Below are 72,089 nucleotides of genomic sequence, written 5' to 3'. Positions count from 1 at the left end.
TATTCTTTAGCATGGCAAACTTTAGAAAGCAGGTATTCCAACGATTATTTGCTGAAGAAGCGTCACTTGCAGGCACTGTTGGACATTCCGAGGATGAAGAAGGAGTCTGCTGCTGCGCTTCACGGGTTGGTGGACGAATTTGAACGTCACACCAAGATTCTTCGACAACTGGGAGAACCAACCGACGCCTGGAGTACCATTTTGGAGCATCTGCTATGCACGCGTCTACACGATGACTCTTTGAAGGCATGGGAAGACCATGCATCTACCGTCGACAATCCGGATTACACTTGTCTCATAGATTTTTTGCAACGAAGAACTCGAGTACTGGAATCGATCTCAGTCAACCATCAAACTGCTGATTCGCATTCCGCTTCTGGTCCACCAGCTCATTCGTCGAAGAGAACATTCCATTCACAGCTTCGTCTCTCTTCTTGTGCCTCCACAGCGAGTTCACCAGTAACACATGTTGGTGAGAAATGTGTCCTCTGTAACCAGTCCCATTTACTGATGAGATGTCAGCGTTTTAACCGACTTTCGCCAAGTGAACGTCAGCAGTTTGTGAAATCAAAACGTCTGTGTCACAACTGTATGAAAGGTGATCACATTGCCCGCAATTGTCCATCCAATTTCAACTGCCGTAAGTGCAGCCGTCGTCATCACACTCTTCTCCACTCTGAACAGCCCGACGGTTCCAGTCGATTCAACAATGAGGGTACATATACCGCTCCAGCTACAACCGCTTCGACTTCTTCGCAGCCCAGTGGGTCTTCTGCAGCACAACCGTCTACGCAATCAACAGTTGCTGCTACTGAGAGCATCCCGCAAACTGAAGTCAGTGCCACTGTCCAGCAGTACCGTGAGAACGTGTTCCTTCTCACCGTGATCGTTAAGGTGATCGATGCGTACGGTGAAGAGCATCTAGCGCGCGCGCTTCTCGACAGCGCATCGCAACCGAACCTCATCACAGATCGTATGGCTCATATTCTACGCCTTCGAAGGCAGAATGTGAACGTCACAGTACAAGGGGCCGGCAAACTTTCAAAGCCAGTACGTGAATCCGTTTTCGCTCATGTTTTTTCTAGAAAGGGTGATTTTTCGTGCAGCGTCGACTTTCTTGTGATGGACAAAGTAACGGCGAACCTTCCATCGCAAACCATATCAACAAAAGAATGGCACATTCCGAAGGACTTATTTCTTGCAGATCCGTCTTTCAACGAGAGTCAGCCAATCGACATGGTGCTAGGTGCCAAACATTTCTACTCGTTCTTCCCGAGTGCTGCACGCCTGCAGCTGGGCCGAAACCTTCCTCTATTGGTGGACAGTGTCTTCGGTTGGATTGTTGCTGGGTCGACAAACCAAAATTCCCCTATACAAGTGACGTCACCCACCTCTATGGTTGTTTCGATGATTTCTTTGGAGGACAGTCTAGAGCGTTTCTGGAAAACTGAAGAGCTGACTACCAAGGACAACTACTCTGTTGAAGAAAGGCACTGTGAATCGTTGTATCAATCAACCGTATCCCGTGATCCTACAGGACGATACATCGTTCGGTATCCCCGTAAACCAGACTTTAACGTTATGCTAGGAGAGTCGAAGAGCACTGCACAACGCCGTTTCGGACTACTTGAAAGGCGTTTGGAACGAGACCCAAACCTAAAAGATGAATACCATTTGTTTATGCGAGAGTACCTCTCCCTCGGCCATATGCGGCTGGTCGAAGCGGACGACGAACACCACTCTCAAGCCTACTATCTGCCCCACCACCCCGTAATTAAGGAAGCAAGTACGACGACCAAGGTTCGGGTCGTATTTGACGGCTCGGCCAAAACTTCTACCGGCTTCTCTCTAAATGAAGCTCTTTGCGTGGGTCCTGTGGTACAAGACGATCTTTTGACCATCATCTTGCGGTTTCGTACCTTTCCGATCGCCCTGGTCGGTGACATAGCCAAAATGTACCGACAGGTACTTGTTCACCCCAACGATTCTCCTTTGCAGCGCATCCTTTGGCGATTTTCAGACCAATCTCCAGTCCAGACATACGAACTGCTCACTGTTACGTATGGTCTCGGTCCATCTTCTTACCTGGCAACACGAACTCTCCAGCAACTGGCAGAAGATGAAGGTCGAACATTCACTGCAGCTGGCCCAGCACTTAGAAAGGGTTTCTACGTGGACGATTTTATTGGTGGAGCTCAAACCGTGGAAGAAGCAATCCGTCTTCGCATAGAGCTCGCTGAACTATTGGAAAAAGGAGGATTCGCACTACGTAAATGGACCTCTAACCGGCTCGAAGTTCTGCAAGGTCTCACCGATGATCAGATTGGCATGCAATCCGCTTTGCACTTTTGTCCAAATGAAACCATTAAGGCATTGGGAATTGGTTGGGAGCCCGAAGCTGATTTCCTTCGTTTCGACTCACAGATTCGACACAGCGATGAACACCCGACAAAGCGAACGATTCTCTCCGACATAGCACGACTATTCGACCCTCTTGGATTAATCGCCCCTGTCGTCGTCCGAGCGAAAATTCTGATGCAGGAATTATGGCTTCTATCCTGCGGCTGGGATGATCCTGTACCAGAACCCATCAAGTCCAAGTGGGAAATCTACCATCGAGAACTGGCAAAGATTTTGGAGCACCGTGTAGACAGGTATGCCTTCTTACCCGGCTCATCTATTCAACTGCACACCTTTGCAGATGCTTCCCAATCCGCATACGGTGCATGCACGTACGCTCGCTGTGAAGATGGACGAGGAAGAGTGAGGATCCAGCTTTTGGCTTCAAAGTCACGCGTCGCCCCACTGAAGCGAATCAGCATCGCTCGATTGGAACTGTGTGCTGCCGTGCTAGCTGCTCATCTGCACACCCACATCAAAAAGGCCATCGACGTCAACATAATAGCATCCTATTTCTGGTCTGACTCAGCTGTCACTCTACAGTGGCTACGATCTCCACCAAACGTATGGCCCACGTTCGTTGCCAACAGAGTGTCAGAAATCCAGCAGTACACACACGGATGCCAATGGAAACACGTTCCTGGAGGAGAAAATCCAGCTGACCTGGTTTCGCGCGGTATGTCTGTCGAAGATTTCCTCAAAAGCTATTTGTGGACTAACGGTCCTAGTTGGTTAACACGTTCCCTGCAAAATTGGCCCAATTCGATACCTGCAGGTGTCCCACAAGAAGTACTGGAAATAAAAACAACCGTCGTTGTCGCTCAAGTAACACCGACAGTGCACCCTTGGTTTCTACGATGGTCATCATACAATCGCCTTCTTCGCATCATTGCATACTGTATGAAATTCGTCACCAATACCCGAGCAAAAGTGCGCACGCAGCCCCCACCGACTCCCATCGACCGATCACTTACCGTCGAAGAACTATCAAATTCAAAAACGCTTCTTATTCGTTTGGCTCAACACGACGATTTTGCTGCAGAAATAAAACAATTGGAGGAAGGCAATTCAGTTTCGAAGCGTTCCCCCCTTCACTTGATGAGCCCATTTATAGACCCAGAGAGAGTGTTGAGAGTGGGAGGTCGTTTGAATCTGTCGCAATTACCCTACCAAGAAAAGCACCCCGCTTTAATTCCTACCAATCATCCGCTAACTCGCCTCATCGTCGAACATTTTCACCGGAAACTATTCCGCGGCGGCGGGCGTCTACTGCTGACAGCGATTCGAGAGGAATTCTGGCCCCCGAGAGGCCGCAAGCTAATACGCAGCGTCGTCAGAAATTGTTTTCGTTGCACACGCCTCAACCCGGTACCTGCCCAGCAGCAAATTGGTCAATTGCCAGCCCCAAGAGTAATACCCAGTCGTCCATTCAGTGTCACAGGTGTGGATTATGCGGGTCCATTGTACCTTCGACCAATTCACAAACGTGCCGCACCTGCTAAAGCCTACCTGTGTCTCTTCGTGTGCTTCGCGACCAAAGCAGTCCACCTAGAATTGGTTAGCGATTTGTCCACCCAAGGCTTCTTATGTTCGTTGCGAAGATTTATTGCCCGGCGTGGCCGGCCCGCGCACATTCATTCAGATAACGGGAAGAATTTTGAAGGGGCTAAGAATGAACTATCTGCACTGTTTACCATGCTTCAAAATCGTTCCCAGCAGGAAGAAATATCTTCTGCCTGTACCGCAGAAGGAATTACCTGGCACTTGATACCCCCTAAAGCCCCCCACTTTGGCGGTTTGTGGGAGGCGGCCGTAAAGGTAGCGAAAAAACACTTGTTCCGACAGCTGGGTTCAAGTCGACTTTCGTTCGAGGAAATGTGCACGATTCTTACCCAAATCGAAGCAATTATGAACTCGCGACCGTTGCTTCCAATGACAGAAGACCCTAATGATTTAGCCGCTTTGACACCTGCCCACTTCCTCATCGGATCATCGATGCATGCCCTGCCCGACCCAGACCTACGGAACATACCTGCGAACCGACTCGACCACTACCAAAAGCTGCAGATGCATGTGCAGCAATTTTGGATCCATTGGCGAAAAGAGTACCTGCAGGAGCTACAAAAGGACACGAGACGATGGATACGGAACGACGAAATTATCCCTGGCAAACTAGTCATCATCGTTGACGATCTGCAACCACCAATTCGTTGGCCACTCGCTCGCATCGAATCAGTCCTGCCAGGAAAAGATCAACTTACGCGAGTTGTATCACTTCGCACTGACCGCGGTATCATCACTCGACCGATTACAAAAATCTGTCTGTTACCGTGCACAACGACAGCCCCAGAAGCAGAAGGATGTTTAACGATGGCCAACAACTTACAACCGGCCCAACGGAGTCCGGATACACCTCTAGAATAGCTGAAATTAGAAAAAAATGTGTTAGTTTATAAGAAGTGAAATTTATTGCCTAGCTCTAAGTCACAATGTTTATTGTTTACGTTTTTTTTTTGTTGAACATAATAGTTCAAGGCGGCGAGTATGTTGTTTCGTACAGAATTATTGGCAACCGTAATGAGCAACATTGCCTTTTGCATGTTATTGGTGCTAACGGGCGTAAAATTATGCCAATTTCTCTAGCCCTTCTGGCAACCCAGTTTATGATGATAGCCTTCGTGCCTCGATCTGTCGGGATCGTCAGTTCAGTCCAGATCGTACCTGCATGCGTACAGGAATAAATAATTTATCTCCCCAAAAGTGACTGTGATCAATAAAATAATTACTTAAGTCAAAGAGATTGTGCTAAATAAATTTCTGTCCAAAGTAGATATTTGTGCAACTTAATTGTGATTTAAAAGGTGTGTATTCCACTGATCGGAAACCAAGTACCTTGCCCGCTGTACTGCGCTTTGCTTGCTGGTTTTACTGCGATCGCCTTTGTGCCGCTTTCTTCTACCGTCGACCCGATGGTGTGCCGGGTGAGTGCAGTTGGACTGATGCAACTAGGGTGACGATCCCAATAGCTGCCATCATCACGCCGGAACGATTCTGGTGAGGATTGAAAGTAACACAACGTAGGGTCCCGGTAAGCGCCATCACCTACCTTGACTACCCAAACCCGTTCCCTGAGTTGTTGGTTTTGAACATTTTTTTCCTGCTCAGAATGTTTTTGAACATTTTTTATATATATACAAAAAAAATTCATATCCCCCCCCCGAAAAATTTTCTTACTACGCCACTGGGTGGTATTTTCATGAAATGAACCCTGAAGCCCATGAGCATGGGGGTATTAAGGGCTTGTCGTGTACTCAGGATAGCCGTCTAAAAGAAAGATGTTGGCATTATTCTACAACTCTCTACTATTGATCAGTTCATTTTAGGTTTTCACCATAAAATTGTTTACGTCTTCACCACGAAATATGGCTAGATCCGGCTAGAACACGACATAGTTGTTTTCTTAATGAAGGCTGCAACTTCCGGTAAGCACTTTGTGTTGTACACCTCCCCGTCGATCGCAAGTTGCTCATAGAAGAAGATTGGTTTTGAAATACTTTTCGCACTGATTATCAGCCACAGAAAGATGTTCTTTGGGAACTTCGTGTGGAATACTTTACGTTGCTGCTCGCATCTTTGCTAGAAGATGTAAAACAGCCGGTCCATTGTCAGCCAGCCTTCGAGCGTCATGTATGTCTCGTCTTCCATGTTGCGCTTCGAAGGGAAGACATCTTTGATGAGTACTTTTATCCGCTACTTTTGGTGGGCTCGACTTCCGCTTCCTCATGACGATGTCCATGTTAGCCAAATTCTCTTTAATCGTCGACCTCCTGGCCCAAGGCGCAAATGAATTTAACCACTTTGCTTTCCGTTTTTCGCTTCAGCGCTTGCTGTTCCTTCCAGTTTAACAAAACCGCAGAACGGCCGGAGCCCGACTTGCACACGATGTTCTCACCTATCTTCAGGAGCACCAAAATTTTGCATATGGGCGCTCGGCGGTATAGCCTATTTTTATTTTTTTACGATTTACTGCTGGGCCGTTGCCCAGGATTGAGAGATAATGATTATCATAGGAAATGCTCACGTACCCACGTTGACATCTACATCAGAAATACCCCAGGGAAGCTACTTGGGACCGTTTATGTTTCTGCTTTACTTCAATAACGTGTATTTAGCCTTCGTTCCTTCGCAGACGATCTCAAAACATTTCGTCACATCCATCTAATTAAGGATTGTAGACTTCTCCAGCAATAGCTTGAAACTTTCGTTGGTTGTGGTGCAGTGAGAACCGCGTGTGTGTAAATCCGAAGTAGTGTGCGGTGATCGACTTCTCAAGAAAGACATTCTCGCAGAGGTCTGCCTGCCAAACTCCTAAAATTTTAATTGACAGCCGCAAACCTAGGGAGAATTTCTTTAGGCACGTACCAGCGAGAGGAAACCGGGAGGGTGGGGTACTGGAATTTTACTCGTCTGACATGGTTGAGCCAATAGCTGCAGTGCTCCGTTGAAGCCCAAGACCGAATCTTTTCCTCTATCCAACTTGTTAAAATAGGCTATGGAAGCTCAAGATCTACAACGTCAATCTCTGCGCCTGCTCTGTTCAACTTTCATTACCAGTAATACTGGAATGACAGGGCACCCAAACGAGGTTGATAGCTGGGACGGGACGTGCAAAGTGAAAAAAAACTACATGTCATCGCGAACCGTACCTTTCTTGGCGATTTTCATTTTCTTGAAATGAGTAGTGTCCGGGTAGTTTTGTTATATCTCGGCTATAACGGCTAGGTGTTTTACAAACATACATTTTACATGCGTTTAAAATGAGTTTATGTACACAGAAACAAATGGTCTTAATAAACGTCAGATTGTGGTAAGTTTTGGTGTGCGATACCAATCTCACCATTGATTCTTCCTATAGTTTGGTGGTGATTACCTAGTATACTGGTAAGTATATGTGAGTAGATAATGAATCCGAAAATAAATATTATTTTTAATTTTCATATTAGGCAATTAAGGGCGATTAAATGGCGCGTTCGGTGGGCGATTAAAGGGCGGGTAGGGCGACAAAAAAATGACAACGTCAAATCGCCCAAATGTTGCATTTGAAATAGCTCCCTAATTGCCAGCAATTTGCTGGCAAATTGAAGAGCAATTACCGCATCCGAGTTGGCATATAGCCCCCCGTTAGCCAGCAACTTGACTGGGCACGTAGACAATTTAGGGGAGGGCAGGGGTCACGAGAAAGTCCACCCTTATCCAAGAGGAGGAGGTGGCGAGACCGGAAATATCCACGTGGACTTTTCATTATATTTTTGTCTTTTAGGAGAAAATTAAATAAATTTGTATCGTCATTGCCGTGAGCGCTTACCTTCAAATTTTTTGAAGATTTTGAAATAGTTAAAGTGCTTATAACAGCATGGTGTGTGATGGTAGCTATCATCAAAAAAAAAATCAAAGGACATCGTGCGAAACAAAATCTGAGAAAAAATTCTGTCTGCCTCATTTGATTCAATTTTCTGTGACTTGGCCAAATACTACTACTCAGTTAAAAAGGGCAAGTTGCTGGGGGCTTTTAGCCAAATCGGATACGCTAATTGCCCTTCAATTTGCCAGCAAATTGCTGGCAATTAGGCGGCTATTTCAAATGCAACATTGTCTTTTGTGTACTAAACTATATTGTTAGTTTTAAGATAACCGTAAAATATTTCGTAAAATACTATTACTCCCCATCTTGTATATCAAAGTGAATCCCTTGTTTTAAATTTTTTCATAAAAAAAATCTTTTGGCCCTCTCTTGTATATTGAATCTTATTTCTAGTCTTAAGATAGCTGTAAACTTTCTTTTCCTTTGTAAAAAAAAATATTTCAACATTGTAACCTCCTAGTTTTAAGATATCCAAAATGTAAAAACAAAAGCATTTGGCACCGCCAAGCTAACGCATTTGTGCCTATCAAATAAACGAAATGAATAAAAAAAATGCAACATTGTCGCACTTAAATCGTCCCCAGATCGCCCACGGAACGTGTCTATTAATCGCCCTTAACCCATTCATGCCCATGTTGTTTGTGGACAACAACGTTTTTAAACAGCTATAACTTCTGATTGAGGCAAGATTTGCTCACAAAAACAAGTAAGGCTCATTAATGTGATTATTGCCTTTCATTTGAGTATTAACATTTACAAAGATCAGCTCTAGAACTGAAGTTATTGCAATTAGTCTGATTGGATTTCGATGGAGCAGTGCTGCCAGAGACAGTTTACGTTGACGACCGAAAATGATTTTTTCATATATCTCTGTTATGGTGCAATATTATTGAAAACTGATAAAACTTATCAATTAAGACTGCCGCTGGCTACGTTTTCCACGTAATTGGACTATTGTAGGAGAATTGTATTGAGCATCAGAAGGTAAAAATTGACCAACTTCTAGCACTGCCATAGAAACACCTATCTTTATGAAAATAGGCTTTTCGTGTTTCTTGACCCAACCGTTTTCAAGGAAAAATAGTTTTGAAACCCTACATGCACCAGAAAAAAGTTGGGCATGAAAGGGTTAATTGACTAATATGAAAATTACAAATAATACTTATTTTCGGATTAATTATCTACTCACATAAACTTATCAGTATACTAGGTAATCACCACAAAACTATAAGAAGAATCAATGGTGAAATTGACATTGCACACCAAAACTTACCATAATCTGACGTTCATTAAGACTTTAAGTTAGAGATCTTGTTTTACTATACTTACACACGATTCCATAAATTCCCACATTCTTTGGCTAAATGAAGTGCACTGGACAAACAAAATACAAGAGAGAACACGCCAATTGTTTTAAAAAAATAATTTTAACCTTAAGCCAAACATGAACCGCCATGTTAGAAAAACGCGAAAAACAACCAAGCCAATTTCAGCCGCCAGAAAATTTGTCTAAGTATTGAAATTGCCTTTAAATCGCATTCGCAAATTGCATTTGTTCCTAGGGGCAATTAGCACAGGCGAGTTGAGTCAAATGTCAAACTGTTTAAATCGCCTGACCATGTTCATCCGCATTTTTTTGAACGGATAATTTTGGATCTGATGCATCTTTAAAACGTAAATAAAAAAGATCATTTCAGTGGCGTAGTAGCGGGGGTTTTGGAGACAACCCCCCTCCACCAGAAATATTTTGAAGAAATTTGAAAAAATAGAACATTTCCAACAAAAATATGCCTGATATTTTAAATGGAATTCTCAGTTTCATTTGCAAAAGTTATCTTGTGAGAATGTTTCCTTGTAGTGAAAATTGGCGTTGTGGAGAATAGGCCTACCATCGAGGACTACAACGAGTAGATCGCAACGAAGCTGGGAGGTAAGTGGCTCCTGGTATCGTGACAAAACTGTGAGCTTATTGGTTCACGAAACGGACATCGATACCGAGAGAAATTCCGCCACATTATGTAGTGCTTGACTTACGGCGAACATGGACTGGAAAGTGTGCGAGAAGTATCCCCATAGCTCCCACCAGACAATTCGCAACCTCATCGGCCAATGGAACCCTGCTGCAGTACGGAGAAGGACGACCGGCAAGCTAATGTACAAGACGAGTCTTTAACAAAAATCTCTTTGTTGAGTCACTTCGGTGCCGCTGTTCACCAATCAAGTAAGTTGATGCGGCTGATGTAACAAGAACGTGCTGTTACAATACCAAAAAAAGTGGAGCCATGCAATAGACGGCGTGTAGCTTACTGGTTAAAGGAGTAGCTTAGTACGCTACACGCTGCTTGTCATAGAGCCAGAAGGCGGGCTCAGAGAGCAAAATCGGAGAGTGGGAGAGCTAGAGACACTTTAAAAAGCTTAGCAAACCAGTTTGCCATAAGTAACTGTGCTGAGAAGTAGACGCTAATCCTTGGGGAACGCGTATTGAGTCATCAGAACGAGGTGAGGGCCTGTCGACATCAGCTGAAATATTCCTGGGTAAGCTAAAGATAATCGTTGAGGGTCTCTTCCGGAAGCACGATCCAACTACTTGGTCACCGACACCGTACTGCGAAGAAGAAGGAATAAACACAGCCGAGTGGCAAGCGACTAATGATGAGCTCAAAGAAGCGTCCATGCGATTAAAAACAAAGAAAGCCACCGATCCGGGTGGAATATCAAACGTGGCGCTGAAAGCTGCAATTCTGGCATATCCGGAAATGTTTAGGATGCTACTGCAGAAGTATTTAGATTATGGCAATTTCCCCGAAATGTGAAAGGTACAGAACCTGATGTTACTGCCAAAGTCACGGAAGTCACTGGACCATCCGGCCTCGTACAGGCCAATGCCGCGGCGCTGCACAGAAGAATGAGCCAGATCCTGAATAGCTACTTCCACAGTAGAGTCCTGCTGTACGAGACGTACGAAGGGCAGAAGTCAATGCGAGTCGAAGCGGGCGTTCCTCAGGGCTCCATTCTCGGTCCAACTCTTTGGAATGGAATGTACGATGGGTTCATAACCGGGTCGGCTGCCCGGAAACGCAAAAAACGTGAGGAAGAAGATGATGATGAAATCAATGAAACGCAAGAAACGTGAAGAAGATAATGAGAATCGTCTCGATGGTGACGTGGCAACAGGAATGGGACAATACGGAGAAATTAAAGGTGACCTACCAGCTCATCTCAAACCTGTCGACGTCGGTCAATAGAAAGCACAGAGAGATGACCTTCCACCTGAAACAGCTTCATCGGTTCGGGTACGCAACGTCACCATTGTGCCCGGAGTGTGAGAACGTCGAGAAGACACTGAGCATGGGTCATTGATACGCCAGCAAAACGGACACCACGCTCCATCCGGAATCGCCAAACTGACTTCGGCACCTAGCCGATTGGATCCGTTTCGGGAGAACTTTTCTTGCCGGAGAACTCTTCGTCGGAGTCCATCAAGCCTTCCGAGAAGTTCGCGAAGAAGTCGGGTAACTGAATGGCTCATCAAGGAAGTAGTGCTAAATGGCTCAAGAAGGAAACTAAAGGGCTTAAAGAAGCTGCGGTGCTAAATGGCATCGGACACGGAGTCAAAGGGCTCAAGAAGTTTTGTTACTGAAACCAAAGAAGAGTCGGTATAGGGAGAACTTCATTCGCCGGGGAACTCTCCGTCAGCGCACAGTCAGATTCACCGCCGGAAGCTAGACTGAGTAGACCGCGACGAGACTCCACCAGTCACGCCGGGGCTCCAGCAAACTGGACGCCCTACTCCACCGGAATCGCCGAGTTGACCTTGTCATCTGGCTGGTTGGCTCGCTTTCGAACTCGCCGTGGAGCTCTTCGTCGGAGTTGGCTATATCCATTGTCGGGGACTAGATCGAGTAGTTCGCGAACAAGTCGGAAGCTCAACGAGGAAGTGGTACCAAATGGCATAAGGAAACCGGAGGGCTTAGTAAATTAGACAGTCTGAAGTTGCCGCTCAGATTGTCCTCGTAGCGACCCACAGCTAGCTTTCCTGATACCATACAGAAATTACCACGCTGTGTGTCAAGGATGGATGCTGTAACCCTACTGAAAGAACTAGCTACTAAGTAATTGAATATGATATTTCTTACTACGCCACTGTAAAGTTCGAACGATTTTTATTAAGTCCTTCTCCGCCATTGTAGTAACACATAAGAAAAATTTTCTAAAAACCCAGTTTTTATGAAACTAACCGAAAAAAAATTGGAAAGTCCACTATCTTGTGACAACAAAAAACAAGACAACAATCCTAGCATCAAGTGCACATTGAGGCCAAAAAGCCAAAAGATGCCTCTGATGGTATACATAATTCTAACATTAATAAATTTCAAGATATTCAATCTCAAACTATAAAAATAGTTTTTCAATGCTAACTTCTTCTATTTGAGTTCGACACGCAACCACTAGCTTAGACCGTGATTTACTCCCAAGTAGGTACTACAGTGCCACGCCGGTGCACAGATTGACCCATAAGTCCGCTATTTTTTTATATTATTTTATGAAAAAAATATTTCCACTTGAATTTGAAACAATCTAAACTGCCCAATTCATGCAACAGAACATCATATCCCATTGGAGTTTTTTTTTTCACACGAATTAGAAAAACGATTTCTTCTTTAATTTTATTCGCGACTTAAATATTATTAATTATTATTTATTACATGTTACAATTTATCTAGTCATTCAGCCCTCGACATGGAGCTTCACCGTGGCTGAGATACTACAAGAGCATTTGTCCAAAGAAAAATAAATTGTCACCCCAACATAATTTTCACTTCACACATTTGGCTACACGGATACGAAAAACTACCAAAAGCTGAGCTCTTTTGACTCAATCTCGGGGTATCGTGGGATAAGGTAAAATTAGGTAAACCGTGTTGAAGGTAGTTTCTCTTTAACCACGGCAAAAACCACAACTCATTGACAGGTTTTTTATACTCAATCTTGAATTATATATGCCTAAATTTAAGTTGAATCTACCTAATTTTGTGTATACCTCAAACAACTCAAAAGTAACTTATTCCATGGAAGGCCTCGACTGAGTCGAATCTCTCGTTAAAATTTAAGTTAAAAGAACTTATTCAGCGGGTTGTTTTATTTTTCCGTGTAGGTATGCGCCACTTTCGCCAATACCAACTTATTATAGTGTCTTGGCCTAGGAGGCCGAACACGTGAATTTATTGAATTCAGGATTGAAAACAGAAGGAAGAAAAACAACCTGCGTACGGATATCGCACCAATACTGTCTCATTTGAAGAAGGAGTGATGAATCTATTCAAAAGCTTCAAGCCCTTACCGCTCGGTAAAAACCTTCAGAAGTTTTAGTCGTAAGCCTGAATTCTTTCTACCTGTATGACTGAACAAATGCAACAAACGATTCCGACTTAATCGGTCTCGGGATCAATTAAGCTGGAATCCAGTCAAAATTCATTCAGAATCCCAGTTACTTTGACTGAACATATCATCTTTCATAAACGTAAACGCAAAACTCGTGCCAGGATACATCACTGGGTCACTCGTAAACACGGGCTTTTCCAGGAAAATTCATTCAACCTAGCAACGATGTGTTTGTTGTAGCGATTTGTGTTACCTTGACATCACCACCATCAAAGGTTCGGCAGAGTGTCATTCGTAGGGGTGTAGCACAATGACAACAGTATCCTGTCGTGCCTGCCCATCACATGACGAACGGAATGATGGTCGACCGGCGCTGACGTGAATAACCACCGTCTCCATATTGCGCCCGCAGGGTAGGGTTTTCACTCGCTACAGTCGTAGCTTACGGCGGGTCGTTTGTATATGTGTGAGCACGATGTGATCGGGGGAGAATCAACGTGAAAAATTTTCCTTTTCACCCAGACTGTCTGCATATCCGAAGGACACAGGACTCACTTTTATCCTGGAGTTTACATTTTGGCTTGGCATTTTGCATCGAATTGACATCATTTTGGAATAAGTTTTGTTCGGTGTAAATAGTTGAAAATTGGATAGCAATTGTGATAACAGTTCGCAAAGCAAAGGCAATAGAGGGTTGGAAGCTACACCCTCCGTCGGATAAGGGGAACAATCGTCATAGTCTTCCATTGTGTAATGTAAAGCATAGTTTTACGCTTCGCCTCCAATCTTTTTACTAGTGCAAGCAATTGATTGTTCAGTCGATATTGGCTGTGAATGTTTTTTCGCATCGATTGTTTAGTTTTATGTGTTTCACGTCTGCTGAGCATTTGAATCGTTGATTGGTGAAGAAGTTTTCAAACTTGAGACAGTGTATATTCTCGCTAGTGAAACCAAGATGGCAATATCCAGGCAACGAAGCATTAGTGGTATAGCAGTGCAATTATCATACCCATCGGACTGCAGCCTGTTACTCATCCTTCTCTTCAGTATGGTCGTCGAACGTAAGTGATATGGAATTTGGGATACTCCAAATATAAACATATCAGCGATTTGTTAGTCATTTTATTATTTCGTGAGATACTAAGCCTAAGAGTAAGCATGAAACGAAAAATACTTCGTAGAGCACCAGCAGATCATGAAAAACAACTGTGTAAGAAATTGGACTGTTAGTTTACGATAAGTTCTATAAAATTGCAGCAAGCAAAACTATCGTGGGAACCACAACTGAATATATTTAGGGCCCTATTCTCCCAGTCACGTCACCTAGTGACTAGAAGAAAAAAAAATTAGTCGCAAAGTGATGTGACTGCTGAATAGATATAATATACTGAACTAATACATATTTATTGAGAATTTAGTTCAGCTAATGGCGTTTTCGTTTTTTCTTGGTGCTACACCGGTGTAGTGCAAAGAAAGAGATAGACTGATTACACCCAAGTTTGAATGAGTGTAGCACCGACTACACCGGTGTAGTGCACTGTCAAAAACGAATATGCCATAAGCTAATTAAGTCTTGTGTAACTTGATCTGTTAATTATGACTGCTTGATTTGATAAATGTAACTGCTTCTTATTTTTTTTAAACTGCTGGGCAGACCATCCACAATGGAAAATAACAGGATAATTTCTTTATAAATACTCACATGATTCGAATGGGGTGAACATCTCTATGTATCTTCCAAACCCAATAATTTATTGCTCGCACATCTTCTTTTCCATGAAGTCGAATGTTGCTCCCAATTTGAAAACGACAATGGGAGCAGACTCAATGTATATCTATAGAGGTTACAATCACTTCACTAGCATCAAAATCGGTCCGTTCGAATATGCTTTTCTAAACCATCAAGAACGACAAAGAAACCATGCTTAGGATTGGATGCCGGGTGGGTAGATAAAAGTTTGATCAATCAATGCACGGAAAGATGATTATTTGAAATTCCATCCAAGAAAATTAGAATGTTTTCATTTTCACTATTGAAGTTTGGGTTGACTTTTTATTCATCATCTCTACACAACATCATTTGTACAATTCAAACAGAGAACGACTGTGAACTAGTAATGAGTGTTGAAAACTATTAGGTTCTTTACCGGCACAGTCAACCTCACGTAGGACTACGTCTTTGTTTTCGATATAGGGGTGCACGTTGCAAATTCTACAAAAATGGTATGTAACGAAAAGTGGTCCAATTTAAACGCTTATAATTTAGCCATCTCACGATAATTTTTTTGCGCATATCGCCCCGAAATACTTCTAAGAATAGATTCCAATAGATAAACCCAAAGATTTTTGATATCATGGCATTAAAAATTTAAGTAATGAACAACCTAGTCAAATCATCGCGCATTTACACACAGAAGATAGCGCTTCCCAAGTCCAGCACGACAGATTTGTGTACCTAGCGCGCTACGCTTCTATGAATGACGTCATCATCGACTATTTAAACGGACGGATTTCGCCGGACCAGCTCAGTTGCCTGTTGAACTGCAGGCAAAGCAGATCACTGCGTTGTGTGTTTTCACAGCCAGTGTAGCTGAGTTAGAAGTCCGTTACACTGCCTGGTGAGGTACAGTGCCCAGTGAATGCGACTGAGCTTGTCCGTTCAAACACTATGCTATCTTTTGTGTTGTGCTCGTTTCCAGCACACTTTTATGTATAATTATTCGTACACAAAATAGTTTGTACATGCGAGCTTCATTTGCAAACACGGTTAACATAGTGTCGTGGTATTAGTTGTTTCTTTCGCTCTACCCATCATCATCAGCGTTGATTCATTTTGCTTTGTGCGCTTGGGTTTAATGTTTGAGGCGAATGTGTAGGTAGGTAGATCTAGTTTGTTACTAAATTGCACAAAGAAAGTTTATTATTTACGTTCGATCAATGCATTGATTCATTTCCCCTTTACGTGATTCATTTCCACTCAGCCTATAGTATTTTGATTCTACTAATAGATACATACTACAAATCCTATTTATGAATGAATACACTGCCACTTAAAAAACCGGTGCAAAAACGCATCTTGTCCAAATATAAAATTGTTTTCGATTCTTGTATATTTATAGTTTCGATATATGGTTAAGATCACTGCATTCGCTATATTTGTAAGCGTACTTTAGGCAAGTTACAATAATGGCAAAATATAACTAGAAGGCTTGGTCTATACATGAAATGTGATTATATTGTCTAAAATTTGATTTTTCTTCGCCGGTCCGGGTCGAAAAGTTTTTACAAGCTAATCTTATGCTATAAAGATTTAGTTCCAGATATTAGTTCGGTCACAGTTTTCTGTCTTCTTTCTTCAGATCTTCTTAAATAAGTTCAATCGGATTCGATCACCTACTACAAATGAAATGACCTGATAACCAAGAAGGTTTGGTTCAATATGTAATATTCAATGTTGATTGGTTGTGATTAAACCATACGTAAGAAATCAGGCATTGTAATTCTCTCTCACTCACGCGAGAAGAAGCTTATCCGATGTCCAACTTTTCCGGGATAAGATGAGTCGCAATATTCTCCGTCTCCACAAATAGCGTGAGAATGATTTTCCGGATAAAATTTATTTGACTTTTTCCTTCTCACCGGAGAAGGTGATAAAATTTTAATTTCGTGGAAATCAATAAAAACTTCAAAAAATACACTTAATTACAAAGAAAAGCGGCAAAGAAGTATGATAGACTTGTTTTTTCGTGTTTTGGAATAACGACAGAAAGCAGCGAGCGAAAAAAAGATACCGTGATAAACTCATTCACTCATTCTCCGGCTGTTTTATTTATCCGGAGAAATAACACGTTGTATTTATCCGGAGAAGTTATGTGAGTGCCAATAACTTTTCGTGTGAAAATGTGAGTTTTTATTGTCGCAGTAGCAAACTATCCGGGCGCATTTACTCATATGAGCGATAAATGCAATGCCTGTAAGAAATATATTTGATTTATACTATGTTCACACTACAGAGTTAAAACATGTTATAATAATTAGCAACGAGAAAACTATCAAGATAGCGTTAAAACACGTTTTAACTCGCAGTGTGAACGTAGTATTATTATTACTATAAATGTACTAAGAAAATAAATATTTTACAAAGTAGTATAGTCCTACGTCTACAGCTCGTGCAACCTCGTAGAGCTGCCCCTTGTAGTTTTTAACATATCACTAGTACTGTTTACATGGACTTATAAAAATTTTGAGGACTACTAGATTAGCTCGAAGCAAATCGTAAAGAATTTTTCAAAGCCCATGTAAACAGTACAAGCGAACTGTCAAAAGGGTCCCTCCATGAATGACGTTACATGGGGGAGAGGGGAGTTTCGTATTTTGTGATGATGTGGGATGACAGGGTGGTAGGGAATTATGTCATGTTGCGTAGTTTTTTAAGGGGAACACAGTCGTGATTTGTTAGTTGGACCGACTGATAGCCCGAGCAACACCAGTTGTTGACTAGCAGTTTCAGCAACATAATTCGTTACATAAAGGTATATGGCAACCATTATTGCGCTGGTGTAGCAACCCAAAAAGCACACGTGTAAAAGCCTTTGCTTATGCAACTAATCGCTGTCGTTGCTTGTTACAAGTGTTGCTTGGGAGATGTCAAAAACTCTCCAAAGGAAACGTTAGTAGTGTAATTGCATCTATTCACATCTCTAATAATTGTCAGATTGATTGTCAAAGTAAATTTGACATAAGATTTTGACATTCAGATGCTTTTTAGTTGGACAATGGTCCAACTAGCAGAGGTCCAACTAAAAAGCGGTCCAGTTAAAAAAATGGGTGGGTAATGTCTAGAACATAACTACCCGTTTTACTTGTAATTCAAATCAAATGATACTCAATGAAATATGTGGGAATGTTTCGAGTTATTATTTATAATAATTATGGTGGTTCTGAAAGGACCTTTGTCGTTGTTTGATTCACTGGTAAAAGTACAGAATTAACAAGCGCAAACTTAATACTAGTTAACAAAAGAAACTTTCTAATTAAATTCTTTTTCCATTTTGCATTCGTCCTAATAAGGACGGTTTGTAGATAACTATGTTGATACAAGACGAGAATCTTTTGAAACGATTCAAACCTTGCCGACGATTGTTTTTACTGCGTACACACATATGATCATTCCCCTTTCGCAGCTCACACCGAATGAGCACGCTTTGCATCAAGGCGTTCCTATTTATTAACTTTTCGATGCAGATGAAAGGCCCTCCTTTTGTGCGATAAATGAAAATATTTTCATCATTCGTTTTGGTGTAGCTTACGCTAGAGTTGCCACATTCACTGATTTTCTTGGAAGGATTTGCAAAAACCTGTTATTAAGGTTCAAAATGTACTTAACGCTTTCCCCCACCAACTACTCTCGTCAAGCAACCCAATACGAATAATCAATATGTAGTGGATCTATATTTAAAACTTTTCATCATTTTATTGTTCGGTTGGAGCACCATATTGACAGCTTTGTGCGGGATGGGCTGAAAATTTTCACTTTTTCGAGTCGTTTTCGAAAGATTTTTTTAAAACACTATTTTTCCGTTGATAATGAAAGTCCTACATATTCCAAAATTTAATACAACATTGGTACAAATATTTTCGACAAAATGCCGAGGAAATTAATTAAATCCATTTAGTACAACAAAAGATATAAGCGTTCAAAATCTTACATCATTTTGCTTCCGAAATTTTGAAAAGGGGCCCCTATATTGAAAGGTAAGTCGTTAGTCACGACAAAATGTTCAACCAGCGAATCACGATTGTAGGAGTTTACGTGAGGTCACGACAATCTTACCAGTTTCATCTAATTGCTAGGAACCAACTGTTAATGAATTACAAGAAAATAGAAATTTCAATTCCAATTCGTAAACGTTTTCTTATATATAATTCCAAAATCAAAGTATGAGCAAATTATTTGGTTCCTGTGCTGGAACTTTAAGGGGGGAGGTTACCGTCAAGCTGCGTCATTACCAGGAGAGTATTTAGAAATTAGTGATGAAATGCTACGATGGGGGAAGGGGGTGTTAAAATCACTCAATAAATGTCATTTATGGATGGAGCCAAAATGAATACTCGAGTTCATTTGTGACGTCAGCGTAAAGATTTGAATACTTTACACTGACGTCACAAATGAATTCGATGTTCATTTTTGACAATTCGCTTGTACTGTTTACATGGACTTAGAAAAATTCTTTACGATTTTCTTCGAGCGAATCTAGTCGTCCACAAATTTTTCTAAGTCCATGTAAACAATACTAGTGAACTGTCAAGAAAAGTGAGGTTAACTGCGTCAGTAAAAAATCTAATTCAATTTCAGAAATTAACTAAGCACCTAAATAGGACTTGAATTTCGAACGAAACAAATACAACTCATTTTTGATGATTTATTTGTTTACATTTTAACGACATTCAATTAGCTAGAGATTCCTGGGTAGGGAAAGTTATGAAAATTAGAGCCATAGTACTCAAGTGAGAGCAAGGATGTGAAGTAAACAGATCGGAAAACTAGAAGTGGCAGGGTCATTAGAACAGGCTTCATATCGTACGGGCTTAATCTTTGTTTTCTGCTAATGAGGGTCGAGTTTAGGCAGCATAACTACGAATCATTAGCATGTGTCCTGGTATAGATAGACGTGTCCATCTTTACCGTGACAATCGATTGATGATTTATTTAGTTAATTTAGTGTGTTATTTTGGGTACAGAAAAAAAGTTTAAGAACCCACTCCAGGAACGGGTTTCGTCAGCCACCTTTCCCGCTAAAACAACTCTTGTCGCCGAACCTGTTTACCATACCCACCCACTCTAATCTAATTACTTAGTAGTTAGTTCCTTCAGTAAGTTTAGAGCACCACTCATCGATACACTATCAGTTTTCGACCATCCACACAAAGTGGCTATATCTGTGCGATAGCTAGTTTTGGTTCGAGAATAAGTGCTCTTGCCGTACGAGGACAATATGGACGGAAAACTCAAGTTTGTCCCTTGTGCCATTCAGCACCGCAACCGTTTCAACCAAGGCCTCAGCCCTTTGGCTCCCTAGCCGGTGCCATTTAGCTTCGCAATTCCTTTAGGCACTTTGGCTCCCTGCTAGTGCCACTTACCACCACTTCCGCGTTGAGCCATTCAGTTCCCGATTCGTACACGAACTACTCGGTCTAGTCCCCGACTATGGACCTAGCCCGCTCCAACGGAGAATTTTCCGGCGAGAGAAGTTGTCCCGAAACCGAGCCAACCAGCCAAATTCCGAGGTTAGTTCGGCGATTCCGGTGTAGAATCCGGTTCACTGGTGCCCCGACGACCCATACCCGGTGCTCTGTCGTAGTCTACTGGACTAGTCGCCGGCGATGGATCTAGCCAGTTGCTCGCTGTACAACACGCTATTTCCGCTATAAGGCGATCTTGTTCTGCATCACCACTCTGTAAACCGTATTCCACGTGTTTACGTTGCTTGTCATTCTGTAGACGACATTATTCGGGTTGATATTCAGTCCACCCATTTCAAGCATCTCCCTACGTGTCGCTTCGAATATCGGACATTCGAAGATCACATGCTCCGATGTCTCCCCGACGTTCTCACACTCCGGACACAACGGTGACGTTGCGTGCCCGAAACAATGATGATATTTCCTGAAGCAGCCTGGCATGACAGGAGCTGTCCAGCGACAGTTCACCTCTCCGTGTTTTCTAACGACCCACGTCGGCATGTTTGGAATGAACCGGTAAGCCAAACTTCCTTTCTCCGTATTGTCCCATTCCATTTTCCTCACGTTTCTGGTGATTCTCCGATTGTAGCATTCAATATCCTCTGCCGGAATAATGCAGATGGGGATCATTACGGCGACAACGCATACTGCCTCCGACGATATTGTTCTCTACGCGCTTGCAACTCGTACGGCTAACAGCCGGAACGTCTTGTTCAGCTTCTTACGATTCCACTTGGTTTTGGTATCGCAGTATCGATGACGAAACACTAGCCAGCAGAAGTCTCATGCTTCTTCTTGGGCCACCGATATTTGTCAGGATCCTCGTTATTGCGTTCGTCGCCTTTGTCGACTTTTCGTAGGCGTAGTCGACGTGGTTGTTGAAGATCATCCGATCGGTGATCATCACTTCCAATTGCTTCAGTGCACACTCCGATGCAATCACGTGCCCTCCGACATCAATCTGAATTTGTTGAACCGCTTTGCAGTTGCTCGCCAACAACACTTCCGTCTTGTGGTGAATTATCTGCGACTAGACCCCGTTCATCGCGTCTATAGTTTCCGTCACCGACACCTTCACCTCTTCAAGTTTCCCACCCATCACAGTGACACGCCGTTCGAAAAACCCTCGATTTTCACTTTCCTGGATAGTCGCAGTGTCAAGATCCCATCGTACATCACGTTCCAAAGAGTTGGACCGAAAATGAAGCACTGAGAAGTGCCCGCTGCAACTCACATTAACTTCTGCCCTTCGTTCGTCTCATACAGCAGCCTTCTGCTCAGAACGTAGCTCTGCAGGATCAGGATAGATAGTCGGAGACCAAAATTCTGTGCAACGCTGTGGCGATGTATTCCCAGCTGACACTGTTGAATGCATTCTTCTCATCTATCGTCGTGACCACAGCGCAGTATCGATCTCCTCTTCGCTTCGGCCTTCTCCGCACTCTCCTACTCTGTCAGAATTGCCTCCACTGTCAATACTCCTTTGCGGAATCCGAACTGCATCTTGAACAGTCAGCGTTCGTCCGTCGTGCATTTTATCAGCCTGTTAAGAATAATTCTATTCAGGAGTTTTCCAAGTGTATCCTGTAGACATATAGGCCTACACGAGGACGGATCGCCCGGAGGCTTTGGCAGCAGCAACAGCTTCTGTACCACATTTCGGGAAAGTTGCCTTCATTTAACCACTACTGCAACACCATCCTGAGCACGTCCGGGTATGCCAGGATCACAGCTTTCAGCACCACGTTTGGTGTTCCATCCTGACCGGGGGCTTTGCTTGATTTCAGTTGCATCGATGATGCCATATCTTCAGCTCATCCGGACACATTTCGGCTGGCGTCGACGGGCCCTTCATTTTCACCAGATTCTCGGCACAGCTTCTTGTGACTTTCTGACTTGCTAAGTTTGATCTCCCGTTTTAAAGCGGCCCTAGCTTCGCAAAACGCTGCCTCGCGTCCCTCTTTATCTGGTTCCGATACTGCTCTCTGAGCCTGCCTTCTGGCTCTGAAGCAAGTAGCGCGTAGCGTACTCTTCCTTCTGCGTACTGCAGCAAGGTTCCTTTGGTCGATACGATAGAAAATGGCCTAGTGGTCGCTATGGGTATACCGTCGGTGAAAGACTACAGAATGTGACGTCGACGAACGATTCCCGTCTCTCCGAAATGTTCCAAACGTTCATTGCCCAATCGTATGTTACTTGAGGTTTTCCCGACAAGATTCAGCAGCACGTGACTCGAACGTAGTTGCAAGTTCGGCGCGCTACTGGGAGTGATTTCGCGGATCTTTTGGTATATAAAACACTCAACTTTCTTAAGATCTGTGATTTTATTGTATGGTGGTGGGTGGTGTTTCGCGTATCACTGGTGCGTTCACTACGTACGTACCAAATTGTCGACTGTGTTTGTTAGCAGCTAGGTGGACCAGCGAGCGCTCGCTGAGCGTCTTCGGTTCCGGAATTGTTGCTACGATGACCTTGTGCAAGATGGAGATGGCTGGTTCCTGAGGTGTGTGGTTCGTTGCTGTAGTGGTGGGCAAGATGGCGGACCCAGAAGGCGTTCTAGGCGAGGTGTCCAAAAGGCGCTCCCATCGTGGGCGAGATCGGTTGGCGACGGACGAGACCGACTTTTGCCAGACCGAGAAGGGTTGTACTCCTTGGTGTTGAAAGAATTCTTGAAGAACACCGTACGGCTAGCTCACCTTTTTCTTGATCTCAGGGTACTTACCGCTTTTAACCAATCTTCTATCAAAGCGAACCAATATAAAATCATCCCACAAAGAAAAGGCTCATATGGGAACGAAAAGAACAAGTATGCAGTTGGTTGATTCAACACGTGGGTGGGAGAGAGGAGGAATTAAACGTAACTGAGCCCGTTTGGCGGGCCGTCGTTGCGGTGGATGCTGCTTAGTGAACGACGCGGTGACTTTAGCGTCAACGCCAGTGTAGCGCCGGTGCTTCCAGCGAGGATAGAAAAGGTGCGCGTGGCATTGTAGGTAACCTCAGCCCGCGTCCTGAGTGTTACCGTACCTGAGTGCTTTCGTGGACCTCGGAACGAATCTCGTGGTTTTGTGACTTCGCGATGGAGCGGCGTATCGTCGTCTGAGCCAGGAGCGATTCTGGGGGACCGCACTATAGTGCTACGTGGACTAGGATGAACGTAAGTGGTTTGATAATACCACGACGCAGTACCGTGTCGGCTCAGTACCGTATCGCCTTAATTGGAACTGCTTTCCGAAAACTTGTAGCCGCCAACGCTGGATTAAGGTCCGATCTTGGATCAGGAGATTACTTCAACTGGACTCTGCGTATCTGGTCCACACTGTTGCAGGGTCGAAGCTTCACGGGTGTTATACTATTTTCACCTTTACTGTCTTAGGACTTAAAATGCCTATCTTACTCGCTTTAGGACTCTATCCCAACTGACCTTCCTCACTAATCATCATTTCCCAGAAGCCCTTCGATGTCCAATTCCTCTTATTCTCTCTCTCTCTCTCGTCCATCTTCTCTCTCTCATAGTTTTCCGGAAACAGTGGTTCTGCGGCTAATTAACGGTCATCGAACTAAACTTTACTGCGGTGTCAGTCATGCAGCAACAGATTCGGGGTTAGTGATGGTTGCTTTAAAAGTTGGCATCTGATTAGTGCGGACTATTTTGCCGTCTTTTGCCGTTTCGGTTTTTCCGGTACATTAAATACTTTCGGGTTTGGTAACGGTTGCGGGATTATAGGTGCCTTGAGGTGTTATGACTGGTCCAGAGGGGAACACCCAATGGCCCCAACGTCTGGTCTGGACGTTCCGGGGTGGGTACGAAAGACCTCTTTTCCGCCCTCGAGCAAAACAGGCAGAATCCTACCTTTCCCCCAACCGCTTTCATTTACAATGTTTTTTTCCGCAAATTATCGACGCCTAATTATTGGTTTGAATTTTAACGGGGTTAGTACAAAAACTTATCCTATGTTAAACAAAAATAACAAATATATTTTTTTCAATTCCATTAACAAACTAACAACAATAATAATAGAGAGCCAATTACAAAAAAAAACTAACAAAATAGAACAAAATCATAACTTACATACTATAATTGAATTAATGGTACATAATCTGCTGCAATAGCTCGACTATGCATCATTGGGTCCTCCCTCAACTCGTAGAGCATCTCACCTTTTTGGGTACGCCTGGTTCTTGCCACGTTTTCTCCCAAATCTGTCAGTTCCGGATCTCCTCTGATGATCTTGAGGAGCACTGCATACGGCGTCGCATCATTAGCTTTAACGAGCACAGACTGACGAACCGGAGGTTTTTCTTCCCTCCCCCTTCTGCTCCAGCAAAAACAGCAGGAAACAGCAACAGCGGAGAATCCTTCCGCTTTTGCTGTTTCCTGTGTTTCTCCTTCCGACCTACAGCGGTACTCAAGCTTGCTACCTGGTGAGGTGCGTACTTTCCTTCAGCAGTGATGGCGTCCTCGCGTCTGCCTCTTGGTGCCGCCTGGTCTTCCGTCTCCTGGCGAGGCTCTTGTCACGGAAACTGGCGTGTTATCCACTCCAACCAGCTTCTCCTTCTTCTGCTTCGGAGGACTAGTAAGATAGTAGGTTTACCCGACGTCAATGCTTGCTCAAACTCTGAGAACCATCTCCTCAATGTCCTAATGGACCTTGTTTCTCGCGTCCACAAACTTGTGAAGTTCCGTAAAATATGCTCTCGTCACATGTATCCCGTCAGCTTGTCTGCATCTATGTTCTGAACACCGGTGTCTATGCGAAGTGCCTCAACGGAAAGTTCGAAGTCTATCATTTTCCACTGCCTCTCGATAGATCTGGCCCCTTTACTGCCTTCGATACCTGAAACACTTATCCGTCGTCGCTTGCTTTGACAACTAGATCGTCTCCCTTATGCAGCCGCCGACACGACTTTCTTTTCTTGCTTCTTCCTCAGTTTTTTCTTCTCTCTTATTGTGTTTTGTGCAACCACTTTCCATTTTCCGTCCTTATCCAATCTTCATGGGCTTCTTCGGTTACGCCTTCTCTCCGACGTTTGCAAATGTCAGATTTAAATATTACTTTGTTACCTATGGAAAAAATATTCGAATATATTATATAGATTCTTAAGTTTAGTAACCAGAAATTGGTGATTTTTATCCTTGAACGGCTTTCCGTGTGGCGTGGAACTACGCCAATAAAGAGGATACTGTATAGGGACAAAAATAGTGTCTCTCAGCGGAAACCAGTTCACCCTCTCTACTCCTACCGTGATGTCGCAATGTACGCTGGAGTTTGAAACATTTTACTCGATGTAGCGTGATTTGCCTGTTTCGACCAGATTAGGAAGAATATCGCACTGTTTTGTTAATGAATTGGCCCACGATCGATGAATCGCGTAGTCATATCTATATATATTTGCTATGGTTAATCGTCCTACCCGTTGTAGCCACTGCAGCTTTCTGCGTTTTAATTTTCTGTCGATGTCAATATGTATGAATAGTTGGTAAAATTCGTGATGATCTAATATTTTGCCACAGATTTAATCCTCTTCAACACGTCAAGCAGTCGTTAATCTGTCCCCTTCAACGTCCACGCATAATGGTTTCATAGGACCACAGGGAGTATCAGTGATTCCTAAGCAGAATATTTGGTGAGCGTCTGTAAACTACGAGACTTTAGCTAAGTTCCAAACCATAGAATGTTCCATTAATCATGTTCCCCAGCTGATTGGTTAATATTAGTTGCTTGAAAATTGTAATTAGGAGGTAGAACCAATGCAATGCAGGGGGACAGAAAGTATTGAGTCACAAAGAAGCTCGTCAGAAGTCTTCATTATTGGAATGAGCGATAGATGACAGCGGAAGTACAAAAGGTGGCAATGTTGCCAGTAAGATTAATATCAAGGTTAAGATATAAATGGTACGCTAATTAATATAACATATCAATATTAATTCTTCAAAAGGGCGAAAGTGTTTTTTGTAAACAAACTTGTTTCGCTGATTAGTCTGTTGCAGAGTGGAATTTCATGAAAAATATTTTTCTGCTTTCAAATTATAGTAAATTAAGAGAAACCATCAAAATAAAAGTTTGTTTACAAATCTTATTCGCCCTTTTGCAAATTTAATGTGGATATACGGTCACTCGAAAAAGACAGATCTTCCCAGTAAACTAAAAGGCAGCTAGGCGGGTTAAACTAGATGCTGGCGATCGAAAGATTGTTCTAAACTACCCGACGTAACTTGCCGTTTACTGTAAAAGTAGTGTGGGTTGTTTAGTTCTCCGTTTCTAATTGATTAGCAACTTCTTAATGGTAATAAGTGCGTACGACATTTAACTAACACAGCATCATCACTTCGTCTGCTTCCAGCCAACACGGTCAGCGCCCGTGCCAAATTCGGTCACTACGAGACACGGTATATCAACGACTTCATCAATTTCACTCGCCCCGCCGCGGACATCGTGGAACCGATGTATTACGACTACGACAGCAATCCATCGCGGAGCGCCTTCAACCAGGAGTACGAAAGTGGCGGTCTTGCAGGACTGGGACTCAGTGGGCCGTTGGTAGCGATACCCGAAGAGCAGACCGGTACCTTGGTGGAAGATGAAATTACACGCCCACCGGATATCTATCCGGATCCGGATCAGATATATGCCACCTTCCTGAACAAAAGTGCCATGAAGAGGAACCGGTTTCCTGGGGACGAGAATGTGATAAAAGTTTGTGAGTAGTAATGTAACGATTGGGCGGAACTTGTAATGATGTATTCAATTATTCTTTCATGTAGACTCATCCAAGTCGTTGAGGAAAAATCCACAGGCTCGTGTGGATGATGATGGGTCGTTCGATAGCTTGAATAACGATATGAAAGGACATGACTTTATCGATAATATTATGTACATTTATTACGGAACGAATGGCACACTGCGAAAGGATCTCGGCGGTAACGTGATTGTGATAGGCGCTGTCTTCGCCCTGGCTCCTCAAATATTGACGGGAATAATTCTGTTTCTGAGAAATCGACGAATCCGACATTTCAACACGTTTTATCCGATTTGTTTGAACTTGATATTGATTCTGGTGACTTCCAACTTTTCATTTGTGCTAGGAGTCCAGGCTACTCGTAATATGGTCAAATGTGAGTTGATCGCGATTCTACTGCACTATTTGCATCTAAGTACAAGCATTTGGTGCTTCATCTACATTTATGTGATTTACGATTTAATTGTGAACGAATGTGGACCTAAGCTGAAGTATAGTTACCTGATGGGATACGGCGTACCTGCGGTGTATGTTTTGGTAAGTTTCTTTAAATTTCCATCAAAGCAATGCCCTAAAAACAATTATATTGCCAGTTCTCCTACGCCTCATCTATTGACACCTTCGAAGTACGTCGCTACTGCTGGATGTCAATCCAGAAGGGAATGATTGTAAGCTTTATGATACCGATTTCCTTCCTCATCATCCTGTCAACAGTATTGGGCACGGTAGCCCTCAAAAAGATATCCAGCAAACAGACGGAAATTCTATGCGAAAGCATAGACAGCATGATCGAAAGCACGTCGAAGTGTAACGACATAATGTATCCGAGGTTGCCCTCCACGGTAGGGATCAACCATGCCACCCGAAGTAACAGCTATCCTCAGTTGGAGTTAAAGGAAAAGTGCTGCCAGGAATATCTCGCCCAAACGATGGAGAACCGTCAATCCGTTGTCACGTTGCCCCAGCAAAGTAACCATGGTTTCAGTTTGCATAGCATCAAAAAGTCACTCGACTACTACGACACACGGATCGACTTGGGACAACTCTCGCTGGCAGACCTGTCCACACCCAGTATGGCTTCCGACATCCAGGACTTTACCGAGTTCAAGCGGGCGATCAAGTTTGGGCTGTTCTTTCAGCCGATTTACTCGATCTGTTGGTTCCTTAGTGTTATCGCTCTGGAGAATGTGCATTCGTGCGTTATGCCAGTTATTTATGCTATCTGTTTGAATATCTTGGTGAGTATATTTTAGTTTAAACGTCTTGAAATTTGCATACTTCAATTCCATTACAAAATTTTGACAATCTGTTTCTACGAACAAAACTATTTCAAATCAACCTAACTAAATATTTGTACCATATTATTTCCAACACAGAACTGGTGCATGCTGGTTCGCTCGTCAAACATATGCCCCTTCATCAGCGGCATGTCGGAAGAAACGTTGGAAAAAGCGGGCATCGACTGTGCCGACTCGATAAACGCCCCGAGTGGCATCTGTGCAGACAATGACACGATTCAGGGTAGCATTTGTACCGACACGATACCGCTACTGTGCGCTTCGAACCCATCGATCATCAATTCCACGAAGACCGCTTTGACACCAACGCCATCTTACACCGCTCCCAGCACTTTGCCGCTTTCGCGGAAGTTCTCCGCGGGATCGGATCTGGATCAGCAGACGCTGAATTTCATCAGTAGCAATAATTTGAAGAATACGTGGGAATCTAGCGTCGACATAACCCACCACGTGAAAGCCAGCGATTGTATCAGCACAATCAGCAACTAACTTAATCATCAGTTGAACTGTTTGAAGCCATTATTAGTGAGATTACTTGAGGGGTTACACAATAATTATGTTATTTAGCGCAGAGGAGCGTGTGACGCTACAGACGGAAGGCATATCAAGCTTGAAGAATGTTTCGAGTAGCTCGATAGAATAGTTTTGACTTGTGATATTAACTCTAGAGCCCTGTATTATGCTCATCATTTTCTAATGAAAATATCGAGGATCCTTGTAAATAGAACTATTCAATCACATTTGTAACATTTATCATTATTCGAACCACGGTTCTTATCGATAGAGTTCGTATTGCAATCCACTTTCTAATAAATGGAGTAACCGATATTAGGGAAATTTTTCTCTGGAAGCAGTAGGAGAAAATTCAATATAAAACGATCGCTTATTTGTAATTTCTAAAGCGCAAAATAACGAAAAATACGTGATGCTATTTCAGAAAAAAATAAAAGCAGTATCAATCGTAGCGGGTAGAATTCCAAAATGATACAAACAGTTTACAATAAATTTTGCAGTTTTGAATAAGACAAAAACCAACTGACAACTTCAATAAAGTATAGTACAAAATAACATTCATGTTAATCCTATATAATTGGAAAATTGAAGTAGGATTGTTGCATAATTAAAAAAATGTGCGGATAAATTATACATACTTGTCTAGTTTTTGCTAATATAGTAAACCAACAAACAGCAATAACAACCGTCTAAACACCTAGCCAACGAACCGTTCTTTTTAGAAATTTGCACACGTCTTCAATCTAATAAATACCAATCCTCTATTTCTTGTCACGTTCTTGCTACCTTGCATTGTGGAGGGAAGACCCAATCCCATAAACAATAAAGTGAACAACATTGAAGTTAATTCATCCAATTGCCATTCCTAAGCACCAGAACCCGTCAAGTGTCATTTAATCCAACTCATATTTAACCAAATAAAACTAATAGCGATAGTAGAACAAGTTTCTTCGAAATGAAAGAAATCCTAACTTTTCAATTTATTGTATGTTATTGTTATTTTAGACATTCTTGGTTCAATACTTTATAAAACTGCTACGTGGCGATTTGCTCTGCAAGTGTGCAAAGCGTCATTTGAGTATACAGTGTGCGAGTAGACATAATCACGTAGGAAGGAATGGCTGCGTCAGTCACATTCTTATCACACGAACACCATGGGGATACCCGGAAAGCAACACAAATAATTCAACTACATGTTGAGCAAATGTTTTGTAGAAATACACTCTCGAAATGATAAAGATTACTAGTGTACACCTCGGGAATTTGATCGCGGGATTTTGTTCCACGTGCATTTTAAATTGGAGATGGATTTTTGATTTTCAGTGACCGAAAAAAGATCTAAATTCCAGAAGTGTAAACTCAACCGCGGATTTAAAAAATCTCCAAACCAAAAGATCTGCCGCGTTGCGTTGCGTTGCGAAGCACGGTGCTATTCGTAGATTGCATACTAACGATTATCATGTTGCCTATCGGTAATTTAACTCATCTTGCTAGTGAGATAAATGATCGGGAATGAGCATTATCTCTTTTGAGTTCAGTAAACCAATATCATGAGAATCGTTATTGCCGGCCACGACCATCTTCACCGATACTTAGGATAGGGTAGGAAATGTTGATGTAATATCTACTTATAGAAGGCCACCGACTCAGCGACGCTTCCATAGGTATTACGGAGTTGGATTGAGGGACAGGTATAGGTCTAGGATTCGCCACAAGCAGGCAATGCGACCGCGAAATGAAAGTTTTTATGCGGTGGGATGGTTAGTCTCCGAGTATACGAATACTCAGAGCAAAAAGATATTTAGTTATGTTTTTCTTGTGTTTAAACTCTGTATAGCCGGCCATCGAGAGTGATTTACTTTTTCCCTAAACTACTGAACTCCAAACAGCCGGCCGTGAGAGTATTGCTAAAACTGCGAGCTAATCTGATATCTTTAATCGACAATCGGTACGATTGCGCGTAATGTGGACAAAAACTATGTATAGTGCAAAATGATCGCGATATAATATCAAGAATAAACAATTTGTGAAATTTTAGAATGGATCGCGTGAATGAATGAAATGAACGTCTACATAGCTTTAACGTCGTTGCTTTAACTACGATTTTTGACGGAAACAACACTGATCGAGGTGTATTACCATGTTTCCGTACCCGAATCTATAGAATAAATCGCATTTCTAGATTTTATGATAAACGCGCCGAAAATATTCAGCAAAATACATTGCGATCTTGACAGCTACCCTCGCGCGGCGTTCAAAGGAGAAAGATAAACATATCGCGACGCAATAAACGAAAGAGAAAGTAAACAAAGAGAGGCTCTCAATGCCACCTATGTCCCATTGAAAATTTTCTCTAGAAATATTTGTATATTTGTACCTTGTTCGTTTGCATTTCACCCCGATTCATACTTGCCAGAGCCCTGCTTGCTCTTTCTTCGCTCGATTCCGCCGCTGAAGTATGTATTGTGAGAACCACCACTACCCAGCTTTATACCGCTTTCCTTCTTTTTCACTGCACACTTGCACAAGTTTCTCATTTCCAATTTGAATTCTCACTCATACACATCTATCTTCATCCGCTGAGTGAACCTGTAATGATACCAGAGAGGAAGAACAAAAGAGAGAAAAGGGGAAAAAGAAAAAAAAACGGTGGGTCTCGTCTTTGTATTCGCTCCGATTGTCGCCGTCCCTCGCCATCGTCCCGCACAACAGAGGCGGAATCTCGTTCTCCGCTCTCTTCGCCTGGTGGTACTGCTCTCTCGGTGTGACGCGTTCTTTCGCGTTTTCTATTTCTGCCGATTTTAACGGCAACTTTACTACTAAAAATTAGTAAAAATCTTCACCGGTTCCCGGAATTTCCGGCTGCACTCCGACTATTCTGCAACACTTAACACTTTCACATCCATACACTGCGCACTGCCTACAATACCGAAAATTACACCGATGAAAACAGCACTGTTTACTGCTCCGCAAAACGCATCTGCTCAGATTGACTACGGCCACTCGAATGTCAAACCAAAAGATCTGCCGCTTCTAAAAAATATAACCTTTTTCAAATAGCATGGAATATTGATCCTATAATAAAGGCTACTGTACACCTCGGGAATTTGATCGCGGAATTTTGTTCCCCATGCATTTCAAATGGGAGATGGATTTTCGTTTTCCGTGACGGGAAAAAGAAGTCTACACGGAAAAATCAAGTTTTCCGAAGTGTAAACCCAACCACGGAAAACGTCACGGAATCTAAAAAACTCTGCATACCAAAACTCCGGCCGGAAACAATTCATCAATAATTGTTTCCGACGGGAAAGATGTGGTTTTTATTGGGTTCAATATTCTGTGCCATTTTGAAAAAGTTTGTAATTTTTTGAAGCAGCAGAACTTTGATTTGAGCGTTCGGAGAGATTTCGGCGGAAAATTTTCCGTGATCAAAATTCCGGCCCAAATTTCTCGTTCGAATTCCCAAGGTGTACAGTTGCCTTAAAAACAAAATTTTCCCGTCGGTAATAATTCTTGATGAATTGTTTCTGGTCGGATTTTTGGTATGGAGAGTTCTTAAAATCTGTGACGTTGATTATTCCGTGTAGACATTTTTCCCATCACGGAAAACCCACCTCCCATTTGAAATGCATTGGGAATAAAATTCCAGGATGAAATTCCCAAATGTAAAGTAGCGTTAAAGACATTGGCGTAGCCAAGGGAGGGGGGGGGGGGGGTTTGGCGGTTAAAACCCCCGCCACACGAAATTAATTGGGTTGAATAAAAAAATATATTGCTGCTGACTAAATTAATTGAATATTACAATAGTGATATTTGATCGATTTTCAACGTATTAATTGTTTTTAGCATCAAGGGGGTTTTTGGAAAAATGTGGAAATGGGATCTTCTAATTGATCTCGTAGTCGGGATCTCATAGCCGTCAAATCATATCAATTTCATTTAAAATACCTGCATGAGAAGCAGAAGACTCCAATGAAGCTGATCCCAGAGATCGGAAACTATTAATCATAACCCTAAGATTTCCAATCATCCAAGAGCTTACTTTGAAGGGATGTACTGAAATATGGATTAAAGACAATTTATCAAATGGGAATCGAAGATGGAATATGACACAGAACTGCTCACCGAAAAATTGAATAAATTTCAACATTTGCTGAAATTTTTTTATGAAGTTGAGACGAGGATGAGTTGAGACAAAAAAATAGTATGAATAATAACAAAATAACACATTTGATTTTTGTTGTTTTATCAATGATATGAATAGCTAGAATTAATAATCCAAAACTGTAATTTGACGTCAAGATCATATCATTTCAAAACCGTCAACATTGAAGGTTTAATATCTTTAATAATGCCGATGGAAATGGATTTACAACAGCAAGTTGTAAGTTCAAGAAGCAAATAAGAACATCCGACCGTGAGCATCAGGAAAGCAGTAGCGATGATGACATGGACGTGAGCAAAAACGCGAGACAAGATGACCTGCAATGTGCGGGAGACAACGCAGCTAATGTTTCACAGCCAAGGAAGATAATCTTAACACACAACGGCAAGCTGCGGCAACAAGATCCGATAGGCAGGCATTTTGAAAGTTAATTTTAATTTTTACATGGTATAAATCATAAAAGTTCCACGGCTTAGTTTTGCTAACACATCAAGCCGTGTCAAATAAACAAGAATGACAAAAATGTGCGAAACAACAAGCTTTGCCGCCTACACTCTTCATTGAGTAGCAATGGCGTCAAGAAACGAATGAAATTGCAGAAGATATGGCAGAAATGTGTTTTTCCCTAAATCGTATTGTGTTCATAGCTTATTGTATGATCTGCGATGTAATTTTTCGTATAACTTACGCAATTTTACTTTCATCAATTAGTTATGATTACAGTAACATAACTTGACGTATTTTAATTAAAATATGTTTTGAAAGTAGTTTGCAATATTGCTACTTCCTATTGTTTTTTCTTCATTTCTGTATAGCGGTTGGTGATTTTCCACAATTTTGTGATTTTCGATGGTAATATGTATCTGCAACAATAATCTTGATATATAATAACTGTAATAACAGTTGTTCAATAAAACTAATACTAGATTTTCAAAATAGTATGTAAATTCGTTTAATAAACATAAAAAAGAGGTTGGTTTGGCCAAAATATGTGAGGTGCCTAAATTACCTCTGTTACCCTACCGATCGCCAGCATCCAATTTAAACCAGCCTAGCTGCCTTTTCGTTTTCTGGGAGAGGCTCGATTAGGCCCTTTTCCCTTGTTTGTGCATATTTGAAAAAAATATATATCTGGCATCCCTACGGATGACAGCTCAAATTAAACTGTCAGCTGTGTACAAAGTAAACAAACAAAACAACCATAATATTATTAAATAATAAAAAATTTTATTGTGCATTCTTTGTTCGTCTACTTACCACTTATTTACATTTTACACAGTTTTATCTCACTTGATTAGCGCGGCAATCGATTAAACTATGTTTATAGATTATAACTGGCAAACTGTCGCTTATTAATAAATTTCAAGACTAAGATAAATCAGGATTAGAACACAAAACATGGACACCCTGCAGCTGACGGCGAACGAAGATCCCTGCCGATTATGTTTGAAGAAGTGCGAACAATCCTACGGAATGTATGTAACTTCTCCGGATGGATTGCTTAGAGAGTTACCCAGAAAGATCCTCGAATGTATAGCTCTGGAGATTTCCGAATCTGAACCACAAATTTTCTCCAAACTAGTATGCAGTGAATGCATTTGTAAACTGGACTATTTCCACGAGTTCCGGGAGAATTGCCGCAAGTGTCAAGCATTTTTTAGCGGTTGGATTGCCCCTTCTTTCGTTACAAACAGTTTTGAAGTTGTTATGTGTTGTTTTAGAAATGATGTTATTTTGCCATCCGGAACCAGTTGTGGATCATCAGCAACATCATGACGATAGTCAGCAAATTCTGCCAGAAATCACCTTTTCTGGTCACGAATTCATGCTGGATGGTAACACAAACAATCAATATGAGTACATCATTCAAAGTCTGGAGAAAGAGGACATTTCCTTCACTGCCAACGTCGAGGCACTAAAAGTGTGTATTTTTATTTTACTCTCCTTAAAAAAATTCTAAATAATGCAAATTCAGCTGAAAAAAGAGCTGGAAATCTCTATTCAACAGAACCAACAGCAGGGGAAATTTCTTTGCATGGGGGAACCGTCTACAAGCGAAACTGTAATGCCGAGCGAGGAAACGTGTTTTAATAATTTGGAGGCGATCGTAGAATCGATAACCCAACAAAATGCTGCATCTGGTTATATTATTGAGCAAGAGCCCCCGGAGGACGACCTTGATTACGATGATTTCGTGGGGATTGAAACAGTCGATGAAAATAGAGATGCCGTAAGCTCAATCTAATGTGCAATTTACAATATGGTTCACTAGTTTACTTAGTCTATTTCAGAGATTCATGTACAAGAAATAATTGAACAAAAATTGCATCCGACGTCAGAAGATGCACCTGAAGCACAACCACAACTAAGTGAAGAAATTTCAAATAAACTTGACCAGGAACTTTCTACCGAAAAAAGAAATCCGTCGTCGTTAATCGAGCCCGATCCAAAACCAGCTCCACTGTTCCCAGTTCTTAACGATCGCACATGTGATATTTGCGGAAAAGTTTGCACCACTAGAACGAAACTGAAACTTCATAGAAATTCTCACCTGAAAATCTTCCCGTTTACATGCCCCATGGATAATTGCGCGAAGGCATTTAAATCAAAAATCGGTCTTGACGAACACGTGGCTAAACACACGGGAAATTATCCTTTATCATGTGGAGTCTGTGGAAAGGGTTTCATGATTCAGAGCTACTTGACTGCCCACCAGAGGACACATTCGGATGAGAAAACTTTCCGGTGTAACATTTGCAAACAGGCCACCTTCAAAAGCAAGCGATCTTTAATAGACCACAAGAACCGCCACTTGGGCTTGAAGCCGTTTGAGTGCGGTCAGTGTGGGAATCAGTTCACCAATCGATATCTTCTGCAGCAACATGAGCAGATTGCTCACACGGGGGTTCGCTTTCCGTGTCCGCAGTGCGATAAAAGTTTCACTTGTAAAAGTTATTTGAAGGTGCACCTACGCATTCATAGCAATGATCGACCGTATGTTTGTAAGGTAGATTCTACGGAAGGTTTTGCTAGTTGGGACAAGTCGCTACAATGGATTTATTTGATTACAGGTGTGCCAGCGACCACATTTGACACGGCGAGACCTAGAGGTACATCAAACCGTTCACAGCGGGAAAAAGGAATTTGTCTGTGATGTTTGTGGGAAGGGATTTGCTCGCTTGAACGCTTTGACGTTTCATCGAAAGATACATGAAAATCGCTCAAAAATTGTTCCCGTTGCTGCAGTGGGGTCGGATATGATGTTGCAACTAGAAAACAAATAAAATTGGAGACTGTACAAACTTAGGTTTTTTGTTATTGTTATTTATTAGTGTGCAATCAGGCTGTCTCAACCTATATAGGATGGGATTTCCGGGTCGTCATCATATCCTAGGGATAGCATAAGGCTTTGTGCATTGGGTCGGAGTCTTAAAGTTTGCTGGTTCGAATTCTACTTCTGGGGTGAGATTTTTTTCACATAATTGCTCTCGCTTCCTGATTTCATTCACCCACGTGTGTTCGAAAGAAACTCAAAACTAACTATCTTTTAGTAAATATCACTTGAGATGTTAGTAGAAGTACAATTAAAGTATTATTTCAATAAAATATCTCGAGATATAGACTGTCCAATATCGCATCTCTCCCACTTGCATCTTTGCTTTTATTGTCCTAATCGCCATTATCTTGCGGATGAATGGAAAATAGTGAGTGTAGTTATGTACGGTATGCAAACTAGGCTCGATGGCGGATCCAAGATATGTTATATATTTGGAACAACATCAGATGTCGCTTCAAGCTGTTCTCAATTCCTATTTGACCGTTTTCACGATGCCACCCGCGTTACGGCTTGGTAAGGCCAATCTGATATCGAGAGGGATCAATTGTGGTTGTCTGGTGTATTCTTGATGATCATATCTGTTGCATCAGCTTTATGTACTCATCTTAGTACAGTGTATCGTTACACTGTTATACAGAGTAACTTCATTTTACCATAAAATGTATCGAAGCAATTTACGTGTTGTATGACACTAACACAACGATATAATCTAGGCTTAAAAACATCGACCGAATATAGAGCTGGGCTCAGTTAAAGTTTATACCTAAAACCATCAACACCCTTTTTTTTGGTTCACCGTAATAACTTTAGTAACCACCGTTTCCACCTTCTAGCCGTGTTCCTTCCACATTGACGAATATAAAAGTTGGCTACGAGGAAAAGTGAAAGTGAAAAACCGCGTGCTTTTGAAGGAATTGCTAGGTACTCTGCGTTCATCGGAAAGCATCCCGGGAGTGGAACGCGTTGGTTCAGAACGGCTGGAAGTGCGAGATAGTTACGGCTATCATCTACATTTGGTGGTTGAGAGAAAATCTAACTGTTCCGTCCGGATTTTTGTTCGGATCGGTAAATATTGTTCCCACGTAAGTACACTGCAAGAAAAGTGAAGTACATAAATAATAAAATAAAATCGGAGAAATTCGCACACAGTTCTAAACGTGTTTAAAAATCAGCAACAAATAGAACGGCATCGTATAACAGTTTTAAATTTTAAAACAAAACTGTTCGAAATTATGACACAAAACGCTCTGCTGGGGATGTGATTGTTTCAGTTCCAGTTCTACTTTGAAACTCCTATACAAAATAAAACGCTCCTAAACATGCCCTTACGGTTTCGGTTTTATTTCGGTTCCACTGTATAAATTTTCATAAATTGGTAATTGACCTATTTAATTTCAGTGACAATAAGAGTATTTTCTCGTCTAATTTACTTAGGTTAAAAAGAATTTCCAGCTTATTGGCTGAAGGCTGTTCCGATCGTTTGTTCGTGTCTGAAGGACTAAAAGGCAGCCCCGTGAAAACTGTTTATTGCCTAAAGCTGCCACTAAATGCCAGTGCTAGCTACGCTTCAAATGTTCAAGGTCTGTTTACATGAACTGTACAACACTGTTTAAAAGTTGGATTCAAAACAAGTAATTATTAACAATATATGAGAAATCACGCTTTCTCTTGCATCGCTTCTTCTCCACAAAATCCAAACACTTATCACTTGAGTATCAGTAAGGCACATCAAAATGAAGTTTGTTTGCATTGGATAAGTTTCAGGTAGAGTTAACAACATCGGCTCGTAGCTATGTGAACGTTGCTTAAAGCGCGTTCGCTGTCATTTTTGACAACTACCCGAGCCAGGAAGCCAGCTAATGTTGGCTTCACTCATTTTTCAATGAAACGTCGAAACATTCACCCTCTTGCTGAAAGGGCATCGCTGTGCTTTCCCAGTGATTTCAAGAGCCAAGTGTCGTTAAGAATTGTGGCGTAAGGGTAAAAAGGACATCGTTCAATAAGCGCAAAACTATTTTTTAGCTTTTTTCGAATCATTGTGATTTTTGTAATAGTGATGGCTCAAATGAATATGTATAGCGGCCATTATTGAGCCGTATCGCAAATGATTATCATTTTCGGACTGGGTAGAAAGACTCGGGTATTTCTTCGTCATGAGCGATGTGGTGGACGATGCGAAGAAATCGCATTTTATAACCCTTAGTGGTCCATCGGTGTTTTCAAAGCAAATGTTACTTTTCCCCAATAATTCGAAAATTTGACGTTGCTTACGATACGATGATTGGAAAACTGAAAGCACGATTTGACTAAGTCGAATCGGACATTATTCAGCTATTCAAGTTTAATAGTCGTAAGCGACATCCTGACGAATCGGCAGAGGATTTGCAATCAACATGCAGGCAGAATTCTGCAATTTTAAAAACTTTAAAAATGAAGCAGGGAACGCAACTTTAAAAATGATTTGCATGTGTCTTCTATTAATCACACTAGTAATCCTTGTTTGATTGATTTGAAAATAGATGATAAATCTCTCAAAATGGAGATAGATTGTGGATCTTCGGTTTCAGTGATTGGGAAACGACAATATAATTTAAATTTCAAAAAAACTATCAAAATCTACAAAGGAATTAATGGTTGTTAATGGTGCTAAACTTTCAATTGAAGGTGAAGCTAACGTTTTGGTTAAATTTAAAGGAAAGGAAGCAAAATTGAAGTTGTTTGTGCTGAATTGTGACAACAAATTCATTCCTTTACTAGGGCGACCATGGTTAGTCGTGTTTTTTCTCGGTTGGAGGTTATTCTTTTCGGATAATTTATCCGTTAACAATGTGTTGTCCAGCAAATATCAATGTGATGCAGTTATACAAGATGTTAAACAAAAGTTTTCAAATGCTTTAATTAAAAATTTCTCTACTCCTATTGACGGGTTTGAAGTCGAATTAGTTTTAAAAGACGATGTACCTATTTTTAAAAACGCTCATGACGTAATTTATTCCCCATTTGCCCTCAAAGTTGTATCATTTGTACAATCTTTTGAAGAACAATGTGAAATTTGAATGGGATGGCAAATGGAATAGGGCTTTTAAGGAAAGTAAAATGACACTTTTATCTACTAATTTTCTGGAGTTTTATGACCCGAAAAAGCCATTGGTTGTTGTATCAGATACCTCTGGATATTCGGAGGAGTGATTGCTCACATTGTAGATGGAGTAGAGAAACCTATATGTTTTACGTCTTTCTTGTTAAATAATGCTCAAAAATCGAATCCCATCCTTCATTTAGAAGCTTTAGCATTGATATGTACCATAAAAAAGTTTCATATATATTTATATGGACAAAAGTTCGTAATTTTCACTGATCATAAACCCTTAGTGGGAGTTTTCGGAAAGGAGGGAAAAAATTCAATACTTGTTACAAGATTACAACGTTATATTTTGAAATTATCGATTTATGAATTCAATATACAATACATGCCATCTGCTAAAATGGGTAACGCTGATTTCTGTTCGGGGTTTCCTTTGGAGCAGATGGTGCCACTAGAACTTGACGCTGATCTCATTAGAAGCATTAATTTCGGTAAAGAATTGCCTATTGACTGTGCTAAAGTGGCCACGCCAACCATGCCGGCATAGTAAAAATGAATCAACTGGCCAGACTCTTAGTTTATTGGTTTGGAATTAATATTGATATTGAACAGTTTGTGGCTGAATGTGACGCTTGTAATGGAATGGCAGTTGTACCCAAGCAGAAAATTGTATCTAAATGGATACCGACTACGAGACCATTTCGCAGAATACACATTGATTTTTTTCCATTTCTCACATCACACATTCTTGTTGATCGTGGACAGTTATTCTAAATAGTAGAATAGAAGTAGAATGGATGACTCGTAGCATTTTTTGCACGATTTGGTTTACCGGATGTTCTGGTATCTGACCGGGGTCCACCATTCAATTCCTATTCACAGATTTTCTACAACGACAAGGAATTAAAGTCCTAAAAAGTTCACCATATATAACCCTGCTAGTAATGGTCAGGCAGAAAGTTTGGTTAGGACTGTAAAAGACGTTTTTAAAACGTTCTTATTGGATCAGGAAATGAAGGAATTGCATCTAGAGGATCAAATTAATTTATTTTTAATTAATTATAGGAATTATTGTTCGATGTCAGACGGAAATTTTCCGTCTGGTAAAATATTCTCATATGCTCCAAAAACGCTGATGGATTTGTTGAATTCAAAGAAGAGTTACAAACAAGTTTTGTGTAAAAACTCACAAAATTTAAATATTGGTACGGATACACCAATAAATTTTAGGCATCTTCCGAGAGAGAGTCTCATGTTGACCTCTTGGACGAATTGATGGAAGGAGACCGAGTGTGGTATAAAAACAATAACCCACGTAATCATGCAAAATGGATTAAAGCAAGTTATATTATAAGGTATTCTCATCATACAATCCAGATACTTGTTGGAAGCGTCGTGGTACTAGAACGTTAAAATGTAGTTATTTCCACATCGACAAAAGGTCCAACGATGGCACCAGTGCAAGACGACAGAGACACGGATTTCAGTGGATTCTCTGAAGAGGAATTAAACAAAGGAGTAAAAAGAAGCATCGAAGAGGTGAACTCCCGCTAAAACTGCTGCTGGGGACAGCAAGTTCCAGTTTTAAAATTTTCAGTTTTATATAATAGAACTGTCAAAATTATGAATCTAAAACTGAAACACTCCTGAACATGCCCTTAGCTTTCAAATTATAATTATCCTAATAATAATCCTTTTAAAGGGGAAAGAGCTGTTACATCAGCTTTATGTATTCATTTTAGTACAGTGTATCGTCACACTATTATACAGGGTAACTTCATTTTACCATAAAATGTATAAAATAAATTTACGTGTTGTATGACACTAACACAAAGATAAAACTAAAGCTTAATGGCGATTTCGCTTGAACCTGAAACTGAGTCAGGTTCTAACCCCAACTGCTGTCAGTTCATACATTTTGACAGCAGTTTCGCCTCAAACAAAAACCACATAAAAACATCGACCGAATATAGAGCTGGTCTCAGTTAATATTTATACCTAAAACCATAACTTTAGTAACCATCGTTTCCACCTTCTACCCGTGTTCCTTCCACTTTGACGAATATAAAAGTATTAAGATAGGAAGAACAAGTGGACATGAAATAAAAATTTGTGTTTCAGCTTCAATCAGATAATACCGCAAATAGCGAGTTGTACTGCTAAACTAACTCCGAACAATTACCGCCAACATGCACATCAATCGAAATTAGGACTCTCAGTCAGAAAACGCTGATCACGTACCCAGGGCAGATACCTACGTGTCAATTCAGCAACGAGACACTACACCACGAAAAATCTTGAGCAGAAGCAACTAAGTGAAGCCCGTCTACTACAATCACAAACAGTACACATTCACTTTATGCCCACAAACGGATCTGACAGAAACAAATATTCACAACTGTGCCCGATGCCACCAAGCCAACACCCAGTACCTCCAACAAAGAAACGAACTTCGAAGAGGACAGATTCATAATAGTGAAAAATAAAAACAAAAAAACAAGAACATTCGACCGTGAACAACAAGAAAGCAGTATCGAAATTGATGTGAACTGAAACACGAGACTGATTGTAGCGAACAACGCAGTTGCACTGTCAAGAAAGAATATCTCAACACGCAGCAATAAAATGCGTCAATAAGACCCTACGACGGTAGTGAGATGTTTTTCGTTTGGTAAAAGTGGAAAATCGATGAAAATTGAAACACTTTCGAACAGGATAACACGTACAGATCCATTTTCAATGTAATTTTTCTGATTCAATTTATCTTGTGTCTTGTGATATTAGATTGAATAGACATTTCCGTTGTTTCAAATTATACCTAACTTTTGTTTTTATTTACAATTCTACAAAACTGAAAACATGTTTTAAACATTTTCACAAAAAATAAACAAGACTAGACAGAGTAAAACGTATACACAAAAGGTAGACTCAAAGGATGTAGATACAGGCAACAATAACAGTATTAATTGACCACAACCTAAAATCAATAAAGATCTCTGGTATTCAAACTAACGCCTCCACAGCGTATTGCAATGTTCCCTGTGTCGAAATGTCTGTAATTTTGCTATCATAAAAAATACTTTAATTTTAGAATTATCTGTCGAATTGGTTTTGGAATTGTGTGTGTGCTATTGATGTGAAAAATTTCAGGCTTCGAGAAATTTGTACTGCAACAATATGGATCACGGGAACCGGTCATACAGCTAGTAAATTGCACCCTTCATTAACTCATTGCATGACTAATTCCACCCCAAGTACGTAGCATCTACTGGAGTAAAAATAATCGCTACTGCTATGTTTTCTCAGTCGTTTCGGGCACGAAAATGTTCCGCTGTGAGTGATTTGAGCGTGCCAGTTCTTTACGGAAGTATTCGACCGTCTTGTCAAGTCCTTCCTTCAGCGGGACCTGCCAGATAAATACGATGAATGTTCGGACCTCACGGTGTGAACTAATCACACACTTACCCTTGGCTCCCAGTTGAGATATTTCTTTGCGCGGGAAATGTCCGGCTTTCGCCGCTGGGGATCATCTTCTACCGCGGGTAGTTCGATGATTTGACTTTTACAGCCGACCAGATCCCGGATGATCTCGGCAAATTCCTCTATCGTGCGTTCCACCGGATTTCCCAAATTAACGGGTTGAGTATAATTGGAAGTCATCAGTGCGACCAGTCCGTCCACTAGGTCGGACACGTACTGGAATGATCGCGTTTGCTGACCACTTCCGTACATCTGGAAGAAAAATAGAATGGAATTGACTACTAAATTAACTTATTTTTAGAGTAGATTACCGTGATCGACTGATTCTGCAGTGCTTGAATAATGAAATTGGACACCACTCGCCCATCGTTCATGTGCATCCGAGGCCCATAGGTATTAAATATCCTCGCCACACGAACGTTAACGTTTTCCTGCTTGGCATACGCATAGCTTAGCGTTTCAGCTACACGTTTCCCCTCATCATAGCACGCCCTCGGCCCAATGGGATTCACATGACCCCAGTAAGTCTCCGGCTGCGGGTGCACATCTGGATCCCCGTATACCTCAGAGGTGCTTGCAATTAGCACCTTAGCCCCAACCCGCTTCGCTAAACCCAACATGTTGATCGTTCCGAGCGTGTTGGTTTTGATCGTTTTCACCGGGTTGTACATGTAGTGCGGTGGACTCGCCGGACTGGCCAGGTGATAAATTTCATCCACCTCGATGAACAGCGGATTTACAATGTCATGGTGGATGAGTTCAAAGTTTTCGTGACCCAACCAGTGTTCCACGTTGCGCTTTCGACCGGTGAAGAAATTATCCACCACAATCAGCTCGTGCCCTTGCATCATCAGGTTGTCGACGAGGTGGGAGCCTACAAAGCCGGCCCCGCCGGTAATCTGTAAGTGACGAGAAGGATTTGATTTTAGTAGACAGTTCGTGAATGTTTGTTGTGATGCACATTTAAAGTGATGATAGCGATGAATTCTAGGTTCAATTGTTTCGACTGAAGAACACCCGATTGAATCATACTTCAATCATCACGCGTGGTGGTGTGTAAGTGTTTATAATGTTTGATATTATTGAGTTAGACAAACACAATTTATGACAATAGCTGAGTACAGCACGAATCTTCGATTTAATCATTATTTGTGACAATGAGCGTTTTGTAGATGACTAACTTCGTGTGTAGCACGATTACATGCTAGAATACGTCTCTGGTTTTCATTATCGGCGGTCACCAGTGAGCAAAAACACATGAAGTCATCAACCACCTCGACATCAATCGAAATACTCGGTGGGAGATGTAATGGTTCTTCTTTCGGACGTCTTGCTCTGATGTATTTTGCCTTGGACTCATTTATTACCAGTCCAATTCACTTTGCTTAAACTTTCAGTCGGATGTACGTCTCCAACATCGCCTCAAGATTACGTGACACAATATCAACGGCGTTAACACAGCCAAATAACTGAAGTGTCAATCGTCGCACTTCTTATCACATCGTCCAAAGCAAAATTGAACAGTATGTCTCGTGTAAAGGTCGCTCAAGACCCGAAAGCCAGAACTAAGATTCTAATCGAGACACTCCAAATATTACTCTCGTCAAGAGCTTGAATCTGCAATTCAAGAACTCTCCCGTATAAATACTGCGGTCGCTGAATCATTTGACAGGGGTAAGATTGTACACAACTCTAATGAACTGGAAAGCTCTCGTAAAGGTTTCAGCTGCTGTTTGATGATATGAAGACAATCAAGTTAACTTCAACTGACGGCTAGAGTGTTTCCTGTGTCCCAGGAAAATTGGAAACCCTATCTGGGATGCTTGTCCATGTGGGACAACTACTTGATGTTATCGGTCACGATGAACTTCGAGTCTTGCTTGTACTGCATATCACTTCTCTGCACCGGGGGTGGGTGTAGCGTAGTTGGTAAATCGATTGCTTTGTACGCAGCGCACCCGGGTTCGATTTCCGACCCCGCACATAGGGTTAGAAATTTTTCATAAGAGATTTTTCTAACCCGAAGAGGCGAATGACCTTAAGGTTAAAACCTCTATAATCGAAATAAAAAAAAATCTCTGCACCGTTTGTACCAGTGAACCAATGCGTTCGAGTCCTTTACAGTCTTGGATAACATCGTCAATCTTCATTCAACTTCTGCCGGAGTCAGACCTACAATCGAGCCAAGTGAACAACAGGCTTATCGATCTAGTGTACATAGTCTCGAGAACAAAGGAAACATCGGATTATTCCTGTCATCATTAGTAAAGTTGACGAACTCTGACTTCACTCTGACCCAACGCCGCGGTAGTTTTTGTTCAATGCGACCGAGTTTTTGTGAAGTGGAATACTTTCTGAAGGTAAAAATGCAACTAATGCTTTCGGAAGTCGCGTACCTATAGTATCATTATCTTTTCTATGCAGTGTTAATATCATTCAACACGTTAGCCCAAGCCGAGTGTTTCGTTTTGCGGAACAACATGAAACACGTGGTTGAAAGTGACAACGTTGGAATTAAGATTCCCTTGTATATTGAAAATGATTATATAAATGTAAGGCCACATGACCTATCACCTCGTACCCATCCTGCAAAATGCATGTCACAATACGGAGAAGTATAATCCGTTACACCTGATACTTGGAGAGACTTCTTGCCAGGTACTCCTAACGGCGTTTTTGTAGTGATGATGCGGGTCGAAAGCCCCGTACCCTCCTACTTGACAATAAAACTCAAAACTCACGGAACTGCAGTTAAACAAACTACGCTATGCACCCATGAGGGTCAAACTCCTACGTGCAAGTATTGTAATCAGACAGCACATTGCGGACAACTTTGCGCAGAAGATGCAGAGGAGAATGCGTCTCTTCTTCTTCTTCTAGTTCTGGTTATTTTCCGTCGGCTGATTTCCTCTACGAGGCGAAACACCGACGCTAGAGAGGTGACAATCCTACTATCTGAAATGGATATCGATCCTTCAACTTATGGACGGGCGCGACCAATGGCTTTACTTCCCTTTCTCACCTCAGAAAAATCTCCACGACGACTGGGATTGAACCCAGACCAACTGGGGTGAGTGGCGGTCACGCTTACCAGCCAATCATCGGCGCCGTCGAATGCATCTCAACCGACTGCCAACTTACCTACGGCAAACCAACCCAAAACAGTTTTCAATACCTAGGGTGATGAGCCTATTTTCACCATACTAAGCAAGGTGCCTCACTAATTCGGTAATTTCTTGCCTTACAATCAATGGAATGCATAAAAATTGACATGAACCGCTTTGCTTCGTTGTTAAGAACCAATATAACACAAATGCGTTGAAAACAGTAAAATTCTCGTGTTTGAGCACAATGAAAACTTGAATCGAGTGCCCCTATTGTTGCGCTACCATTTGACTCAATGCGTTGAACAAAGATGGCAGACACTGCTCTAACCAACGGCTTCAAATGGGTAGAGTGATAATAGAAGCATGGTGCAAATAGGCTCATCACCCTATGTTTGAACCACAAACGGTGACTAAATTTGTCGTAACTGTTCAAACAATAATAACAACCTCAAAAGAAGCATCCAACAGTTTTTTAAAGCAACTGTAAGCGGCATCGTCAAGGAAGGTAATAACAAAAACTATATTTCTCGACAAACATATGATTACGGCGTATAAGCCAACTGTCAAATTTCACTTTTAATGTAAATTCCGGACAAACCGTTACTTCCATTCAAAGAGAATTTTGACAGTTGGCTTTTACGCCGTAATCATATGTTTGTCGAGATTGCATGCACTGTTTATCACAGTCCCCCATTGACTGCCGTACCCTGTCATACCCTCTGCCTATAGTAAACAACACATCTAGGGTGGGTTTTCAAAAGGTCCTAAGCGACAAAAGTAAACAAACTGAGTTATTCACACCATATCACTCCTATTTAACATTACTATCGTAACACACGAACAGGATTCTCAAAATAGAACTTTTAGCCAAATTTTAAAATAAATTATAAAATGACGTACACGTTTTATCCACCACATATTTCTAAATAACATATACGTCCTTTTGATTTCCCACGGTCGTATATACATTTTTTTTTAGAATCGCAAGAATGTAGAGATACGCGCGTAGCAAAAAGTCGTAAGTGACATTTAATAAATTATTATTGCAACGTCACATACGCTTATAGTAAAAGGACCGAAATCCGACGCTTTCAAAATTATTTTTTAGCTTCATATGCGATCTTTAAAAATGAATTGCAATTGCTATTGCATTGTTTATTGTTTGTTTATTGTTTATTATTAATCGTACGATAGCCTGTCAGTTTAGTACTATAAATCAGGTCAAGGAATTATTTTAAATAGAAGTTATACATAGGAAGATTAATTTAACAACAATAGTACATACTGTCTTAGTTTTGTGCTAGTTTGATTTAAGTGCTAGTTTGAAGGAGGACAGTGTTGGCTTGATTTAGCCAAGTAGCCTGTTCCACAGCGGAACTCCGTATATCAGTAGGCTCTTTTTTCTGCTGGATGAGTGTTGCGGAATCAGGAAAGTTCTTGTACGTTCCATCAGCCCTCGCTGGAGATGTTGCATGATGTATTGTGGAAGTTTATCGTCCCACGCCTGGCGAAAAAACAGCATATTCGGTGACGGTAGTTGTCGGGAAGATCATTGCCAGTCCACCAGCATGAAAAAATCAATTGCAATGAACTTTCCCTATCCAATGCTTCTAATACGGACAGAACGACTATAGATTTCTCATTCAATGATGATGATGATATTGCTATGTTTGGAAACGAATGTGCCGTCATCAACGACCTACGTACAGTATTGCACTATGAAATTCAAGTCAGCCAACAGATACCTTTTGTTAGAGAGGAAGCAAATGCTCACAACTATGTTTGGAAACGAATGTGCCGGCTTTGGAGTCAAACCGCCGCCACCGGAGAAACCTTTTCATCGCATGAACCATGTCGACGCGACTGACTGGCTTAAGGGGAACAACGTCAACAAAAATGATGGAACTTTTTACAAGTTTGGCATTGTACCTAATATCCAATAGCCATTGGCATAAACAAACAAGCGAACTCCGAACTTAAAATTTAATAGAAGTCACCAGTTATTACAAGAACCTCTGGTTTGTTCTCACTGACCACAGCAAGTCGCAGTCTGTTTAGATATTAACTACCTACATACTCGTTACATACAACTCGCGTTCCAATATGGATCAGCGTACACTAGATACGTTCGGTCATTAACCGAGAAATTCAAATTAAGTAAGTTCTCACCGGTAACATCCAACTGTGAGCCACTTGATAGCAATAACACAAATGCGCTTACTAGATCACTTCACATGTAATGTAATATCTTACCATTCACGACAAAAATTTGCCTTCTCCCCGCCGCAGGCAGTGCACTCAATGTTATTCGGGAGTAAACAACACTTCTGGAAAATTCACGAAATCGGAGAAAACATTAAATTGTCCTAGGTCGTATGGACAAAAATAAATAAACATTAACAAACGTTCCTTACGTCGTTTGCCTTATTGTTTACATCGCGCGTATGGGAAGAAACGGAGAGGAAGAGGATAATTGACGTTTCGTCTTTCGAGACTACTACACTCATATATCGATTACCCCTCTTTTTCTGTAAACTCAATTGAACATGTCGCGCTCTCTCTCGGGGAGTAGATGAACAATGAATAATGGTTGCAAGAGTTATTTTAGATTGAAACGATATTTTATTTTAAAAGCAGATTAAATTGTCTTTGTTAATAGTCGTATGTACTTTGTTGAACAGAAATCAGTCCAAAGTGCTACGACGTATGTAAAATGTATACAGGAAAAACGACGTATCGTATAGCTATCAAAATGTCGCATTGACAGCCAAAGGTCGTATTGTCAAGTTTATCTTAAAACTCATAATAAACGTTAAAATTTCTTTCCAACAAAATGACACCACTAAAGAACATGGAAAAACAAAACTATATCCGTTTTAATTACTATCTGAACCATTTTAGTTGTTAAATAGGATTTAAAAGTATACTCGGAGAACTTCAATCTCAGTTTTCTCTGTTCAAGCAAAATGTCAATACGGCCTTTTGAAAAATCATCCGGGACATATCCATGCGCGGCATCCCCATGCAAAAGCTTAAGTTACCCGCTAAGCTTTACATGATGAAAATTTAGTAACTACTGTCAAATGTTTCTATTGCTATGACAACACTTTTTCTATTGGCAAATGTTGCATCAACTTATGTTCTACATGCTTGTGTAATTACGACTAAAAATACCACATAACAAGTGTTTTTTCTCTATGTATTTGTGCTACGCAGCGTCCTGTTTTGCAGCCGATTTCAAAGTAAATCAGTTTAAAGCATTTGTTGGACTTGCCTTTTCTTGCACAAAAAAAAGATGAATATTCCAACACAGAGAACAGACATCCGTGATCAAACAAAAATATTTTAAAAACGTGTGTAAACATTTGAATTAATATACGATGAACACTAGCGCCGCCAAACCAACCTATCCCAAATATCCGTCAAATCCATTCGGGAACCGGTTCGAAATCCTGAATGAATTCAGTGTGGAATCTTACTCAAAGAAAACAACCGATTTCGACTCTGTCGGTTGATGCATTTAAGCTGGAATTCATACTGGAAGTCCAAACCAGTTCCTGACTAGTTTGACTGGGTAGAGGAATAACCGCTGTCAATTCTGTCGAATTCAGCCACAAAAAACATGACGACAGTAGCGCACCTGGTTTGGATATCCCTACTATCTTCGAAACCGTTAGAGATTTTACACAAGTTGAATGCTGAAGATGGACGTCTGTTCTCTGTGATTCCATGTTCTTTCATTTTTTGCGATGGTGCATGGTTCAAACTTCACTTAGATATCGACTTTTTTTTAAAAGTGACTTCCCAGTAGTATCTTTGATTTGAATTAATATTTCTAATTCTAATGCCAAAGAAACAATAAAAAACTTTCGAAACCCGTTAGAAGAAATTATTAGCATTACTAGAATTTTCTTTTCCACGAAACTTTTCGATAACCTTCCGTCACTTGTAACTAGCCAGCCGAACTGCTCCCCGCAGTCAAGTGGGTGATTTAAGCGCCACTCTCTAATTGAGAGACCACCCACCAGGTGAAAGTTTGCCCGGCCTGAGACCTTTCAAGGGAAGGTTCTATTAACCCCCAAAAAAGAGATGGGAAGCGAGCTAGCTGACTCAAAACGTGTCCGATGTACTCAACCAAAAGACCCAAACTGAAAGACAGAATATACGTACATCTAAACAAAATGTCCGTCGCCTCTGGTTTTCTCATCACTGTATTTATCCCGGTTGTTCGCGGAGTCAACCTCTGTTCATTCATTGTCTATGCCTTATCTCATTTCATTTCCTTTCCCTTTACCATTGTCTATCTTCTACATACTTTTGCGATCACGGTGTGGCGTCTATTTTGTACCTCGTGTGTTCTCTGTATGTGCATTGTTTCGGCCTGCGGTATGCAAGTATACCAATTAATTTAGGATATCCCTTTAATATAAATTATCGCGCGAATGGGAATCGGTTCACCAAATGTTGGAAGAAGTTGATAAAAAAAACCCCTTGAAAACATCCAAAAATTTGGTAGTTCGATGCAATTGAAAAAATATCATCAAAAAATGGAATGTACCTATTAATGCGGGACCCAGTCAACAATAAATACAGTGAAGATCCGTTTTTATCTGCCCCATGGTATATTTTAGGCTGACAGAATGGGATTGACTAAATCGGGACATATTTTTTTATTTCATTAAAATACACGGAAGCTGTTAAAATATTCTTCTCTTCCCTTGATATAGTCTAATAACTATTTCTGATTATTTAATATAAATTTCTCTTAAAGGGGTCTTCTAGCGCAAAATTTAAAAAAAATATTTTTGCATGTTCAAGGAAAATATGCTCAAGAAAGATTTACTCGAATTCAGCCTTGTTCTTCTGCTAGAGCCCATAAAACATATTTTCAGATGAGGCTGACAAAATCGGGTCAAAAACTCACAAAATCGGGGGATGATCAAATCGGGTCTTTAGTGTATTATAATAGATAGGCAGTATTCGAAGAAATTTCTTGTGGACGAGTGTAGAACGACTTTGTTTCTACTAACTTGCGATGCTGACGTAGCCAGAAATTCGGTTTGGTGGGAATATGGTGAAAACCGAACTTACTGTCCAAATGGTATAATTCCGGAACCATCATCTTTGATGTTTTAAAATTATGGAGAATTATTTTTTTAAATAGTAACAGAGTTCGTGTCTTTAGCGAATTTGTTGAGAGTATCACTTAAAATAACTTCTTTAAAGGCATGAATACTACGCGTAGGGAGTATATCGAGCTTTAAAATATTTGCGAACTATTCTTAAATCTTTTTTATTTTATAAAATAACTTTCTATAAGACTTCTTTCTGCTCTCGATATTAGCTCATTTTCTCTCTGCCAGCAGTTAAGCAAAGTAGGGCTGTTTACTAGCTCCTACCGAAAGTGAGAGAACACGCTCTCGAGAATCAATATCAGCAGCCCCTCCTCACTTCCCCTTTACTAAATCAATAATATTATTAACCCAAAAGCTTGGCTTCGTGAGGTTCTAAGATGTCACAAAGTTTCAATTTGCAGCTATGGATAAAACAGTGAAATTTTATTAATTGAAATCTGAAAAGGTATCAGGGTACCGCGTCGGACAAATAACAGTTAATAGCGTTCTGTCTGGGTGCTAGGCCTTTCGATTCGTACATTCGATTCGATTCGCTCGGGAAGATCGCCAGATTAATTTACTGACGCACGTGAACCATCCGATTCCCGGTCACGGTCAGCATAGCATAAAAAATCTAACAGTGTGCAATTGTCGTTAATGGTAAATAACCATCATTTGCTGGCATTAAGACGAGTTCAAGTAGTTTGATTACATATTACATGTGTGCTTTACTTCTACTTCATTGATCTGATGTACTTCTAGTAGTTTGCTTTTACACTACGCATGTGTACCAAAAATAATATCGATCAATCCATTCTAACACTCACTAACAAAATTAATTGCATATTCTGTCATATACACTAACAATTTCTCTCATTCCAAACATACAAACGTGGCCTTCGCGATAACACAAACCTGGTCACAAACGCGAACATACAATTGCAATCATCCAGACATACTTACGCCCGCGATCTTGCCAACATTAAAACACACCGGTAATTAAGTGAACGTTTTAGCACGTATAAACTTACAACCGCGGTTTCGAGCATTAACCCACCGTTCGCGCGATCATGAATCGGTCGCGTCGGGAAGTCTCTACCCTTGGTCCTAGCATCCCACTTATGCTTCAGATGGACCAATAAAAATGATGCTCGTATTCACTAGACAACACGTTCCAGGACGACATGAACTCTAGTAATATGGGAGAACTCACTCTCTTCTAGCATCTGAACCGTACACTGAAAATTAAGTATCAGATTCAGAGCCCCCGCAATCATCTTAAAAGACACGCGAATATATGAATGGATACACGGTTTAAAAATCGAATGATAACATGATAACATCCCGGTGATAAGGTAAACGTCTTAGTGCTTAAAATATTTCAAACGTAGTCTCAAGCGTGAACCTAAGAACTCCCACGCTCGCACGATCATGAATCGATCACTTTCAGAAGATTCTATCCTTGGTAGCAGGCTAGGTCCATGCCTTCAATTGGACCAATTAAAAAAAGAAAGCTCTCATATCCACTGGACAACACGTTCCATGGCAACATGACCGGGAACTCTTGTGATATGAGGTAAATCACTTTCTGTCAGAATGTGAATTTTACACCGAAAACTAAATTTAAGAATGAAGGTCCGCGTGACCATGCACACGCGAATATGTGAATGCCCACCTGATTATAAAACCGAATTTGTATACGCAAAGTCACATACACGAGACAAACACGTTAACATACGAATGCTTAAGCCCTTCGCGATCATACACGCACTCCTAACCTAACTGCGCAAGCTAACTCTTTACCCCCCCCCCCCCCTGTCCTAGCAACGTAGGTGCATACATTCAGTTGGACCAATAAAAAAATAAAACCCATATCCACTACGCAACACGTTCCATAGCGCCATGGCCGGGAACTCTAGTGATATGGAAGAACTCACTTTCTTCTAGTATCTGAACCGTACACTGAAAATTAAGTATCAGATTCACGGTCCGCGCGCAATCATCCAAGAACACGCGAATATGCGAAAGGCACACGGCCATAAAATAGAATTTATGCACGCGAAGTTACCTACTCGTTAGCACACGCGGCATACAAACGAACACGCAATCGAACACGTTAACGTACAAACACACGAGCCCTTCGCAATGATACACGCGAACGCGAAGTCCCTACGCCCACACATATCGGAACTGTACAATGAATATCACATTCAAAATCACGGCCCACTGCAATTGGCCTTGAGCGGTGTTTTAGTGGGTGACATTTCCCGTCTCTTCTGCAATTGTAGTGAGTGCTTCTGACGAAGAGCCCTTCCGAAAATCTAGCTCTACAGCTCCAGTAGGACAATTTTAAAGAAAGAGGAGAGCTAGCTTATTTTTATCTATATCTATTTCCATATTTTGACTTCAAAAGCGGTAAATCTATATAAATTGGTTGCGTAATATTCGAGTTTAATATTTACTCTTTTTGCTTGGCTCTCTTCAAAGGGAGCAGCGTTCCCTCAATTTAATGTCACGTGTACGACATCGTAGACAAATACTATTCAAACCTGCGCTAGAATTAATCAATGAACAAAAAAAAAAAGATATAAAAACTCTATTGACTATATTATTGACTTATAACGCTAACCGGTCAATGCAATGCCTTAGCACTACAATTACTTTGCGGAATCTTCACTTTCTGTTTCAACAGACCGATTTTCAGCGTACAGGATCATGGCCGGGTTAGCATTACGATCCTACTTACACTGACAACTCTTCCTGGGTGACTCCAACATATACCGATTGCCTTAGAAAACCCACGCCACACCCTCGGTGCCTCACAAAACACACTGATCAGTTAGCTTGCATTAAAAACATCTAAATCGAACTCCAAATGATTTCAAACCCGTTTAACAAGTTAAGGACTTTACATAAATAAACACATGTGATAGCTGTGCACGTTTTCCCTCAAAACATAGCCTCACGGTTAATATTTCGGACAACCGAAGTGAGATGCAGCCACCGAATGGTGGGTTAATAGATATTGGATAATAGTTTTACTTTTTTCTTCTTTCTATGGGTAATTTTTGGGACACACATTGCCACGCACTGCTGGCTTCAATGTACAGCCAACGATCGTCTGATGCTGTAACATTGCGACTGTGGTATTTGTTACTAATTTCGACCTAGCTCGCATTGGACGTAGCAGACTACAGCCGGTACCGTCTTAGCTATGGCATTGTGGCGTACTGACCAAAAGGTAGTCTCGACTTGACTTGGTCGATTCCCAGTGCCCAGAACCTGTAAATTGCGGATACAATTTAAAATAAATATCTGGGAAGTTTTCCTATGACGATTGTTTTCATTGATCAAATAGTAAAGAAAAGTGGCTTGTCGGACTTGACATACAACCGGCACGCGTGAAACCAACGAATGGAGGTCCAATAAGTTCTAGAAGTAGTGAAAAAAAAAACAAAAATAATTACTATGCTCAAGGGAGCCTGTCAATGACAAATCAAGGTGCAGTGCTTGTTCGAATCGAATTGTAAGTTGTAGCATTGACAAAGCGATATTATTCCGTCCATGAAATCGAGTAATTGAAGTACATCTTCGAAAGCCGCGCTATGTAATAAATGTTCAGCTACGTACCAGTAATAAGTGTGTTGTGCTAGTTTTAGCTGCCCGTACCCAGCTTTTTAATCAACGATACAAAATCAACGATTGAGTATGGTTTAGTTTCTCCAATCATCTTTATGATGATACAAATTTACTATCACAGCATTTACAATCAAACCACTGGATCTCTGACATGTTACATCAGTTTGAGGTCACTCAAGCTTAAACTTGATGTTACCTACGCCACATCCAGCCCACCTTGACTGAAAGTACTTACTATAGGGTTATTAGACTGGCTCGGGGTTTGCATGGAAGAAATTATAAATGATCCTAATTAACGAGCAGAGCAGCTTTTCAGTTTTTTTTGCGGTTCCAAATAACTGTGAAAATAATTGGACTGATTTGTTACTCTTCGGATTTGCGCATTGCAATTAAAGTTTATATGGAAATTAATATGGAAAATATACATTTTTGCATCTCTGCTCATACAGATAACAATTTCACTCAAATAAAAAATGCAATAAAAGAGTAGTCCCGGATGCTTTGCTGAAAACTGTAACTTGCTAGGATTTTTCATTACAATGTTATTACGATTTTAAATTAGAAAAGTTAAATTAATCGCAGAAATTTAATAATACTACCAACGCCAACATTTCAATTCTAAACATATCAGAATGTGTTCATAGCAGAGACTTGAAATGTTTGAAAAAATCAGGATTATTTTCTGTGTTACATAAACATAATCAGCAAGGCAAAAAACCGATTTAATTTACCTAACAATGAGATCGATTCATCACATGAGTTATTTGCATTTGCTCAGATATTTGTTTGCTAGGAGTTGGGAGTGAGCCTAGTGGATTAAAAAAACAGATTTATCGTACTTCGACCATCCGAAATGTGTCCGTAATATTTGATTTCCGATTTGGGCTCCCAAGAATTCGTGTTTCTTCGCGAAACATATGCGTGTTTTGCAAGGAAAATTAGTAAAAAACTGTCCCTCATTGGATATACACCCAAAACAAAAATCTGTTGCAATAATTGCAAGCGACATTCACTTGCAAATAATGTTAGCATCGCTTGCAATTTTTGCAGTTAAAGACGCTTGCAATTTTTGCAAGCATATAAAATCACTTCATCTCTTGCTATCCGTACATACGTTTCTTCAACACACTGTCAAAGGATTACCACCACATTGACGTGCCTATGCTGGGTGTTATAGCAACGCAGGCCGAGTTTTTATTTACCGTCTGCTTTTCATTCATTCTCACCAACATAATAAAACGCAGTATTGCGGCTTATTCATCACATACGAGACAGCATCGAATTGCGGATGTGCTTATTGTACGAGTTTAAGCGCTCTGTTCTCATGTGCAAGAACAGAACAATATTGTCAAGTAATAGTCAGTGCTATGATGCGCAGGAGCATGAGTTCGAATCTGGGTTGCGTCTGTGATTGACGTGATTGATTTGTGCTGACCAAAAACATGTTTATAGTTTTTAGTTGCTTCGGAATGATGACTCATTTCAGCAGAAGATATTTGTCGTATGCGATTTTTTATTTCGAAATCTAGGCCCCTTTGAAATAAATAACTGCTAAGCACTGTTCCTGACTTCCATTGACTTCAACAGATGGTAAATGTAAGAAACCCTATTAACATTAGTAAATCAAAGCGAGAATGGCAGTAAATCCGAGCTGGTTGCTCGGAATTTTCTCTCTTGCTTTTCTGTAAATTGGTTTTGACCTTTATGCCGTTTGCCTGTTATTCTCTAATGCATCCGAAGGCTCCTTGCTTTCCTGTAAACTATGGAGTCTTGCAGAATTTTCCGATCGCTAATAATTGCTGCTTCAAATGCAGTTCGCCAAGTTTAAAATTGTTAGCTACTAAATCGCTGTTCGTTCTTTTACAGATAAAGGTTTAAGAGCGAACCAAATACAGACATGACTTTGACCATATTTTTGTCGAAATTAAATTTTAATGATCTTGTACTGCATTTCAAAATATTCCCATCTAGCGTAAGAGACGTAAAAATTTGCTATGATTTCTTTTATTAGCGACATTCTGTTTGGTTTCCATTATTCACTGAGCGGCGCGTAATAAGACTAAGGTCAAAGTCATGACTGTATTTGATTTGCTCTTAAACCTTTATCTATAAAGCTTCTAGAATTATTATGATGATGGCTTCACCTCATTCCCCCACAAAGGTTTGCTCAACGATCTATCTAGAAGGTAATAAATATAATTAAAAGTCATCTTGCAGACTGATATTTTGAAACAGGTCCCCCTAGAGAGTCCATATAATTTTCATAAATACTGCATGGTACCGAAAATACCGGTACTGGCTTTTGTTCAGTACCGGTATTACAATACCAAAAATGGGTCGGTGTTCTACGGGATTTTCGGTACCGGTGTTACCGGTACCACAACCCTAAATACTGCTAATATATACACTAGGGCATTGCAAAAAAAAAGTTTTTTTGAATTCTCAAAGGCCCCCCCCCTCTCACATTGTGACAAATGTCAAAGTAAGCTCAGATACCAAATTTCACATCATTTGGACAATTTTAGACCCCCGCCCACTTCGCTTGAAATTTTTAAAATTGATGCTATGGGAAAAAACGGAGGAAAAATATATTAAATGCTATAACGTTTGAAACAGAACTCAGAAAATTACAATTCATACCTTTTTTTTAAAGGGAATAACCTTATTATTTGAATGGAGATATTTTTGTTTCTCGAAAAATACGGGAAAGTGGGGTACTCGGCCATTTTGTCCCCAACTTCCACTATTTTCAATAATTTTTCTGCTCCGTGATGCAACTCATACATATTTTGCGGTTTTTCTATTGTGAGAAAATCTCAGAAATTCAACGGTATCTTTTTGATCTTTGTCCGAATACGGGAAGTTGGGGTTATAGGGCCTTTTGTCATTCATATTAAATTTTATCATTTTCTATTGCATATATCTCTATTATTCTTCACTCAATTTTAATGAACTGTACCTTGTTGAACGTGGAAAAATCTTAGGAACAAAATAAAAATAGATTCGTTACCGGTAAAGTTCATAAACATCAAATTTTCTGACATTTAGTCTCGATTTCACAATTTTATCATTATATCGCTCATATCAACTCCATTTAACAATAAATTATTATTTAATTTACCAATTTTAGTGTGAAATATTCTTAGGAATCACATGAAAATAGTTTCATTCCTGGGAAAATGGGGGAAGTTGAGGTATTAGAACAAAAAATGAAAAAAATGTGATTTGTGGAGTTAACGTCAAATTTTTTTATGTTTCTGAATTTTACCGGTAGCGAATCTATTTCTGATTTATTCCTAAGAATTTTTTACGTTCAGCAAGATACATTTTATGAAAATTGGTAGAAGAATGCTAGAGATATATGAACGAGAAAATGATCAAATTTAATATGAATGACAAAAGGCTCTATAACCCCAGCTTCTCGTATTCGGACAAAGGTCAAAAAGGCTCTGCTCGATCCCTGAGATTTTTTCACATTAGAAAAAATGCAAAATATGTATGAATTGCATCTCGGAGCAGAAAAAATATTTAAAATAGGGGATTTTAGAGACAAAATGATCCAGTACCCCACCTTCCCGTATTTTTCGATAAACATAAAAATCGCCATTCAAATTCTAAGGTTATTTCCTTTAAAAAGAGGTATGAATTGTAATTTTCTGAGTGCTACTTCAAAGGTTATAGCACTGAATATATTTTTCCTCCATTTATTCCCATAGTATCAATTTCAAAAATTTCAACCGAGGTGGGCGGGGGTCTAGAATTGTCCAAATGATGTGAAATTTGTCATCTGAGCTTACTTTGACATTTGTCACAATATGAGAGGGGGGGGGGGGGCTGCGAGAATTAAAGAAAAAACTTTTTTTTGCGATGCCCTAAAATACACTCAGGTTTTTTACGCGGTTTTTTTTGCGCGGTTTTTACAAGGTTTTACGAGGTTTACGCGGATTTTCCTATTAACGCGGTTTTTGCAAAAACTCCTTTTCAATACAAAAGACTTAGACTTTTTCTTAGAAGAATTTCGGCAGTTTTTATTTTGCGCGGATTTCGCAATTAACACGGTTTTTGCAAAAAAAATATTCTAAGTCCTTTTAAATGCACAAGACTTAGAAGATTTTCGGAAAAATGGAAGAGACATGTCTGGAAGACTCCTTGAGGCCCGCATCCCAACAATATGGGTATTTTCGGAATGGACTTGAAGAGTAGGTGACAGAAATTGACGCCATTTTGGAATTGAAGATGGCGACTTCCGGTTTAGCAAAATTCGCTATAACCCAATCAATATGGATATTCTCGGAATGGTCTTGAAGAGTAGGAGACAAAGGTCGATGTTTGACGCCATTTTGAATTCCAAGATGGCGACTTCCGGGTTAGCCACATTCACAATAACCCAGTCAATATGAGTGTTATCGGAATGATCTTAAGGCTCAAGGTACCTATTTTGAGCATGTGTTAGAATTGAACGCTTGGTAGTGTGCGTAAGAAAAACTGTGTTCAGCTTTGCCACCGGATTATTCATTTAAACCTTTTCAAAACTCTATAAAAGAAGAATATCAGTCGATTTATTGAATCATCACGATTCAAATCATGCAAAATAGCTGGTGAAAAACCCATCGGTTTGGCTGAATGGTGCTTTTGAAAAAGTGACTGTGGTTTTTTCACTACGCAGTTGTGTTGCGTGCCCCGGGACAGTGTGGTGGTGTGACGAAAAATCACCGCCACTTTTTCAAAAGCACCATTCCGCCCGGTAAATTATTTTTCCACCTACTATTTTGCATGATTTGAATCGTGATAATCTAATAAATCGACCGATTTCCTTCTTTTAGAGTTTAATGAATGCTTTATATGGATAAACCGGTGACAAAGTTGAACGCATTTTTCCAACGCATACTATCAAGCGTTCAATTCGTGTAGACGCTCACCGAAAGTTCTTTGAACCTTAACGAGTAGGTGCCAAAAATTGATTTTTGACGCCATTTTGAAATCCAAGATGGCGATATCCGATATAGCGAAATTCGCTATAACCTAATCAATATGGGTATTTTTGGAAGTTGAAGTTATAGTACAAATAGTTTCAATTAAACAGTTGAATTTACTTAAATTTAAGCAATGTTTCATTTGAATAAATTCAAACCCCCAACTCACACCACATACGTCTCTTTCTTCTCTCTCTCTTCCATTCTCACTGCACTCTTCTGGATGCACAAATAAAAATATTTTGCATTTTGCTGGTTTATGATTAGATCTTATATTTGAGGGTGTTTTGGATGATTGCCCAGATTTTTCATGCGGGAATTTCAGTAAACCGGAAGTCGCCATCTAGAATATTAAAATGACGCCAAACATCGACGTTCGTCTTCTACTCGACAAAACCATTCAGAAAATACTCTTATTGATTGAGTTGTAGAGAATCTCGCGAAGCCGAAAGTCGCCATCTGGGATTTGAAAAGGCGTCAAAAAAATTTCATGGAAAAACTTACGTAGAAGGTGCAGATTTATTTATTTCTGGCACCTACTCGTCAAGACCATTCCGAAAATACCCACATTGTTGGGGTGTGGGCCAAAAGGAGTCTTCCAGACCCGTCTCTTCCATCTTTCCGAAAATCTTGTGCACTCAAAAGGACTTAGAATATTTTTTGCAAAAACCGTGTTAATTGCGAAATCCGCGCAAAATAAAAACTTCCAAAAATATTCTAAGTCTTTTGCTGAGAGTTTCTTTACGCGGATTTTCGAATTAACGCGGATTCTTCAATCAACGCGGTTTTTTTCACGCGGTACGTATCCCCCGCGTAAAAAAACTTGGGTTTTGGCACAATTTGTTTTTTTTCTGTTTCTTGCATTGCATGCTTCTTGCAATTTTTGCACATTACCAAAAACGCTTGCAATTTGAGCTAGCGATCCTTGCATTAATGCAAATAATTCTTACCGGATTTTCTTTGGGTGTAGGCTCCCTATCAGCTTAGAGTTTTCTAATGAACAGCGGAATTATTGGAGATTTTAAGATCAGCGTGCTTCCAAAGTTAGCTTCAGCCATCTCTAGCATGTCTCTAGGCACCGGTGCACAGTGGGACGAGCCCGGACTTAAGTCCATATATGAATGTTATGCGATATTCTCGCTAGTATTTTTCTCCTATCAGTTGAGCCATCAGAGACATTTTTGCGAATTTTTAAGGGATTTGAACGTAAAATAACTTTTTGACAGTTTTTTAAGAGTATTCCCTTTTTTGTTGCATAATTTGCCCATAGGAACTACATCCGGTTATTTTCGTTTTTTAAAGAAATGGTTGATTTTATGCATTGCATTACTTCGCCAAAATTATCCGTGTGATAAAATTACATCGCAAAATCGCCAAAAATAAGTCACTAGTTGGTTTAGTTAGTGTTTAGATAGCTGTTTGTCGTGAATTTTTTTTTAAATTCGAACTTCTAATGCGATAACAACAACGACGCCCGTGAATGCCCGCGATCACACTATACTCATTGGAAAGCTTCTAATTTTTTCTTTAAAATGAGTAAATGCTAGTTTTGCGAAAACTTGCAATACGCAGTCAAAATTTTAAAAAAACTGTGAATGGAGACGCATGGTTATTATGGAATTTGAATAATCACTTTATAGCTAGAATAATGACACGAATACATACACAACTTTCAAATAGCATTGAGAGTATGATCTACAAGGGTTTTACTAGTGATCAAGAGTAAGGAGTCGAGTGGGAAGTATGCTTTTTTATGGTAGAGGTATTAAGAATGTTTGAAAATTAGTAAATATATTCAACCATCTCAAATAGATTATAAAATATTTCTGGAACTATATCTTGGTAACTTGCGCAATAACTGTCAAAGAGAATAAACACAGTTGAGTTCTAGTCGTTTGGTGTGACTATTTTGATCCGAATATGCACATCACTGATATAGATTACTTAATCTAAGACCATTTTTAAATGAACCATATACAAGAAAAAAAGGTTTTGGATTTATTTTCATTCAAGATATGAAATAAGCAATCTAAGTAACTCTAAACACACCTGAAAAAAAATCTTTAAACATCTTGTTGTTTAGTGAATATAATTAAACATTCTACCAAAGCGCTCAAAATGTTTAGAATGAAAATGATAGAAAATGTAGCTTTCATATCAAGTAATTCACTAATGAATTAAATGTTCCAAAATTAATCGAGCACATCTTATTTGATCCGTAAAAACATTTCTGAAGCCCCATAAGTAATTCGTTTCAATATGGAAAATAGATTCCAAAATTACTATTGAAAAATCATTATAAAAGACAAAATACTTACTTTTGAGCTACTCTAATAAGTAGTAAAGTTAATTTCTATTTTTATATATTTAAAATAGAAATTCAGCGCACAAAAACTTATTTAAAAAAAAATTTGAACCTTCATAACAAAAAAACATTTTTTTGAGCCACCCAAACGCATAATGAATTTTTTTACATGTTGTAATATCAAAAACGATTTAGCGCACGAAAATTAATTAACACAAATTTTAAGAACAATTTCAATAAAAACATTTGAAGCACCCTACTGAACAGTAAACGCTTATTTTTGAAATGTTTTAATATCAAAAACGAATTCAGCATACCGAAATTACATAAAAACGTCCTATTTGAACCGATACGGCAAAGATTGGACTTTAGTCCACCTTTGGTTCTAAGTCGTGCTACTGTGCCGGGGTATAAACAATCGAACAGGCAGACGAATCTTGTGCAAGAGGACGTAGCTCGGTAAAGCAGACCCAGCGAAGGTAATTCGATAAGAATTTTATCGGGGAATGATTTCGCACCGTTCCTCGCGATTAATACTGAATTCAAATGCTTGCAATCCAGTATTTTCACAGGCTAGAGTAAGGGGTACCTAAAATAGCCAACCGCATACTCCAGCAAATGTTCACCTGTCAAACTCTCGTCTTGGACAACCCCAACTACCTCTTCTACTTTGTGAGTTGGTAAATATATAAAGTAATTATTCCTAGAACTCTCCAAACACGACCCTGACCTTGTCCGAGCCGACATTTGAAATTTCGGTTACAATCGAGAAGCGTCCTATCAGCAGGGATGCCAAGTGTTTTTCCATGAAATCTGTATTTATTTTCGAAAAAGTCTGGAATTGTCTTGACGGCCTATTTAAAAAAAAAAAACTTCATTGCTCATCTATCACATACACGTGTTGCAATCTACTAATGAAACATATTTGTATGTTATCGATTATAATATGAAAATTAATTTTGAGAGCTTACAACATCTTGGATTGCTGAAGCTTCCAGCTGATGAAAACCCAACAAAATTTATTCACCTTTTAAAAACCGCTGATCACCAACTTTGGTATGTTATGTGAGCAGCTGTTTTTAAAAGTTTAGTTTTAAAAATCGTAATTGTGAAGGTCGTTTAAAATCAACGATTCATTCCTTGTTTGTTACTTTTCAAATTGTCTGGATAAATCTGGACAAATTTTATGAAATCTGGATCAGACAAACATAAATCTGTATGTCTGGACGACGCTTAAAAATCTGGAGGAATCCAGAAAAATCTGGAAGGTTGGCACCCCTGCCTATCAGGTCTTGGAAATTTGTAATAAACTTAAAGCATTAGTTTTAGGTCGAAATAAGACCACAAACAGAACAGTTGATAGCTCTAGGTACTGTTTAATCCGTGGTTTTCCAGCAGGGCTAGTCTGATTCATGGAAATCGATTCGTCCTCCATTTGGTCATCCGAAACGAAGCTCGTTATCGCACAGGAACGGCACCCGCGCAGACGGAAAAGAAGACAATTACTGACTGATATTAGGTGTTACAGTTAATGGGGAGGAGTGAATAAAAAACGGTACTTATCAAATGAATCCTAGTTCCAAGGCCATACCGACCCAGCCTAATAGCAAGTGATTATTCGAAATATACGGCACAAGCCGTACAGGAGCGAAAAAATAAACATTACCAACTGCTATGCCTACTGCGATCAGATTGAGACTTAGTGGTTATCATCGACGAGGTAGTTCGAAACGGGTGAATCCGCGAACGAATTCCATCGGTCGTCCGAGGCAAAGATGGTGATGTTCGCCAAGCTATGGTGAAGACTGCAACAGGAGTCCTACGACAGGCAGTTGCGAAATTTGTTGTTTTAGAGGTTTGCAAGAACGAAAACATCAGCCCGCCGACCTCGACAGACCAGTATCACGGGTTGGGGTATGCTGGAGCAAACTAATACACTGCGCAATAGGTTCACTACGATCGACTCAAGTCTAGCTAATCTACTTATACTTCCAGTTTATTTCACGTTCATTTGAAGAAATTTATTCTATTCGTTATATACAGAGTAGAAAAACTAAATGTAAGTCGGTATATTGACTTAACAGCTTTGAAGCTACAGTCACCTAATCAGACTTGGCTATCGAAATTTCCGAAGGGTAGGGGGTAGCAAAGGGTATCTTAAATCTTTTAAAAAACAGATTTACAGCCGAGTTTGGGTTTATCTCGAATATCAAAGCTCTTCTTGCATTTTTTATTGTTTAACATAGAACTTAGAGAATATATGTAATGAATATTATTCGTGGACTCCATGAAACCATGCCGAGCTATGATTGTTCTTTACCGTAAGTCTGGAATAGCAGCAAAAACCAGTATAGCTGCGATGTAGTCAAAAACGCAAAACACATATCCAAGTTCCCGAAACATCTGCAAGGTTGTGACGATCGTACAATCTTTTCGAACATGAGAAAGGCACAATCGACAATCAGAATTATTCAAGAAAACAAAAGACTACTACTTGGCACGATGAGGTAGTGCTTTTTAGTTCAGGACGCTCTCCACGATCCTACAGCCATATCTTATATAACCACTTAAGATGTCAATGCGGTAATGATGACTTGGGTGTTATTGACGCCCAGTAGTTGTGACGCAGTTACTGTTTAGTATCGACATTCAAATCAAACACGTTTTATCGATCTGTGCCGTTTTTGAAAATAATTCCGGTACGAAGAAAAAGAAGCAAAATAGATATTGATTGAAAGTGAGACATTTCGTTCCGCAATGGATTTTGGTAAACAGCATTCAGTTCACCATAATCGCATATTTGTCTCATATCTTATGCCTTATGGGATTCTCTATCCATATGGTGCTGACTTGCGAATATAGGTAGTGTACCGATTAGTCGTTTCAGGGAGTATGTATGGGTTTAGGAAATTAGACAATGCAAAGCAAGCTTTCAATCATCAGAAATGTTTGCTCAAATTTTCTAGCAAAGTCAATATATTAATTAAAATGCTCCTAGTGGAATATTACTGGCAAACCTCAAAAAAATCCCAACATTTTTTTTATGATTGTTAGACGAGACAGCACTCGACCGGCAACAAGATAAATACTGTACCACCACAAAAAAAAACCTCATCAATTATGGATATGCTAATGATGTAGGAAAGTGTTACAAACCTACTGTTTGGATGCCATCAAAGCTTCTTTGTTGATGATATACTGCATCGGGTAATAATATATATGATTACCTCTATCCACCTAACAGCAAACACCTTCTTTCTTATTACATTACATTGGATTATTTGAATTGATGTAATCTACCAAATATGTTTACGAAAAGCCACGCTAAAACTAAAGGGCGAGATCAAATTGTTTTGAAAAACTCTACACAGAGTAAGTGTGTCTATGCCTTTTGTTTGCCACGCGTATTAATATATATTTCTTGTAGGTCAAAGATGCCTAATAGCAACAAGCATTTCTTAGCATAAAGAAAGATAACAGTAACAGAATCATTCCATATTCACAAGAGACCAAATATGCAGCCAGAAAACAAGACCGGCAAGTTTTTTTTCCTCTCAGTAAGAGGGCTACCACAAGAGCCAATAATCATAAATGGACCTATTATTTCTAGCTAAGAAAAAATAACTTGCAGACAACTTATTTTTTGAGTGGGACAGACCATATGCAGTATGGTGTAAGACGGACAATTTTAGAGTTACGACACTTCGAATTCGATGTCGACCTAAGGTGCGTTAGTGCGATTTCAACCAAATACGGCTCGATTTTTCAAGCTTCATTAAACACAAATAGGATAGATAGACATGGGCATGATCGGGGTTGATATCGTTTTTAAGATATTATGACCTAACAAACACTTCGTAATACAGAAATGATTAAAACTTAATTATTAATGAACACTCACCAAGATTCGCTTTCTGTTCTTGTAGTTCAGGAACGTGACGTCGGGATACTTTCTCGGAATGCGGCCCTCCAGTTCCTGAATCTTTCGCTCCAATTCCAAGATCTGCTTCTTAGCCTGATGCAGCTCGTTCATACGGGTTTCGTGATCATCGCCAATCAGGTCGCCAACCGCGGGCGGCCCAGCAGCGACGTGATTGCTATCGACGCCGGGAGGAGCCTTGACAGGGCTCCCCTGCAGCCGCTCGTGTCGCTGATGTACGTATCTTACCTGATCGACGCTATTCTCTAGCTCATTTTCGCTACCGATTCCTAGATTTAGCTTTCCGCTGGTCGGATTGCCCCATGACTTGTACAAACAGATTACTGCGTCGCGGAGACAGGAGGAAAGGGAGAAAAACAAATTAACACCTTTAGCAAACAACTTTTTTTTCTCACTGCACATCGTCATAATTCAGCACATCAAAACGTGCTCATTCCGAAATGCTTTCCCAATCGCATACAAATTTCATAACTTGTTTGCATTGCGCCCCACTTGGAACAAAGTCGAAAAAAATATGCGCAATCAGGATACTTTGTCCTCTTGCACAATGCACTTAGTTGCCTTACGTTAACAAATAAAAACCCTACAGCTTTAGCACTAGGTGTTACATTCTTCTTTAGAACCACAAGTCAGATCAACCAATCTTCGTAGGTGCCGTCGAAATGCATTGAAACCTACCCAAAACTATGGCCACACCGAACGCGAACAGCTGCTTCATCTTCCGCTTCGAAAACACCATAATAACTGAGCTGCTCTGGCTAGCAGAGGTTCAATATTTTTCACCAAACTCCTATCACCAAACGAGAGAGATCTGCTGTTTAGCAGTTTTCCCTTCCACCGACCATTATCTTTTTGACATGAATGTTTGTTTTGTCACTCGCGTGAACCCCAGCCATAAAAATATCAGATACCGATTCTACCGCGGTGCGAATGTTGGAACGAGAAGGGAACCTTTGCTCTGTTCGATAGGACGGAGCGAGATACCAATATAAACATTTGTACCGGTGTTACACTACTCGCGCGCTCATTCATTAATCCATTCATTCCAAGAAATGAAACTATGCGATAACGGTTCGGTTCATTCATTAGTGGAGTACTAGAATACGAAGTCTGTAATGGAGTCCTGCATATTCGCATGAACGAAATAGGTTCAACTTTCAGTCTGCTGCTGAATGATTTCGGTTTAGGTGCCACACATGCAACAGCGCCAAGACAGATACAGGGGTGCACATTTTTTTCTATGTGTAAATGCGGTTGTAATTTTTCGATGAAGCCAAGAGGTATGAAGAAAAAAAGCAAAAACAAATGACGTAATGGGCCTTTCTGTTGTCATAAGTTTTGTTTCGGTTCGGTCATAATTATTTTAATCGGTATTCTCGAAGTAAAAAGTGTTCGAATCGGTAGATCCGAGGTAAAGCTCGGCCTTTTCTCACTTCTCATCGTGCGCCAAAGAATCAGGATGCTCGTTCGGATGTTTATGTTTACTTCAAGGGCCCCGGACCCCACGCCTAATTTTGCAAATATAAGCCTAATACACTCAAAAGCATCAAATGTTCCGACGTTTCTTTCTCTTCATCTTGCCTCAGCTCGTATGCAAATTGAGAAACCAACCTCATTTTGACCCCTACATATTCTGGGCCCTTTTTATCAGTTTGCTTCCTTTACTGGCATGACGATTATAAACCACAATAAAAAAAATCAATCAATCAGTTAGCTTCCTTCACTGCCAAACTCCTCCAAATTCGTTTGGTAGTTTTTTTTTTGCAATTTACAATTTTATTGAACCCGATAACCTGCTAGTGCAGACTTGAATCATGTCAAGAAGTAGTTTGATTAGATAAAGGCATTTTGCTTTCATTTGCTGTTTTGTGTACAAAGTACTGAAAATAAAGTTCCCATATGTATCTTTAACTGCTGCGTCAGATGTATCAGCTGCGTCAGAAAAAAAATAAAAAAACAGCATATTACCCAATTGGGTCATTAAATGAGACAAAACAAATCTTTTTTATTACATACATCGATAAAGCTCATTTTCGTGATTGCAACAATGTATTTTTCCAACTCAGGAAACGTGAAAATAAAATTTAAATTTAAAATAAAAAAATATGTTGACAGTCTGGATTTGACACTGACAGAAGAATTTGACATTTCGAATTTCACGACAAATGATGCCCTGTCAGAAAAAATGAACACATGTTTTCCCAGTTTTCCCGCACGGTTTTTTTATTTGACATAAACACCATACAATGAATATAGTTTTTTTCATTTTGGGTGTTGTCTTGATAGGCCAGATGTAAACAACCGCAGTTTTGCTGTGTATGGTTGCCACGTTTATATAAGATTTATTTCAAAAAACAAAAAAATCGTTTTTACGTATTATCGCGCACTTCCCACCAACCTGGACTCCGCACTTTCAAAGTGCGAGTGATCAAACCGACTGAAAACTGCGAGCTGTCACAACACATGTATTTCAAGTGATAGAGATGGTACTTTCATAGACAGACCAGTCGAACTAACCAGTCTATAAGAAGAATTTAATAGAAGAATAGTAAGTGCGCAGTGCGGTTAGAATCCAGTTTTTAGTGCCACAAGAAACACAATGAATTTTTTTTATATAGTGTATTGTGTATATTGGACCTAAAATTTATCGAATGGAATGGAAAACTGTATATTGCTTAATGACCGAATTACATTTCTTGGATTTTAGTTTAGAATTGCTTCGCTTGCTACCCAGGACATCACTCGGAACCAGCCAGGCGCTCACGCAAAACGTGTAAATTTTTGGGTTTTGGTGTCTAACTGGCGTCAATTTGGTGCTAATTTGGACTTGTCATTTAACTGGTCCCAATTTGGTACTAGTTACTGATGACGAGAATCCGAAACACTAAAAACCAAACTTTTAAAGTCTTGTGCCCTCATGTATTAAATATGGTCCAATTCGTAAAAAATTTCTCCTTTGGAAAATTTGTGCAGGCGGAATGGTCTTCAAACCAAAAGATTTCGATTCCGCTTTCTCATCAGCAAACCAGAACTTCTGTGTTTGCTTCCCAGGATATAGCTCGGAACCAGCCAGCTGTTTAGGAGTTTACGCAAGGTATGTGACGTTTCAGGCGCCAATTTCGTGCTAGTTTAGACTTGTCATCTAACTGGCTTCAAGTTGATGCTAGTTACTGATAGAGGGAATCCGAAACTTTTAAAAACAGTGACAAATGCACTCCGAAATTCCAGAAAAAAATAGAGCTAGTACTAAGGTACTACGGATACTGAAAATAGAGGATCCATAGTTGGCGAGACTCCAATATACAAATGGTTGCTACAGCAGAAAAAATCATAAACATTAATATTTCCAGACAACGGAACTTTCATCAATAAATAATGTTTTATGAACTAATCTAGTTTTTCTCTAAAAATGGATGTATTTTCGCAATTAAATTGTCTTTTATTTTAAAATGGATGACGAAGCGACAGACTTCGAAATTGACACTTTTTAAACCACCCATTTCAACATCCATCATGGAAGGTTATGTGTCGTTTTCGTCGTAGACCGCTACCTGTTCAGCTAAAATCTAACATAAAATAAATATTTACCATAGAGTATAAATTTATAAGTTTATCTCATATTGCCATTACACAACAACGCAACCGCAATTCCCTAGAATATTTCAATCAGATCCACATCCCGTTGAACTTCATATTTGACCAACTTCCCGTATCGTTTCAACAATCTCCTCCAATAGCACTCGACGTCCTTCATTCTCAAATGGTTCCAAATATGCTGATAGCCACGGTCAGCAATTTCCTGCGCTAACTGGTCATGCTTTTCAAAAAACAGTATCAGTTCCTCCAGCTCCTCCTGGCTGGCATTAACTGCCACCGGTACATAGTGGACCCACGGTTTCAGCGAATTGTAGAAAAACTCCTGCCACTCATCGCCCACGTGAAACACCAATGATTTGCAGAGAAACAAATGCTTGAAGCGAAAGCTTGCCGCTACTCCCCTAAAATTGAACAGATACCTATACTGGCAGTGATCCTCCAGTCGAACTTCCCTGGCAGGTTCTGCATTCAACGTATCCTTCGACGATTTCCATGCTTGATTTTTTGTATACTGCGCATCGATCAGCTCCGGCCGACGACGTGATAGCAGAACCAATGCATCCCGTTCATCTGATGTTCGCGATCCACGGAAGAAAGCTTTTGCTTTCTTCTTTGCCCACGGCCACTGTTTGGCAGCTTTCGTAATCGAACTTCGATGCTGATCCCACCGTCCAAGTCCGGTTGGATAGAGAGAAATCGCTGGACCACCCTCCCAGAAGGCCCACGTGGGATACATTATGTCCAGGTAGTCATCAGTTTTACTGAATGACAATACTGGTAGCTTTTCCATGTGTCCCCAGTTTCGGCTAATCTGAGGCCAATCGCGACAGTTGATAATCAGCTCCATATTGGGAAGTTTAGGTAAGTTTGGTTTGATAAAATGTTCCACCCCGGAACAGCGTGCCGGAAACATGCAGTCTTTTTGACGATACATACGGTGATCTATGATTTGATACTTGGTACCGTACGTGTGGGCTCTTTCAATCATCTGCCGAGTGATACCGGACTTGAACGGACGCATATCGTTTTTAAGTACATCCGCGTGGCAAGAACAGTTCGCAGATTGGCACGGTTTATAGTTAGCGAGAGCTTCTTCTATTAGTTGAAAATACTTGTTATGAACTGGAAGGATAACAGGTCAGCTTGAAAATTTAATCCAATATTAATCTTTTACCTGGTGTGTACAAATTAACAGGTGGTTCGTCGGTTGTTTGTCCTGTGCAGCTTCCTTTTTCCACACATTTGCCATCGTCGCTGTAGATCTTCGGAGCGGTTATTATTATTATTAGAAAAATAAGTGGAACATTCATCATAATACTGAAATTTCACAAGAAAAACTATTTTAATCACTGGAATGTAATGCAAACGAGATCAAACGAAAGTTGAACGGTACAATTTGTTTACAATGAATGAACACAAATAAGGATGAATGAAATGAACTAGACGCTTGTTAGGCACCTTTGGCACGCTTCATGTGGTTCATCTAACGGTTCATCGAGATCGACGGCTTCGGTACTAGTATCGGTTTTGTTTTGATTATCTTCTTCTGACGTATCGTACTACACGTGAATCATGAAAATCATCTGTTTCGACGCGTAAATTTGTGGAAATTGTGTGACAAAATCGACGAAACCAACGATGACCATCACGGAGTACATTGGAGCCTTATCCGATAACCCGTACTTCGGGGCCGGTTTCGGCCTGTTCGGTCTCGGTGCCGGTGCTGCAATGTTACGTAAAGGACTGCAAGGAGGGTTAATTTTGTTCCGCCGGCATTACATGATCACTCTTGAGGTACCCTGTCGGGATAAATCTTATCAGTGGTTGCTGCAATGGATCACCCAGAAAGGAGCCAGACATACCCAACATCTCAGCGTGGAGACTTCGTTCGAACAACGAGACACAGGCCATGTTAAAACAAAGTACGATTTTATACCATCAATTGGAACACACATTATGCGCTACGGTGGTACCTGGATCAAAGTCGATCGGGCGCGGGAACAGCACACACTCGATCTGCATATGGGAGTTCCTTGGGAGACAGTGCAACTAACTGCGTTTGGAAGAGATAAAAATTTGTACTTTAGAATTCTGGAAGAAGGTATGTTTGTGTTCACCGTTCTCTTATACATTGAAATAATGATTTTATTTTGCAGCAAGACACCTGGCCCTCAAAAACACCGAAGGTAAAACCATAATGTACACTGCCATGGGATCTGAATGGCGGCCATTCGGCCATCCACGAAAGCGACGCCCTATAAAATCGGTTGTTCTAGATACCGGTGTATCGGATCGTATTCTACACGATTGTCGCGAGTTTATACGGAATCCTAAATGGTACGACGATCGAGG

At 40.4% G+C, this 72,089-nt stretch overlaps 6 protein-coding genes across 6 annotated transcripts in view; 4 read left to right on the top strand and 2 right to left on the bottom strand.

The window, feature by feature from the left end:
- Positions 1-4,824, top strand: part of LOC131681017 (uncharacterized) — a 5,367-nt gene extending 543 nt beyond the window's left edge. Inside the window, exon 1 of the mRNA XM_058961725.1 lies at positions 1-4,824. This exon is cut by the window's left edge and continues 543 nt beyond it. Coding sequence (XP_058817708.1) covers positions 1-4,824 — 4,824 coding nt within the window.
- Positions 4,825-13,557: 8,733 nt separating this feature from the next.
- On the top strand, positions 13,558-29,933 carry LOC131685552 (uncharacterized). Its single transcript, XM_058969359.1, has 5 exons — positions 13,558-14,265; positions 26,789-27,145; positions 27,210-27,721; positions 27,778-28,422; positions 28,561-29,933. Exons 1-5 carry the CDS (start codon positions 14,160-14,162, stop codon positions 28,969-28,971), a joined length of 2,031 nt encoding a protein of 676 aa, XP_058825342.1. The 5' UTR covers positions 13,558-14,159; the 3' UTR covers positions 28,972-29,933.
- Positions 29,934-34,347: 4,414 nt separating this feature from the next.
- On the top strand, positions 34,348-36,466 carry LOC131685551 (zinc finger protein with KRAB and SCAN domains 8-like). Its single transcript, XM_058969358.1, has 5 exons — positions 34,348-34,823; positions 34,882-35,081; positions 35,136-35,390; positions 35,442-36,167; positions 36,232-36,466. Exons 1-5 carry the CDS (start codon positions 34,559-34,561, stop codon positions 36,442-36,444), a joined length of 1,659 nt encoding a protein of 552 aa, XP_058825341.1. The 5' UTR covers positions 34,348-34,558; the 3' UTR covers positions 36,445-36,466.
- A 5,918-nt stretch (positions 36,467-42,384) lies between these two features.
- LOC131685548 (UDP-glucuronic acid decarboxylase 1) lies at positions 42,385-67,010 on the bottom strand. The gene is made up of 5 exons (XM_058969355.1): positions 66,819-67,010; positions 66,102-66,463; positions 43,374-43,961; positions 43,048-43,314; positions 42,385-42,988 (listed from the first exon to the last, which is right to left on the bottom strand). The coding sequence occupies exons 1-5, from the start codon at positions 66,877-66,879 to the stop codon at positions 42,875-42,877; spliced, it is 1,392 nt and encodes a 463-aa protein (XP_058825338.1). The 5' UTR covers positions 66,880-67,010; the 3' UTR covers positions 42,385-42,874.
- Positions 67,011-69,565: 2,555 nt separating this feature from the next.
- LOC131685550 (O-glucosyltransferase rumi homolog) lies at positions 69,566-71,310 on the bottom strand. Its single transcript, XM_058969357.1, has 3 exons — positions 71,196-71,310; positions 70,912-71,054; positions 69,566-70,859 (listed from the first exon to the last, which is right to left on the bottom strand). Exons 2-3 carry the CDS (start codon positions 71,048-71,050, stop codon positions 69,793-69,795), a joined length of 1,206 nt encoding a protein of 401 aa, XP_058825340.1. The 5' UTR covers positions 71,051-71,054; positions 71,196-71,310; the 3' UTR covers positions 69,566-69,792.
- Positions 71,311-71,375: 65 nt separating this feature from the next.
- LOC131685549 (mitochondrial chaperone BCS1) overlaps positions 71,376-72,089 on the top strand; it is a 1,521-nt gene continuing 807 nt past the window's right edge. Inside the window, exons 1-2 of the mRNA XM_058969356.1 lie at positions 71,376-71,838; positions 71,894-72,089. The exon at positions 71,894-72,089 is cut by the window's right edge and continues 807 nt beyond it. Of these exons, the coding sequence (XP_058825339.1) occupies positions 71,376-71,838; positions 71,894-72,089 (659 nt within the window). The remainder of the gene's footprint in view (positions 71,839-71,893) is intronic.

Source organism: Topomyia yanbarensis, chromosome 2 (genome assembly GCF_030247195.1).
Source record: "Topomyia yanbarensis strain Yona2022 chromosome 2, ASM3024719v1, whole genome shotgun sequence".
Taxonomy (NCBI): Eukaryota; Metazoa; Arthropoda; class Insecta; order Diptera; family Culicidae; genus Topomyia; species Topomyia yanbarensis.
Note: the sequence above shows the minus strand (reverse complement) of the source record. Positions and strands in the feature narration are given on the sequence as shown.

Excerpts from the sequence above, each read along its gene's own strand:
- LOC131685548 (XM_058969355.1), bottom strand. The coding sequence starts at position 66,879 with ATGGTGTTTTCGAAGCGGAAGATGAAGCAGCTGTTCGCGTTCGGTGTG. Across the intron at positions 66,464-66,818 it reads CGGTGTGGCCATAGTTTTGG|TAATCTGTTTGTACAAGTCA; the intron begins GTAGGTTTCAAT and ends TCCGCGACGCAG. Across the intron at positions 43,962-66,101 it reads AGAACAGAAAGCGAATCTTG|ATTACCGGCGGGGCCGGCTT; the intron begins GTGAGTGTTCAT and ends CGTCACTTACAG.
- LOC131685551 (XM_058969358.1), top strand. The coding sequence starts at position 34,559 with ATGGACACCCTGCAGCTGACGGCGAACGAAGATCCCTGCCGATTATGT. Across the intron at positions 34,824-34,881 it reads GTGTCAAGCATTTTTTAGCG|AAATGATGTTATTTTGCCAT; the intron begins GTTGGATTGCCC and ends GTGTTGTTTTAG. Across the intron at positions 35,082-35,135 it reads CCAACGTCGAGGCACTAAAA|CTGAAAAAAGAGCTGGAAAT; the intron begins GTGTGTATTTTT and ends ATGCAAATTCAG.
- LOC131685550 (XM_058969357.1), bottom strand. The coding sequence starts at position 71,050 with ATGATGAATGTTCCACTTATTTTTCTAATAATAATAATAACCGCTCCG. Across the intron at positions 70,860-70,911 it reads TGTTAATTTGTACACACCAG|TTCATAACAAGTATTTTCAA; the intron begins GTAAAAGATTAA and ends TTATCCTTCCAG.
- LOC131685552 (XM_058969359.1), top strand. The coding sequence starts at position 14,160 with ATGGCAATATCCAGGCAACGAAGCATTAGTGGTATAGCAGTGCAATTA. Across the intron at positions 14,266-26,788 it reads CTTCAGTATGGTCGTCGAAC|CCAACACGGTCAGCGCCCGT; the intron begins GTAAGTGATATG and ends GTCTGCTTCCAG. Across the intron at positions 28,423-28,560 it reads CTATCTGTTTGAATATCTTG|AACTGGTGCATGCTGGTTCG; the intron begins GTGAGTATATTT and ends TTTCCAACACAG.